At 45.3% G+C, this 72,089-nt stretch overlaps 1 protein-coding gene and 4 long non-coding RNA genes across 15 annotated transcripts; 2 read left to right on the forward strand and 3 right to left on the reverse strand.

Annotated features, from left to right (window-relative positions):
* The first annotated feature begins 9,364 nt into the window (after positions 1 to 9,364).
* LOC127316589 (uncharacterized) lies at positions 9,365 to 12,659 on the forward strand. Its single transcript, XM_051347029.1, has 6 exons — positions 9,365 to 9,504; positions 10,253 to 10,510; positions 10,610 to 10,716; positions 10,906 to 11,038; positions 11,159 to 11,353; positions 11,913 to 12,659. The coding sequence occupies exons 2-6, from the start codon at positions 10,262 to 10,264 to the stop codon at positions 12,351 to 12,353; spliced, it is 1,125 nt and encodes a 374-aa protein (XP_051202989.1). The 5' UTR covers positions 9,365 to 9,504; positions 10,253 to 10,261; the 3' UTR covers positions 12,354 to 12,659.
* Positions 12,660 to 22,154: 9,495 nt separating this feature from the next.
* Positions 22,155 to 27,347, reverse strand: LOC127316586 (uncharacterized). 7 transcript variants are annotated; one of them, XR_011749076.1, is made up of 6 exons: positions 27,232 to 27,347; positions 26,094 to 26,157; positions 24,388 to 24,462; positions 22,748 to 22,799; positions 22,529 to 22,636; positions 22,155 to 22,452 (listed from the first exon to the last, which is right to left on the reverse strand). It is a non-coding gene; the product is annotated as an uncharacterized lncRNA (long non-coding RNA). The 7 variants fall into 7 exon arrangements; XR_007860492.1 differs by having other exon boundaries at positions 22,529 to 22,639; XR_007860491.1 differs by having other exon boundaries at positions 22,748 to 22,826.
* Positions 27,348 to 28,124: 777 nt separating this feature from the next.
* Positions 28,125 to 28,982, reverse strand: LOC127316588 (uncharacterized). Of its 2 annotated transcripts, none has more exons than XR_007860498.2 (5): positions 28,925 to 28,982; positions 28,570 to 28,794; positions 28,379 to 28,434; positions 28,263 to 28,297; positions 28,125 to 28,160 (listed from the first exon to the last, which is right to left on the reverse strand). It is a non-coding gene; the product is annotated as an uncharacterized lncRNA (long non-coding RNA). The 2 variants fall into 2 exon arrangements; XR_007860499.2 differs by having other exon boundaries at positions 28,570 to 28,833.
* On the reverse strand, positions 28,975 to 30,448 carry LOC127316587 (uncharacterized). Of its 4 annotated transcripts, none has more exons than XR_007860497.2 (6): positions 30,345 to 30,448; positions 30,104 to 30,164; positions 29,938 to 30,009; positions 29,536 to 29,753; positions 29,112 to 29,270; positions 28,975 to 29,016 (listed from the first exon to the last, which is right to left on the reverse strand). It is a non-coding gene; the product is annotated as an uncharacterized lncRNA (long non-coding RNA). The 4 variants fall into 4 exon arrangements; XR_007860495.2 differs by having other exon boundaries at positions 30,104 to 30,251; positions 30,345 to 30,422; XR_007860496.2 differs by having other exon boundaries at positions 29,938 to 30,164.
* A 17,243-nt stretch (positions 30,449 to 47,691) lies between these two features.
* On the forward strand, positions 47,692 to 48,471 carry LOC139833374 (uncharacterized). Its single transcript, XR_011749026.1, has 3 exons — positions 47,692 to 47,806; positions 47,907 to 48,226; positions 48,308 to 48,471. It is a non-coding gene; the product is annotated as an uncharacterized lncRNA (long non-coding RNA).
* The last annotated feature ends 23,618 nt before the right edge of the window (positions 48,472 to 72,089 follow it).

The raw sequence follows: 72,089 nt of genomic DNA on the forward strand, positions 1-72,089 counted from the left end.
GGTGCCACGATCGGGCAGCACCTCCGTACTCGGTCACACGTTCGGTGTTGATGACGACGTCCTTCTCCCTGTTCCAGCGGGCAGCGGAAGTAGTAGATCCTCCTCGGAATCCCGGCAGCACGACGGCATGGTGGCGGTGTCGATGGAGATCTCCGGCGGAGTTTCGCTAAGCATATGCGGGAGAAGTAGTGGAGGAGGGGTGCTAGGGTTTGGGGAGAGGGGGTGCCATGGGCGCCGGCCTCAAGGGGGCAGGGGTGGTGCGGCAAAGCCATGGGCTGCCCCCTCCCTCTCCTCCTCATTATATAGGTGGAACCCCAAGGGTTTGCCCAAAGTCTTCGAATAAGACCCCAACAGAAAAACTGCCTTATGGACGAAACCTAGAGGGACAGGGACTCTCCCCTTCCCCCTTTTCTTGGCCGGCCAAGGAGGTGGAGTCCACCATGGACTCCACCCTCCCACTTGGTTGGCTGGTTAGGGTTTGTGGAGTCCCTCCGGGACTCCTCCTTCCATAGTAATTTATTTCCGGATAATTCTAGAAACCACCTTCCATAAATTCACCGGATCATTTCCAAACTTGGAAAGTGACTTCCTATATATGAATCTTATTCTCCGCACCATTCCGGAACTCCTCGTGATGTCCTGGATCCCATCCGAGACTCCGAACAAAACTTCGAACTCCATTCCATATTCCATATCTACTTAAACGACATCAAACCTTAAGTGTGTCACCCTACGGTTCGTGAACTATGTAGACATGGTTGAGACTTCTCTCCGACCAATAACCAATAGCGGGATCTGGAGATCCATAATGGCTCCCACATATTCAACGATGACTTTAGTGATCGAATGAACCATTCACATACGATACCAATTCCCTTTGTCACGCGATATTTTACTTGTCCGAGGTTTGATCATCGGTATCACTCTATACCTTGTTCAACCTCGTCTAATGACAAGTACTCTTTACTCGTACCGTGGTATGTGGTCTCTTATGAACTTATTCATATGCTTGCAAGACATTAGACGACATTCCACCGAGAGGGCCCAGAGTATATCTATCCGTCATCGGGATGGACAAATCCCACTGTTGATCCATATGCCTCAACTCATACTTTCCGGATACTTAATCCCACCTTTATAACCACCCATTTACGCAGTGGCGTTTGATGTAATCAAAGTACCTTTCCGGTATAAGTGATTTATATGATCTCATGGTCATAAGGACTAGGTAACTATGTATCGAAAGCTTATAACAAATAACTTAATGACGTGATCTTATGCTACGCTTAATTGGGTGTGTCCATTATATCATTCACATAATGACATAACCTTGTTATTAATAACATCCAATGTTCATGATCATGAAACGATGATCATCTATTAATCAACAAGCTAGTTATACAAGAGGCTTACTAGGGACACACATGTATCAATGTTTCGGTTAATACAATTATAGCATGGTATGTAAACATTATCATAAACTCAAAGATATTATAATAACCATTTTATTATTGCCTCTTGGGCATATCTCCAACAATAAATGTATAACTTAGTAAGACTCCTATATTGTAAGATAAGTTGGGTTCGCCTCGAACCCAGGAGTATTCCTCTTAGGACCTAAGAGGAGCTCCGAGATGATATGTACATTATGCTTGTAATAATAAATGAATGAGTTATGGACCTGCTATGTTCTGTTGTACTACTCTGAGGGATGTAATATTTGCGGAATGGTACTTCGTGAATGTTATATCAACGACTGGCATACTACAACAAGCAGTGGTATACAGGGTCACCACACACATCATGCTTTCTTTCACAGCATTGTCACCTCATTGAGATAATGAATTGCAAGGATTTCGTGGCGACAAAGATCATTAAAACCGAGTTGTGCACGATGGAAATTTAAAAGTCTTGATCTATAAAATTATTTTAAAAAAATAAAGGTAAAGCTTGGGCATTGAGGTGGCATTATTGTTATGTTTTCAAGTTCTGTTTGTATCAAATATGTCTTTATTTTTATCGTACTAACTGATTCTGTTAGAATCATATATGACATTCATGTTTGAGGACTATTTTTGCATTATTTGTTTTAGTTTGCCCTACCTTAAATTTTTTTCAATCCTTCGCCACTGCCTACATCATTCCATATCAGGACCAGCCAACGGGCTGTGATAGCGCGACATGTGATCTAATAGTCACGAAGTCGAAGTCAACTTAGTGGTTGATTGATGGCGTCGGCCACAACTTTGGAGGCAGAAGATCCAAACTGCTCGTATGAGAGAAAAATGAAGATACTACGCTCTGGACTAATGTTGCGAAGATTTTTGTTGGTACTTAATTCAAAGTGAGCGAGATATGATGGTATTACTTGAAATATAAGTGCATTTTGTGTTAATTATTGGCTGGAATTAAAGACATTAAAAGTTGGTGGTCATCTAGCTAACATTATTTATGCATACGTATACTTTGATGCACAGAAATTATTGAAGTTTGCTCTAGAATCATTGACCACATTGTTCATTTCATATGTGAGATGACTGGTTTTTCGATTCTAGCCCAAACTCATGATACTAGAAAAAGTAATGTACATAAATTATTTTGTTAGTGGATCGGTTATAACTTTAAATAATTGTGACATATCATCTATATCATGGAATTGTAGCTTAAAATCATTAAGATTAATGAAATATTTCTACTTTTCAACTTCTTTTAAATATATCGTGAGTTGGACAGACGCGGCAAAGCGCGCATCACAGTCTAGTTATAACCAATATGAGCCTAATTTTACTCTAAGGAGTCGTTTGGAAGCCAGACTTTCATTTCATTTGTAGCATTTTGAAATGAATACATGCATTCATTTCATTTACATTATAATTCCAGAAATGGACACTTGTTTGGTTGTCACAGGAATTGCAAATGACAACATAATTCAATATTGAATTTGTAAATGGCTTCCACAAGAATTGCAAATGACAGGTCTCGGCTCGGAATTGTGTTTACCCATGGTGTCATTTTGCTGGATTTCCTAAATGAAATGATGACCCAATTCTGTGACAACCAAACAGCCCACCTATGGAATTCCAAAATGAATTCCAGAATTCCAGACCCAAATGATGGATACCAAACGACTTCTAAATGTTCGCCACGCCCCACCCAAGCACCATAGGATGCAAATTTCAAACTTTGCCAGGCCAACAACCACCTCTGTTTTCAGTTTATTAGAAATTACTCGTAAACTATATGGAATCTACAATAGCAACGTCAATGGCTTTTCAACAACATATTATTTGTATCAATTCAACATACGGTTCTCAGAAAGGATTACACACAAATATTCATATATATTGTATGTATTAGCTCTTTATTCTCCGCATGTGGGTACATGAAACTGCACTTGAGATGGAAAAAAAAACATGTAACTAGGTGACGATGCACGCATACCTAGCTACTACCTCCATTCGAAAATATAAGTTTTTTTAGAAAGCTAAGTTACCTTTCTAAAAAGGTTTACATTTTGAAACCGAGATAATACTTTCTTATTCTCTGTATCAAGAGATGATGATTAGACAAACAACATGCATGCCACCAAATGATGATGCTTGCATAAACTACATAGCTTAATTGGTTTTGATTCATCATTTTGGCGCGTTTGTCCTTGGCAAACTCGACGAGGTTGTCGAGATCCGGCATAATCAGCTTGGTGGTGTCTAGTTCAGCAAAACTCTCTGTCCACTCCAACAGAAGCGGGGTTTTGGCAGCATCCAAGAGCTCGACACCACAAAGTGCATTGGTGCCCTGCATCCACGCGATCATGCCGGCCAACACGACATCAACGTACCCTTGGTTGTCACCACTGAAGAAGGGCTTCTTTGATTGTCCATCGGCGGACAGGAGCAACCCCTCTAGCGTCTCCACCATCTCGATCGTCTCTCTCACGGCTTCAGCCTTCTTCTTATCTGTTTGGACCTGGAACACTTTGAGCCATTGGCAACTAGCTGCAATAATTCATCAATGAGGATATTCATTCATCATTCTGGTCTAATTTTTTTTATATCCATTCATCATATACTGCCCCAAGCTGCCTGCTGGTAGCTAGTATACGTGTACCTTTTTTTATAATAAAATACATTTTATTACTTAAAAAATTAAGCATTACATCTGGCATGTGCATGATTAAAATGCACACAACCGATCAAATCAAAATGAACAAAAGATTAAAATAGAAAATGGCACAACACAATCAATCCACCAGGGAACTATAATGATGCCTAGAGTGATTGGAGGTTCAATCCATAGATCACGCTGCCATACATGTTGGACAAAAATATCTCTTTCCGTGTAGTTTAACCGTGTATCTCTATAAACAGGCCGCGATTCTCCACACGTTATAGAGAAGACCGGGAACGAAGCAAAGTTGTGCCATAACAACCAAATAAAAGGCAAGAGCTCTCATCCTAATAGGTATTTTAAATCTATGATCCACACCATTTAGCCAGTTGCAAAAAATATATGCAACGCTGCATGGCGGGAATAATTTAGAATCTACTTGGATGACTGGCCATATAAATCCAGCAAATTTGCACATAAATAACAAGTGCTTAATGGTATCCTTGTGATGACAAAATACACACTTCGTACTTCCATGCAAATTATTTTTTACAATGATTTTTTACGGGAATTACACCACTGCGAAGATGCCAAGCAAATTTTTAGTCTTTTAGCAGAATCTCTATTTTTCATTTTTTTTGTTTTTGTCAAAAAAGGAGAATTTCATTTCCTGAACTCTACACCAACTAAGAATGCACACAAACATTAAGCATGCATACTAGGATTTTAATACTAATTAATATTAAAGCCCAGCAAATAAATTGCATTGGTACAAGGACATGTATACCTATGTAGAGACACATGTACCTTGCTAGGTGGCCGAGAACCGTGTCATGGCCCATGGAACGCTCGTAGAGGTCGTCTAGGAGGAGGGATAGGCCAATGGTGGCAAATACCTCGTCAATGCATTCCAAGATGACGAGAGACTCGCATATCGGGGACGCCGTTGTGGATAAGAACGAGCAGTTTTTTGGTCACCGGGCTAGAGTGAAGGAGGAGTCACTCTCGTTGTCGAGGTCCCCCTCCAAGAACTCGTAGCCCATGCTCTTAAAATTGTGTGCTAGCCTCACTCGTAGAGCGAATGGGCTCCTCCATGTCCCCAGGACCTTGAGCTCATGTCCTGCCACTGATACCTGTTCCTGCTCGCTTCTTGTCTCGGATTCCGCTACTGGGGTGTAGATCCTAGGAGGCGGAAGGGGAGATCCAACGGCGAGCAGGAAGTAGGACGAGCCAAAACGTGATCCTAGGAACAATGGACATGGTTTCATGGGTTCACTCAATCCCCGCTCTCTCCAACTATAGTGGTGATCATGTTATAGATAATAAAAGTACATACAAATGTGACGCTTTGATGGTAATTTTTAGGAAAAAGTCTATTCTAAACCCTGAACTCGTAGAGGTTCAACGAAATGAACCCCCAACTCTAAATCCCTGCCGTTCGTACCCTAAACTATGCAATCCTGGTCTAAATTGAACCCTGGAGCTGTTTGGGACAACGGGAAAAAAAGAATCCCGACCGGGAATACATATTGGGTCACTGACTAGATGGGTCCGTGATGTCAGAATCATCTTCTATCTTAATTCATCTCCATCCCTCATTAAAAAAAGCTGTCGCACAGGCACAGGGATAGCCGAGCCCGGCCATGACCCGCGACCTCTCGTCCCCGCCCTCCCCCGCTTGGCATGCTCGACCGCTAGCCCGACCCCGCCCGCCCTGCTTGGCCGCGACATAGTCCGCCCTGACTCAGCTCGTACCCTCTCAGCCGTCGCTCGCCTAGATCGACCGTGACCCTGCCCGTCCCCTCTCGACCGCCGCCAGCCTAGATGGACCGCGACCCTGCTCCCCCGCTCGGCCTCGCCCCGCCTGCCCCTGCTCGCCCACTAGCTGGGCATGAGAGTGCTAGGCTCGTGCTCTGGTTTCCGCTCTTGTCCGTGCTCTGCAAGGTCGCTGGCAGTCGCGTGCTGCTGCTTGAGGCGGCCATACTGCTGCGTGTTAATGGAATCGATTTGCTCTGAGAGCAGTGAAGTGCAATGGAAGCAATAAAGTTGCTGCTGCTTGAGACTGCGATGATGGCGTGCCCGTGGAAATACAGAACTAGGGACGACAACATTTGAATATACAATTAGGTAGGGCTTTTTCTGTAAATTTTATGCCTACGTGGCGCCAGTCAACTTGGTCAAAGTGCTCCAGGGTTTAATTTAGACCGGGATTGCATAGTTTAGGGTACAAACAACAGGGATTATGAGTTCGGGGTTCATTTCGTCGAATCTCTACGAGTTCAGGGTTTAGAATAGACTTTTTCCTAATTTTTATGATGGCTACATGTCCTAAAATATATGGTGGTTGCCAGTTGTCACCCTCGTAAGGACAATGTTGGTTTATTGTCACACCACACTGATCCTTCTCCCGTTTTACCCCCACATAAAGGATGTGGGATGCATTGTGTTATTCAATGCATGTGCCGTCTATCACTCGGCCACCCATTACCACCATACATCACACTACTTAATGACAAACACTTTAAACATAATAGCATCCCATTTATAAGCCTTTTCCTACTAGTGGAATTTGATGTGTTTTTTTGGTCAACCCAGTCGAGTCGGTTCCCTCGAGGCAGGAGAGCAGCGATGGCCACAGAGAAGGCCACCTCCCGCCGCCGCAACCCCTCCCGCCGCCATTCCGCCTCCCGCTGCCGCATCTAGGATTAGGGGTGGGCTAACATAGGGGGCGGCGACCGTCAGACTACGAGCATGGGGGCGGGGATGGTGAGAGGATGTGGGGGATGGGGTGAGGAAGACAAGGTCGGGGAGGGGCTTATCGGAGCCGTCGCACCGTCGGGTACCATCGGGAGAGTTGAGGAAGACTCGCGAGCGATCCTCGCTCGCTCTCTCGCGACGAAGCGGTGCGAGGGACAATTTTCACGCGTTTCCGAGCTCGCGACCTCGAAAACTCACAGGCGGAGCGGACACACGTGGAAGGGGCCTCGGAATTGGACCAAGTTTCCAGGCTCTGATTCTTAGACCATTCCAAATGGTGGAAATGGGCCTAAAATTCCAGGTTCTATGATTCTAAGAGCATCTCTACCGGTGGCCCCGATAGCATTTTGGGGGCCGACATTGAAAATGAGCTTGCATCGGTGCGCCCCAATAAGCGCCGACGCTTTTTCGAGCCCAATAAAAGCGCCGACAACCCCGTACCGGCCCCTTCGCGAAGGGCGCGAATTGGGTGCACCGACGCCTCTTGGCATGCCGGTTTTCGCGGGTGGAGCCACCTTGGCAGCGAGAGGACCCAACGGCTGTGACAACCTTCAGGCTCCTCTCCCCTTCTTTGAGGCGTCATCAAGGTCCATCCTCCCCACCCCGTTCCAAGATCCCGGGTGAAAGCATAAATCCATGGATTTAGTGGCGGCGCAACCGTTGGTGTCGCATCCCTGTTGGGGGCGCCGTCTGGGAGGTTGGTTCTACGGGTGAGCATGTCATGGAGGGTCGGTAGTTGTAGGCGTTGTGTCTGGTGAGGTGATGACGACACTCTAGTCATGCAGGCTTGGCATATTTTGTGGAGTGCTCGTTGTCATTCTGGATGCTGCTCTCCGACGAGGTCGACACCCTTAGTCCTAAGCAGAAGAGGAAGTGTCCACTTCCCGTTGATTGTAGCCTGGTAATGAGCGCACATGCTCTTCTCCGTGGTGGCTGGTGTTGGTCGAGTTATCTGTTAAACCTGCTCCCGTTCTCAACGCAACTCATTCCTCAACAATCGAGCCCAAGCTCCACCTTTTTCTTTGGTTCTTCTTGGGTTGTTGCGGTGCAGCAGGCGTGGTGTGCTTCTCGTGGCGAAAGGACCGAATGGAGTGTTTACTCCTTGCCATCTTGTGTGCAGCTCTAGCCTAGATTTTGTGGTAGCAACTCTACCGAATGACGTTGTGCGGTGTCCTTCGATTTAGGACGAGAGAGCAGATTGCTCACTTCGGCGATGGAGAAGGTTCAGAGCTGCACCAACCCTAGGGATCTCTTGTTTGTGTGCTCGTTTTCAAGACGGTGGCTGATCCTCTTATACTTCATCTTCACCGTCTACTATAGTCCGATGGAGGAGGGTATTGTTGCTTGCAATCAATGCTTAAATTTACCTTCTTTGTGTTTTTTTTGTGTGCGTTGGGTTGTTAGTTGTTTGATCAACACCTTGTATTAAAATGGACGATCGGGCTTTGTCAATTCAAAGTCGGGCACCTAAGTGCCACTTCTATCTTAAAAAATGCATTACAAGTCCATCCTAGCTGCTATATATGGTCATCGTACCACCGCAAGTAGTTCACCATCCAAGAGGTTAGTATAAACTACCTCACAAAATATGCATGCATTGGCATCAATCTTCAGTAAGTCCAAGATATCACACAATACACGTCATCATCATGAATGCATGCATCACCACCTCCAGGCTCCAGCAACCCTAGGACTAGTTGTCGTGGTGTTACCGCGACACGAGCCATCGAGGGTGGCAAGCGAAGAGAGGAGGAGCAACGCATGGAAAGAGTATCCGGGGGCAAGATTGGTAACCATGCGTAGCAACATAAACTCAACTCAATTTTACCCGCAAGGGGATTTTTTTTAAAAAAAGAAAACACAGCTCACGCTTGCTAGCATGATGTTGCTGCGTTTTGACTTTTGAGCAGCGGCGAACACTTGCAATGCATGACGTCGCCGGCGCGAGAACGTACGACGGCCAATTCGCTTTTTTTTTTTGGAACTACGGTCAGTTTCGCTCGTTTTGCTCCGCCCGGGAGGTGGACTGTAGTGAGTGAGACCGGCGACGGAGCCGCTACTCGCTTCGTACACTGACAGTGGGCCATGCGTGCTAGCACTAGCAGGGTGGACCGACCCTGTTGTTGTCGTAACTGCCGCGGCCCATCAATGGCTCATATAGTCGGATTTCCCGTTATTTCAAACCGAGCCCCTCCCAACCCAGGACGCCCCATCAGATCTCACATGGAACGGAACGCAATCCCTTAATTATTGCCGAATTATTACGGGAATCCGATGGAAGGCTTTGCCTTCCGCCTTCGGCCCCTAACATAACCACCATTTCGCAACTCTTCTCCTTAAGTTCCGTTGCGCGTTTTGGGCTAACCTTTGGCACCGAATACCCAATATCTGGAGGCCCCTGGATGCAAACTTTCCCCAGACCGAGTCCACCACCACCAGCGGCCAAACCACAAAACGGCAGCAGCAAAGGACAGCAGCACTATAACTCGCAGTCGCAGCCCATTCCAAGACAGCAGCACAAAAGGGAACCAATCCCCCACACTCCGCCCCGCCCCGCGCCGCAGCGACAGCCAACTCCCTACACTGCCGGCCGCCTCCTCGTCGCCGCCTCCTCTCCTCCTCTCCGCGCCGCCGCCCGAGGTATACCCTCCCCGCGATCCCTCCCCGCAGCAGCATTCGCCCGTCGGATCTGGCCGCCGGCCTCTCCTATTTGTTTTTCCCAGCACTGTTTTGGGGGTTTCCGGGGGCTAGATAGATCTCGCCGAATTTGGTGGTGAAATGGCGGCGGTTACCGCTTCCGCGCCCCGCTCGCGTAACGGCCGGGGAGCGAGCAGCGCCGGGGCTGGAGATCTGTCCGTTGCTCGGAATCCGGTGCGGAACTAGCGGTTTCGGTGCGGTAGGTTGAATCCTAGGTCGTGGATGGGATCGCCCATGTTGGGAGTAATTGGGAGACAGGGTCTGCGAAATCCGATGCCGCTACTTCCAAGCTTGGTGACGCTTCGGTTGTCGAGTCGGCTGTACCAAGTCGGTGATCCAGTTCAGTGTGCCGGTGCTTCTAGCTATCCTGCGTTTGCTGTAGTAGGTCTCGAGTAGAGCTCCCCAGTCCCCACAGTCTACTGGAACCGACTCTCATCTCACATGGGTCCAATAGCTTTGGTGAAACCTAATTTGGTGTAAACCAGTTACACTAGTTTTTGTTGCTGCTTTGGATAGTTGCATTTTCATATTGTTGCTTAGTGGAATGGCTTACTGTTCTCTGCCCGTACATTACGGGGAATGCTCCACGCAATGATCACTGACACCCCACTATTTTTCTGTCTAATTGCTAGGGGAAACTGCAGTCCAGTCGTTTTGTTCTTATTATCCCTGTTTTGGGTGATCCATGCAGGTTGTGAGCATGTCAGATAGCGTGTTGCAAGATCTCAAGTCAGCTCAACCAGCTGGGCTGGAGAAAAGCAAAGAGAGTTCCGTGGAACCCTGCAATGCTAAGCCTGTGTTGAACGGCAGCAAGTGTGTCAAGAAGGAAGAGAAGCCTCTAACTGAATGTCCTGATGTGACCAATGGATGCGACGTTGCAGCTGTAGATGTTGAGTACATTGATTCTGAGAATCTCACTGATCTCCTGGATGTTGACGCAAGCCTTAGCGTATGCCACTAGCTGTTCATCATTTTCATGATTTCTTGTTGGTGCGTTACAGCTAAAATCTCTCTGCCCTAAGGTTTTCCATTTTATGTTTTTCAACAGACTCTGCTTGCAAGGCTGGAGTCAAAGGACTGGGTCAAGACATGTGAAGCTCTCAACAATGTTCGTCAGCTGGCCATATATCACAAGGAAAGGTTGCAGGAGCTGCTGTAAGTTGTTTCCTTGTTTTTGCTGTAAATTCTGTTAGCCTCTGATATCATTTGTCCATCCACATCGCTGTAGAACTACATTGCAACTGCTATATATTGATTGTGTTAACATTATTTGTCCATTGAATGATGCTATGAAACTACATTACATCTCTTATACTGACTATGTGCTATAAATGCAAATTCCAGGGAGCCTCTAGTTCCTCTTATTGTGAAATCTGTTAAGAATCCAAGGAGTGCTCTATGTAAAACCGCGCTTATGACCTGCCCTGACATCTTTAAGGCGTATGGTGAACTAATGGTCGACTCAATTGACCTTCTGGTGTGTTTCTACTCTTCCCACTATATGATGTTCACTAGTGCACTTGTTTAGTTTACGGATGACTATATGTACAAACCATGAAGTCTCTCAAAACATCATGCGTGTTATATGTGTTCGCAGCTGATGCCGCTATTTCTGAAATCTTCACAAGACAAGCGCTTCGTTTGTGAAGCTGCTGAGGCAGCCCTTATGTCAATGACAAGCTGGATCTCCCCTTCTGTATTGTTACCTAAAATGCAGCCCTACCTCAAGAACAGGAATCCACGGATTAGAGCAAAGGCATCTGTTTGTTTCAGCAACAGTGTACCACGCCTTGTAAGTGAAACCCTGTGAGACCACTAATTTTTTGGTCCCAGTTATTGTTAAACTATCTCCAAGTGATTCTTAGAGAAGCCAAAGGATTAATTAAATACACCACATAGTAATGCTCAGCTAGATACAGTCGTACTTATGGATGTTTTGACTTCCTTGTGCTATTCTTCCTGTCCATGGGCTCAGTTAGAATTTCCATTCAACTTCTTCCAGGACTTTGTAGTTTATTTACATATGCAAATACTTTGTTTGAATTTTCTGCGTCATAATATGAAGCTGGAGTTTAGCTTTAGATGATATTAGTGGGCACGGTAGAACTTTTAATATGTTCAGAACATTAGTGGCAAATGTATGCTTAGCTGTATGTTCAAAGAGTTTCACAATTTTCTACTCCATACTCATTTTCAGTAGGGCCACTATTTGTTGGAGATTGTTCATAGAATTGTTACGTTGTGGGGGTCTGCATGTACTGACCAACCACTCTTGGTGGCTGTTCTGAATATGATGAATAGAACGCTCCAGTTGCTCTACAACAGTAACCTTTTTTTCTTCTTCTATCCAGGGTGTTGAAGGAATCAAAGAATATGGAATGGATAAGCTCATCCAGGTCGCAGCAACCCAGCTCAGTGACCAGCTTCCCGAGTCAAGGGAGGCTGCTCGCAAGCTGTCACTGGAGCTGCAAGCATTCTACGAGAGGTCTCAAGCCTCAAGTTCAGGAGAAGGTGACAGCACATCTGCTACCTCACCAGAAGCTGAATCCTGGGAGGCTTTCTGCCAATCTAAGCTTTCCACACTAAGTGCCCAATCAATCCTTCGTGCCACTGTGGGTGTCCCTGTTGCCCCAAAAGAAACCGGCATTCCTGTTGCTCTAAAAGAAGCCGGCATTGCTCTTAAAGAAGGTGGCATCTCTATTGCTGTAAAAGAAGGCGCTGTCCTGGTTGCTCCAAAAGAAGACGGTGCTCCTGTTGCTCCAAAAGAAGGTGCCACGGCCTTGGGTTGCTAGCATTGGGAGATGGCGGATGCAGTGAGGTTGCAATTTTTTCCACATTCGATTCACGTTTTGCTGTACATGGTTTATGGTTTGGTCCGTTGGTACATCGAACCTCCTTTTGTTGAGCGTCAGCGCAGGAGTTCTTCATGTGCGATACCTGGGGGTGTTAATATCGGTGGGAGATATAGTCCCTTACAGTTGACTGTATAATCCTTTGGTTCCACTACTTGTCTATTTGGCATTGATTGGTCAGTCAGGCAAATGTAGAATTTCTTCCACAGCTTGATGTTTTGCTGGAGTGCCGCAGATCCCTACTCACCCCTCGTGTTTCTTTTTTTTTCTGTTCTTTTGCTTTGACATGTATTCTGTTTGTGTGTTGCATGCCTCGGGGCATGTGTTTCTGCTGCAGCTTAACCCTTAAGCTGATAACATGACGCCAAGCACTGTACGTGGAACAACTACAGAATTGCTGCACAACAGTCAGTCCGTCACGATCGTGGCGACTAGTATCGCGCAATCAAAAGGCTAAGCAAAACACTGCGGTCAACCTGAATGCAGCTTCTGAATATGTTTAAAAACACAGGAACACAACACACATAGTTAGAGTGACATGTCCTTTTCAAGTACTATTATTCATTATTCAAGATTGAGAAACTACACGACTTTTTCTTGAAGAGTTTCTGATGAGAAAAAACAACTGAATTATACAAAAGAGGTTGCAGTGGATGAACAACTTCCCCAATAATACGACCTGCATAGGACAACAAATCCTATAAAATTTGAATCAAAGTAGCCCTTCGTGGTGCCTATGATTTTTGACCCGTGCTGAGAAGGACAACCTCGACGGACTATAAAATTTGAATCAAGTAGGCTACTGACATCTTCTCAACAGAAATATTTTTAGCACGTCTCGTAATGTAAAGGTTCATTTCTTCCTCAAAATAAAATAAATACCGAAATAAAAAAGTTCATTTGGACCGCTCTTGGGCTTGCAAGGCCTTCTCTGATCCCTAGGAAATCTCCCTCACCCACCGGAATAGGCCTTGCCACACTGACCTGATCGGTAGAATAAAACCACACACCCATTGTCGCAACCTCAGAGTCGGAGGGAAGCCCACGCCCATTGTCATTCGTTGTTCTCCATCACACCGACGTTGGTGGCGAGCTGCTCAAGATGCCGACTCTCGACGAGGTTCTGGCTATGGAGGTGTTGTCTACTCCCCCTCCACGGCTCCACCCCATCCCTCCCTTTTTATGTGCGAATCTATGCTCGGATCCTTGAGTTCTTTTTCTGTATACCCTAGTTTATCCTGTAGCAAAATAGTTGAGTTGCTACCTCGTGGTGACGACTTAGACATGGCAAACAATTTGATACCGATAAAAATGTGAGACCTTTGATGTTTTTTTTTAACCGAGAAACCGTAGGGGAAACCCCAACGGTAAATTTTTATATACTAGCAAAAGTGCCCATGCGTTGCACCGGGAAAAACAAATATTCTAATGCTTAAGCAAACCATTAATGTTGACACTTCTCGTCATTGTATCCATCGTCGATAGTGGTTAAATTTGTCTTATTCATAGTGAATATAATAAATGCTTAGAAGATTAAATTGCGAGCCCCTCATTGCACCGACTTGTAATTTCGTAGACTTGTAATGATGGAAGACGCCACCCTTAAATTTCAGTAAGATATGAATCCCAAAAAAAGTCCATGTGTTTCCTTCGGTTGGTGTTTTGGATTTTTTATGCCATAGAGAATTTAGTATAAATTCGGTCGTCATTTTGGCCCATTAATTATCTCTAGTTCAATTTATAAGAGAAAATAAGGTGGAGCTAACGATGCAATAGCTTAAGCAATCAGAGAACCAATAACTTTCTTTGAAAGATAGAAATAAACAGGTCCAAAGCATGGTAATTCCTACGCCAGCTGTTATGACCGGCCTGGTCTACCGCCGGAGGGGGCCCACTGGCCCAACCGGCCAGGCTTAGTTAGGGGCTTAGCCCAGTTAGCAGATTAGGGTTTTGCAGTTCTCTTATAAATACAAGTTGTAATAGACTATATCGATCAAGCAATAATCAATATCATTATTGCCGACTCCCAGAGGAGTCGGCCTTCTCCTGTCCGCGCCGCCCCAAACCCTAGCCGCCGCCTTCCCACGCGCCCGCGACGGCGCCCTGCCGCCGGCGCCGCCTCTCTTCCTCTCGCTCGCAGCACTTCCACCCCTACAATCTACTCCCCCGTCCTGGTAGAACCCTAGATTCTACCAATTTGGTATCAGAGACCTCAGTTACGATCATGTCTTCGAGCCAGCCCACCGCCACCACCGCCGCCGCCTCCGAGACGCCGCTGGCCTCCTCCGCCGCCGCGCACTGCCGCCGCCCTCCACGGGCGACGCGGCGCCCAGCGGATGCCGCCGGCACCGCCCCCTCCTCTCGCGGCAAGAGCTCTCGACGGCCATCCGCGACCTCGCCACCGCCGTACGGGGCATCCGCTTTGTACCTCATTGGTACGCAGGATGACCACGCCGCCCTGCCGCCGCCTACCGGCCGCGCCGGCAGCCCTAACCGGCCGGGCGCGCTGTTCGCCCCGGCCTCGCCGCCGCCGCCGTGGGCATCATGGCGGCCGGCCCCCGGCGCGGGCCCCGCCTCGCTGCCCCAGGGCGTGCCCATCCAGCGGGTACAGTTTCCGCCGTCACCCTCCCGACTTCCGGCATGGGTGACCGCGACGGAGCCCCCGCCCGTCTACTCGGCCGCACCGGCGCCTTCCCCCGTCTACACCGCCGCAGGGGACCCTCCGCGCCCGTCCTTTCCGGACCCGCCGCACGCACGCTTCGCCGAGCCCTCCGCTGGTCACGCGGAGTACCCCGCTCAGGGCGCCACCGGCCTTGCTCCCCCACGCTACGCCAAGCTGGAATTCGCCACGTATGATGGCGTCGAGGACCCCCTCAACTGGCTCAACCAGTGCGAGCAGTTCTTCCGGGGACAGCGTACCCTGGCTTCGGACCGGACGTGGCTCGCCTCGTACCACCTCCGCGGCGCTGCCCAGACGTGGTACTATTCCCTGGAGCAGGATGAGGGTGGCATGCCTCCATGGGACCGGTTCCGTGAGCTCTGCCTTCTCCGCTTTGGCCCTTCGATCCGCGGCAGCCGCTTGGCGGAACTTGGGCGTTTGGTGTTCACCACCACGGTGCAGGACTTCACCGACCGCTTCCAGGCCCTCGCATGCCATGCGCCCGGCGTGACGGGCCAACAGCGCGCCGAGCTCTTCATTGGCAGCCTCCCGGACCACATCCGCGTGGATGTCGAGTTATAGGCCCCGCAGGACCTCCAGACGGCGATGCACTATGCGCGCGCTTATGAGCGTCGCGCCCAGGCGGTTCAGCAGGCGCCCCTGCCCCGCGGCACCCGTGCTGCCCGGCCTCCTCCTACGGCCGCGGCTGCCACCCGCCCTGCCCCACCTGGACCGACCGGGCCCACCCCCGCGGCTACGCGCACGTTTCGCCGCCTCACCCCGGCGGAGCAGCTCGAACGCCGCCGCCTGGGACTCTGCTTCAACTGCGATGACCCATATACGCCTGGTCACGTGTGCCCTCGCCTCTTCTACCTGGAGACAGTCGACGTGGAGGAGGGCGACCCGACGACCAGGCCGGTTGCCGCGGCGTCCGAGACGACCGGGCCGACCGACGCGGCTGCCACGGCCTTCGTCCTTTCTCTACACGCGCTCGCCGGCATCCGCCACGAGCGGACGATGCTGCTTCCGTCACTATCTAGGGCGAGCCTCTGGTGGCGCTACCGGACACGGGGTCTACGCATAACTTTCTCCCCACCGCCACTATGCGCCGCCTCGCGCTACAGCCGACGGGTGGGGATACCCTCCGTGTGACCGTGGCCAACGGTGACCGCCTTCACTGCCATGGGGTGGTCCAGCACGTCCCCCTCACCATCGGCGACGAGCACTTCGTCATCACGTGCGCCGACATCGACTTGGGCTGCTTCGACTTCATCCTTGGCGTCGACTTTCTGCGGACGCTCGGTCCCATCCTTTGGGACTTCGACGCCCTGACGATGACCTTCTGGCGCCAGGGACGCCACATTCGCTGGGAGGGCCTCGGGGGCACCTCCCCCGCACCGCAGCTGTAGCTCGTCTCCGGGGCCGATGACGCCGAGCACCCCCTCCTGACGCACCTCCTGCAGCAGCACGGCGACATCTTCGAGGAGCCGCAGGGCCTGCCGCCCCCACGAGCGTGTGACCATCGCATCCACCTGCTCCCGGGGTCGGCGCCAGTGGCGGTACGCCCATACCGCTACCCCCAGCTGCAGAAGGACGAGCTGGAGCGCCAGTGCGCGCTCATGTTGGCGGCGGGCATCATCAGGATCTCCACGTCCCCGTTCTCCGCGCCGGTGCTGTTGGTGCGCAAGTCGGATGGCACGTGGCGCTTCTGCATCGACTACCGCGCCCTCAACGTCCTCACGCTCAAGGACAAGTTCCCGATCCCGGTGGTCGACGAGCTGTTTGACGAGCTCCACGGCGCGCGGTTCTTCACCAAGCTCGACCTCCGCTTAGGCTATCATCAGGTGCGCATGCACCCGGAGGACATCGCCAAGACGGCGTTCCAGACACACCATGGCCACTTCGAGTTCGTGGTGATGCCTTTCGGCCTCACCAACGCGCCCGCGACCTTCCAGGCCCTGATGAATGATGTCCTTCCCCCATACTTACGCCGTTTTGTGCTGGTTTTTTTCGATGATATTTTGATCTACAGCGCATCATGGGCGGAGCACCTGCAGCATGTCGCCATCGTCTTCAACGAGCTTCGAGCGCATCGAATTCACCTCAAGCGCTCGAAGTGCTCGTTTGCGACGACCTCGGTGGCCTATCTCGGTCACGTCATCTCCGCCGACGGGGTGGCGATGGATGCGGATAAGGTGGCGGCTGTCGCCGCCTGGCCGACGCCGCGTTCACCACGCGCCCTCCGCGGGTTCCTGGGCCTCGCCGGCTACTACCGGAAGTTCATCCGGGATTTTGGCCTCAACGCCTCGCCACTCACGCGCCTGCTGCGGCACGAGGCCTTCGCTTGGGATGACGAGGCTACCGCTGCTTTCGAGGCCCTCAAGGGGGCCCTGACGACGGGCCCCGTCCTCCAGATGCCGGACTTCGACAAGCCGTTCATCGTCGACTGCGACGCCTCCGAGGCGGGGTTCGGCGCCGTCCTTCACCAGGGTGACGGGCCGCTCGCCTACTTCAGCCGGCCGTTTGCTGCACGCCACCTCAAGCTTGCGGCGTACGAGCGGGAACTCATTGGCTTGGTTCAGGCCGTCCGCCACTGGCGTCCCTACCTATGGGGGTGCTCGTTCCGCGTACGTACGGACCACTACAGCCTTAAGTTCCTCTTCGACCAGCGGCTGTCGACGGTGCCCCAACACCAGTGGATCAGCAAGCTGTTTGGCTTCGACTTCACGGTGGAGTACCGTCCGGGGCGCCTCAACACGGTGGCCGATGCCTTGTCCCGCCGCGACACCGATCCCGACGCTATTGAGGGAGTCCCGGACGGACGCCTGCTATGCATCCGCTCGGGGCCCTCCTTCGCCCTCTTCGACCGCATCCGCCAGGCGACTGTGTCCGCCCCGGATGCCCAGCGTCTGTGGCAGCAGCTCGACGCGGGCGAGCTGGACGACCCCTGGCGCGTCATCGACGACCTTCTCCTCCACGGGCGCCGCGTGTTCGTTCCTGACCACGATGACCTACGCCACCAGGTGCTGCTCTTGGCGCATTCCGCGGGTCATGAGGGTGTCCAGAAGACCCTCCACCGTCTGCGCGCGGACTTCTACATACCTGGCGATCGGGCCATGGTCCAGGATTGGGTGCGTTCGTGTGAGACGTGCCAGCGCAACAAGACGGAGACTTTGCGCCCAGCTGGCGTCTTGCAGCCGCTTGACGTTCCTTCGCAGGTGTGGGCCGACATCTCCATGGACTTCATCGAGGGACTTCCGAAGGTGGGCGGCAAGTCTGTCATCCTCACGGTGGTTGACCGCTTCTCCAAGTACGCCACTTCATCGCGCTTGGCCATCCCTACACGGCATCGTCCGTGGCCCGCGCCTTCTTCGACGGTATCGTCCGCCTACACGGGTTTCCCTCGTCCATCGTCTGTGACTGGGATCCGGTGTTCACGGGGCACGTGTGGCGGGACCTCTTCCGCATGGCCGGGGTCCAACTCCGGTTCAGCACGGCGTTCCACCCTCAGACGGACGGCCAGTCCGAGGTGGTCAATAAGGTGATCGCCATGTATTTGCGTTGTGTTACAGGCGATCGTCCTCGCGCTTGGGTGGATTGGCTCGCATGGGCGGAGTACTGCTACAACACCTCCTACCACTCCGCCCTGCGCGCTACGCCATTCGAGTTGGTCTACGGTCGGCCATCACCACCTATTCTACCGGTGGATCCAGCGACGGCGCGGACGGAGGCAGCTGGCGAGCTCATCCGCGCCCGCGACGAGATGTTGGCCGAGGTGCGGCAGCGTCTTGTCCAAGCTCAGCAGGTCGCCAAGCACTACTATGACGGGCGTCACCGCGAGGTTGAGTACGCAGTGGGTGACTGGGTGTGGCTTCGCCTGTTGCACTGCTCTCACCAGTCCCTTGACCCGCGTGCCAAGCGCAAACTTGGTCCGCGCTATGCGGGACCCTTCGTCATCGTCGAGCGGATTGGGACCATGGCGTACAGACTTCAGTTGCCTGAAGGGGCCCGCATTCACGACGTCTTCCACGTGGGACTTCTGAAGCCCTAAGTTGCGCTTATAAGTTTGCACCACTGAAACTAATGAGTTGTCTGATGAGCTAATATAATATGATCCTGGATCGGGCATCAGTAAACCAGAGTCGAATCTAAATGCAACCATTACCTACTGTCTTGTTACATGTACAACTGTACAAGGGACTCATTATTCCAACATTAAAAATAAAGGTCAATCGTGTGAGCCATTTCTCATATTTGAGCATTCATACATCAGCATCAAAGATGTCACAGATGGATTTTCAGTAGGATAGAATATATATTCTGATTTGATCCTGGCCAAGAGCAGTCTAGAACTCTAGATATGTTCGTTTGTCAGAGTTACAGAAAAAAGTCCTTTAGTTTACTGGTAGGCGCATTGTCTCAACTCTCAACTGGAATATTTCTGCTATCTAATTTGGCAAGGCTATTGATATGCGAACTTGTGCATCTACCTGTATGTGTTCTCTGAGCTTCAGGGTCCGGTTCGCCTTCAGAGGCGAGCACAAGCCTGACGATATCCCGACGGGGGCAGACTCCCTAGGTGGAGCCTCGCCCCATATCTCTCGTGCCCTTGGACCGGCACCACCGATTCAGCATATCCCCGACCTTCCCTTATCCCTTCTCTGAGCTTCCCCTTCTCCCTTCTCTGAGCTCCTCCTCTGAACTTCTATCCGCGTCTCTCTATGCCATCTCTCAATGGCATTGATCCATTAGCTCATGTAATTGCTTGCTGATGAATGCAATTTCCGATCGTATATAAGCTGTATGAACTCTCTACAAAGCACCGATGTGGGACTATTCAGAATATGAATACCTTATTTTTTTTGAGCGGATGAATACCTTTTTTTGACCGGCAACCACCCTAGTTATTCTAAAAGCCCAGATCTGATAGCCAAATAAAAGCCCAAGAGCATTCCCTCGTCTGTGGCGGCCGCATCGGGCGTGCGCTAGTCGCCAGCATCGTGTTTGATGAAGGTGAGCGAGCCAGAGGGGATCGTACGGGCGAGGAGAAAAAAGAATCCCGAACCGGAACGATGGCAATCCACAGTAATATGCGATTTGGTGGATGGTAAAACGATCTAAAAAAAAGTTGAAAGCAAATTTTGGCAGAAATCTTAGCTCCTTTATTGCGATTTGGTGGAATGGCAAAACGGTTCAAAAAAAGTTAGATAAATTTTTTGGCAGAAACCTTAGCTCATTTATTATTAGGTATAGCCGTATAGATATGAGTGAATCCCCAAGCAGAAGATCAAAACAAAACAAAGAAATACATATGAAAAGTTTACTGCTAAGAGAGCAGATCGCATAGGCTAAACTAACCGGGAGACAACTAGGGAAGAAAAAAGAGCCAAAATCAAAAAGAGTTTAACCAAGAAAAAAGAAGCTCTCTATGTACGGGTTTAACCCTATGAGACACCAGCGCAAGATCTTGCTTAAACACAGCTCTCCAGACTTGGAACGACGGTTGCTTTCCTTCGAATATTTTTGCATTTCGCACTTTCCATATACCCCACAAAGCACAAGTTGCTACCTCAATAAAGTTTGGCCCTTGAAAAGAAGCTTTAGCTCTCTGAAACATAATAATTATACTGTCATTGTTGATCCATGTGATATTCAGAAAATGCCAGATCTTTTGTGCAAATCTACAGTTAAAAAACAGGTGTTCCCGCGTCTCACGTTCATGACCAGAACAAGTTTCACAATCGACACCAGAGTGAAGATGCCAATTCCTTCTGTCCATCATATCCCGAGTATTCAGTCTATCCACAAGAAGCAACCAGACAAAAACCTTCTGCTTATGAAGGACCTTACTTTTCCATATTTTTTTAAAAAATAGGAGATACTTCAAGCCCAGCAAACATGAAATAATAATAAGCTTGGGAAGAAAATTTTCCTTCATCGGTTAAGAAGGACCAAACGTCCTGACACTCTCGTGCTTGACTATCAGTCCGGAGCTGCTGAAACGATATTAATATCTCCTGTAACTATTCAAAGGCCTGTGGGGAGACTGGTATAGCAAAGAGCTGGGCTAATTGTTCAATGTCCTGACACGATATCATTGTTTTCAGAGAAGTATCCGAGTTTAAGGCAAATGAAAAACTTCTAGGAAATTTCAGAGCAGGGAGATTGTCATCCCAATGGTCCTTCTAATACATAACTGTGCTGCCATCACCTGGTGCACATTTGGCCACGCTTCTGAAGGTGTGAATAGTTTACAAACGTACCTCCACCAAAAAAATTCTATTGGACCTGCAACATGTGGTGGTGTGTTCTGGTAGTAAGCTTGCCACACCATTTGAAACCAAGGCGTGTCGTGATGGTTAAAAAATTTGAATAGGTGCTTCATGAGCAGTGCATCGTTTTGGACTTCAAGGTTAATTCTTTACTACTCCGTATTTGTCTCTAGGAGAAGCAGAAGCAAGGTAAATAGAAGCCGCTCTAGAGGTAGAAGCTGGGAACAAGAAACGCTGATTCCAGTAGAATCTAGCGAGAAACAATCTCAGCCGTCCAAGAATAAGATTGAACGGACTCAGATTTTACCATGACGTGGATGCTGTTTCCTGGGTGAAATCCCCTGGGGAGTATATGTTTTAACTAGATTCGAACGGCGCGGCTCGCCGCGCAGCGCTTGTTTCTTCTTTGAATTTCTTGCCCGTGGTTACAACCATTTATACAGATCATTTAAAGGACAATTCTATTCATATGAAATTGATCACAAGTATATATATATCTAAAAGCGTATTTTCCAAATCATATGAAATCGGTAATCAAAACATCATACAATAAAAGTCTTAAGCAACAATAAGATTCTTTGAAATCGGTAATCAAAACATCAAAACATCGCCGCGCAGCACATGTTGATTCTTTGAATTTTTTTCCCGTGGTTCCAACAATTTATACAGATTATTAAAAGGATAGTTTATCCATACTTATTTGATCACAGGTCTATAAATTTGAAGGCATATTTTTCGCATATTATGAAATCAAGTCATAACATCGTACAATAAAATCTTAAACAGGAAGATCAAACGAATAACCAATGCTGAAGCACACATGGGAAGCAATATGGAAATTCACACCGCATTCAATACATAAGTTTTGATCACATGTAAATAGTACTAAATACATAAGTTTCGATCAGTTTGGAAACACGCGTCAATAACCTGATGAGTTTTGTGTAACCAACACCGATTCTAAAAGGCAGAGGTAGCTGGTCTCAATATACATCAACAATGAGACATTCGGCAACAGAGACCTGGATGACGGAACAAAAATATCACCGAGGACAGGTTTTTGAGTCCATCATGGAATTAGACGATGGATAGGCAAAATAAGTCTGATCTGCAGTAAAAAAGTTCAGAATTAATCAAGGGTAGCTGTGTGTACTCATTTAACAATAGGTATGGTTTGGTCGGACCTTAAGGAGTAGCATCTCTGCAGGCGCAGGGTAACTTAGTTTCTAGCTTTCTTCGCTAGACCACCACCTCCACCAGCATGGGTAGACGGCTCTTAGTCGAGGTACGCACTGCTGAAATATGCATAGGGAGGAAACACTAAATTTAAAAAACTATGCTAAAAGCAACACATGTATTTATTCAAGCTCCAAATGTCAAACCTAGTGTAAAAAAATAGCTACCTATGGGCTATGGCTGATGCATTATGTCCAGAAATTTAGCTTTAGCTTAATTCTGAGGCAGACCGAGTTGATTAGAAACCTGAAAAATAGATAGCACCATCTATTGCGGAAATGTGAAACTGATCTCGGGCACATTTGGTCCTGATATCCTGACCAGTGAACTATCTTGAGATGCGCACATGTCAATGTATTGGTAGGTGTATTCAGAATTGCGGTGTCTTCAACTGATATGTGTATGGCCCACGTCCGCGCTGCTATAATTGCTGGAAGTGCCGTTCGGGGTCAATCGGCACAGTTTTGATTCTACACTATCACCCGTGCAGATTATTGACCGGAGAACCCGACACCCAGTCTGTCATTCCCCATTCTCTATCAAATAATCCACAGATGGAACCATCTCAATGCCATCCTCGGCTTATTACTCGTGCGTTGTCCAGGATTCACAGATCTTCCGCTAATCCTGTGTCCTTTCTGCGGCTAGATGTGCCATAGTCTTCCTCAACTCCGGCCGATGGAACAAAGAGATCCGGCGTGCCCGCTTTTCTCCGATGACCACACAGCGTAGACCGACGGTGCCCCTAATCTCTGGCGGGCGGAGTCCATGGATACCGTCACCATGGATCCAGATTCCGGCGAGTCCCTCAACTACGTCCCAAATCCGTTGCGGCATATGCCCCTACGATGTTTACCTGCGTGTGCGTGTGCGCGCATCCTAGATCGGCATGTAGATTCTCGGTGGAGCGCTGGCAGCTTCTTCCTGAAGCGATGCCGGAGACTGTCGTTGCAGGCTCGGAGCGACTCAAGCACGGGAGCATGGAGCGCCATCAGTAGGAACCTAGGAGGCCACGGCAGGTCGACTTCCAGCCGTTGTCGGAGCCATGAAGCCGCACAACTTTAGCTTCGATCCAGGAAGTGGCTGACGGGGATGGCGGCCGCCGCGTCGCTTGGCAGCCAGGGACTTCGGGATGGAAGGAGAGACGGCGCGGAGGGAGGAGATCAGGCCGGCGGCGCAGGCTCGCCCCTCCGCCATGTTAGCGATGAAACTGTAACTCGATTTGCAGGATTCTGTAATTTGGCCAGCGGTACAGAAATCTATCTCACTCCGTCAGTTACCCAAACCTTGTCCGCACTTTGGTCCCACGGTACACATACGCTGCCAGTTTTTTTGGTGAACTGTATTCGTTCCAAGAAATACGTACGCACAGTGAACCCAGCCAATCAGCGGGCGGGAGTAGATGAGCTCGAGAGCCATATCGCCATCTATTGTTGCTATACAGAACTACAAAGCCGACATGTCCTGTTAAAAAAAAACATGTGTATACTAAGAATTTGTATTCACACAGTAGCAACCTGAGTAGACATTTTTTTCTTTGACAATGAATATTGTAGATTACTCTTTTAGAAGCAAATTTTGAGAAACACAAATTCAAGTAAATCGACCGCCCTACAAACTAACAGGGAAGCAGCAGTCTTCTATAATTTCACAAATGTCTTAGATTATCTTTAAGGATTACTACATGTGGTTGATTCACCAACTACCAAGCGCATTGACAGCACAGGGCAATACATACACCTGTACCAAGAGATACAGAACCTCAAAGGACATCTAACAGTACATCAATGAAAAATAAGGGGTGTACCTCTTAGTTCTATGTTGGACCAAACACATACAGAGAACAGGCGACCCAAAGGAAGAGCAGTCGAGGTATGCACAGCTGAAACATGTGAATTCGGACCAAGAAACTATGAGAAAATCTTTACATGAACTCACCAAATGAAAAATATAGAAAATCTGCAAGCAATGGCTATAACTAATAGCACTCAAGAAAACGGCTTTTCACAACACTTTCTTTTTTAAAACCAGAGATAGTGTTCTAGACAAAATCCTAGCATATGGAATTATCTAATAGCACAGTCAAACTGCAGTGCAAAAAGGAACACGACATATTGTGATAGTGACGATCCAACAGAACATACACATGGATTAGAATGGTAAGATAAAAAATGGCAAGCAAGCACGGGCATAATTAGAGAAACATTAAATAAAGTATATAAGCTCTAAAACTTCACCATGACTGCAGACACAAATAGGAGGATTTCAAGCTCAAGGTAGGGCTGTTAAAAGCACCCCTTTCAAATAATGTAAATGAAATTAAAGATCACATGCTTTTCCCGGTAGGCTGTCGATATGAGCACAGTGAAGTGGGATGTAGTTTCTAAAAACATTAGTTGGGAAATAAGCCAGCAAAGAATATGGGAAACAAAAGGAAGATAATAACAGTTCGTAGCTGAATTATTTCAGTTTAACTCATTTCCGTCAAACAAAGTGTCCAGATTCAGTCCCTAACTCCATGAAATTGCAAATGCACTCATTGAGGTTGTCTAATGTTCAGTTTCTTATTTCATATGTTGGCCTTGGCACATATATTAATGCCTACATATGCCTAATGAACTTATTCACGCAGGTCTCTCTGACAATAAAAATGACAGGTATCCTAACAGATGTATCCTAACAGAGCTGTCCTAACAGAAATGACAGGTATAGAAGAAGCCGGGTGCTCAGAGATGTATCCTTGCATAGATGTAAATAGCTGTCCTAAAAGAAATGCACCAGATATCGTAGATAAGGTTAGGGCAACAATATCAGGAGTAATAAGCCAATAGATCCATTAGCATGATAAATGAAGTGTGTCATTAGTATAACTCACACTGCCAGGAGCCAAAAAACAACTATAAATCACATAAAGCATAATATGAATCCATCGGAGAGGAACACAGAGAGAAGGATGCCAAGAAAAGACACCTGGGCTTGCGGAAGCACAACTTTCAAAGAAATTTAAACATAGGATGACATGCTCTCAAAAGTTAATTACCTGCATCAAGTCATTGAACCTTGAGCATGGCCAATCTCACTATTTGTAATTAATAGTAGTACTATGTGATGAGGTAAAAAGAACTCAAACGTGTAGTAGCCATTTGGTATAGAATCAATCTGATGTGCAGAAAATATATATAACCAATCATGTTTTAGATTAGTCATGCAATTTGGTATGAAAGAAAAAACAGTCAGGAAAGCATACAATTTTGCTGCATATAATGATATATTATGTTGCACCATGTACATGGTATTTTATCCAACAGAAATTGAAAGGAATTTAGAAACCACTTAAAGCTGAACTTTGTAACAATTGTCGTCTTGGACTGATGTACTCTTAAAAAAGAATCGAAAGAGGAATCTATATGAGAAGTGCCATCAGTATAGTGAAAATGGCTCCTCCAAAGCAAATGATCGTAGAAAATTTGCTTCTTTCTTAAAGGAGAATATTTTAAAGAAAAGGTGGCTTACCATTTCCTTATGGTATTCTTCTATGTCGAAAAGCAGTCTGTCACCCATACTTAAGTTCCGAGAACTGAATGTAAAATAGATGGTCATAATCAAGAATGGAGCAAGTACAATAGTAATGTAAGCACTGAAATAATAATTGACAAAACATGGCAGCACTCTCATGAACCAAAAGTGTTTCAATCAGTTATCAATATGAAAAATGGAAGTACATATCCCTCTATTTTACCCCAATAATGTACTCGTATTTGGTAACACACTGATACAGTATATATTCTGAAGATTGGAAGTATCAAGATAACAGAGGGGAAGTATCAAGAAACACTTTTGAATTTTTAGCGTGATAATATCGAGTTTGCCATAAATGCTATTTTTTTTGAACAAGTAGATACTTTCAAAATACCAACATCTCAAATGGGATAAGGTATACTATATTACAGAGCCCATAAAGCAACCGTAATAGTCTATTGTTTTGTAAAGGCCTCCTCCCTCAATGGACATGGTTTTTATTTGTATTCTGGAAAAGAGAGAACTGATCTATTTCTGACCAAGAGAAGCATAACCAAACTATCTAAACTTTTAAAGGCAGAGCCCAAATATGAGAAGCAGTTTAGAATATTTAGTCACCAACTAAATATATAGTAATGAATTCACCATCTCTGCACGGCGCGGCTCGCCGCGCGGCGCTTGTTGCTTCTTTGAATTTTTTGCCCGTGGTTGTCACCATTTTTATAGATCACTTGATATTTATATCCATATGAATTTGATCCCAAGTATATAGATTCGAAAGCGCATTTTCCAGATCGTAGGAAATCAGAAATCATAAACTCATAAATAAGTCTTAAGCAACCGGAAGATCTAAGTAATGGCTAGGGAAACATGATTTCAATAGCACGTAATACTTACATGGTTACACACATGCAAGTTTACTAAATATGTAACATTATATCAGTCTACTGATCTAAAGTGGCTAGGGAAACATGATTTCAATCTCCCAATGAGTCTCACTTAGGACTCCAAAAGGCAGGTAGATGGTTTCAACAATATTATTTACAATGAGACACTGAGCAGCCAAAGACCTAGACGATGTCAGTACCAAAAGATAACCCCACGGGTTGATGGGACAGTCACCGGTACTCACTTTGTAAAGGCAAATTAAGTAGTGTTCTACTGATGTGGAACACTGCCACCCAGCCCCCTGCTGGCTTGGAGCACCGCCACCCAGTCCCCTACGACCTATAAAGGAGGAGCAGTGAGATGTTATAAGGTTTTCAGAAATAAAGCAAGGAACTGTAAGACAAACCAATCTTCTCAGTGTCTCCTGGAAAATCAACAACAAATTCTCCTGGAAAACCAATCTAGTTGTCTGTAGTTGAACCGGTACCCAGCGGAAACAATCAGGAGGCGGCGCAAGAAGCTACAAAACCCATCTAGGGTTCCGTCCTCCTCGCCGGCGATACCGCTGGTCCGCTCCACCTCCGGTGGCCTTGGGGCCTTGGAGGTGTGGTGGATCACGGTCCCTCGCCGGCGGGGAGTTTTCGTCCTTAATTTAGTTTGCTTTTCAGTCTCCTTTTTGGGATGGTGAGGCGGCGGCTACATCCTGAAGTCAGAATAAGGTCCTCCCCGCCCTATCCTCGCTCCGGTGGTGCATCTAGCGCTGACGGAGGGCGCGTGGAGTTGTGTGCCCGTCGGATCTCCTGGGATCCGGTCGGTTTTCGTGTTAGTTGGTGTGGTTTCATGTCAGTCTCTTCCGATCTATGGTTGTCATCATTGGCGATGGTTACTGCTCTGGTGTGCTGGTCCTTTGGGACCTTAGCACGACGACTTCCCGTCTGTCTACTACAACAAGCTCTACTACGACAAGCTTTGCCTGACTCCGGCGATGGAGGGGCGAGGACAGCGGCGCGCCTTCGGCTCGTGCTAGTGTCTGTAGTCGTCGCTAGGTGGTCCGAGTACCAATTTGTAATTTCTTTTACTTTTTGGGCTATTTGTACTACTGTTGATGATTATTAATAGATCGGTGGATTTCTCGCAAAAAAAAAATTCTACTGGTTGGTGAGCAGCAGAACCCTGCCGAGAAACAGAACAACAACGCAACCACACAAAATCAACAATCCCTAGCTTGCAATACGGTTGATGAAAAAAGTATTAAGCAAAGGTGGCAGCACGCACATATCTCACACCACTGAATCCAATACACCACCTTGCTGCCATATAACACAACCACACAAAGTTAACAACCCCTAGCTTGCACCACGGTTCAGATCTGGAAAGGCTGTAACAATTACCTGTAGAACATCAAGGCCTAATCTTCTCTATAACTTCATCTTCTTCCATGACACATCTGAACCAACAAATTATATCAGATTTCACAGCAAATCTATTATTCGTTCACAAAAGACCAAATTAAAGCTAATAGCCTACTATTTTCATAAGCATACACAAAAAAGAAGAGACATAGGAGAGATCAGCACAACACCTTGCTTAGATGTGGAGGACCGGTTGGAGGTTCGCTGCAAGAGGATGGCGGCTGGAGGACCTTCAACATGCAACCACGTACTCGCCAGCGGCAATATGGGGCGGCGACCAGCGAGCTGCTCCGAGGAGAGGCGAGCACGACTTGGTGGCCGAGGAGGACCAACCTGCAGGCTGCAGGTCGAGCAGACGCCGCCTTCGAGGCACCTATAAGCAGCACAAGCGACACCTAGCAAACCATGGGTTGTCTCCTCAATTCAAAAAATATCTGAAAATATTCTTTGAATGAATTATATAAAGTATGAGAAAACCATGATGGCATTAACAGAGGAAGAAATCAGTGGATGAAATCACCTCACCTTGCTTCTCCAGTTCTGACAACAGATCCACACAGCAACATCTCTAGTAGCAGCAGCATCTCCATCTGCTGCTCAGGCATATTAATCACAACCTGTACAGAAGAACCGAATAGGCACCAAATTACACATTGAAAAAAGTGGGCATTGCCAAGAACATGAAGAGAAGGGCATCAAGGCAGCACATCACCTTGCAACGTTTGTCCCTGCTCAGTAGCATGCTCAGTGGCAAACACATTGTGAGCACTACCTCACTTCCATGGCAAGTGGACATTAGCATGCTCAGTAGCAATGGACATTAGCATGCTCAGTAGCAATGAACGTAAAATCTCCTCGGCACCCAAGTTAACTGTGAAACAAAAATTAAATTAGAGAAAGGGAAAGAATAACTGAAGCAAGCTCAAAGCTAGATTTCACCACAAAACAATTCTTAGACTCAATATAAGCATAATGGATATCCTCAAATATAAACTCATCAATATAATTAAGGCATCAACAGTCATGCAAAATATGAAGGCAGCTTACAGCAACACAGGGAAGTGAGGAAAAGAATACTTCATACACAACAAACTAAAATTGTCCAGAAATATTATGTCAAGAAGAATCAGAGTAACCTTGATAAACTCTGAATTTTCAGGGTCATCATCGGATCTTAATTGACTGTCTCATATTGCAATGCCTTATTCCAGAAATGTATATTGTGAAGTACAGTCCGTTGTGGTACCATGCCATGTACCAAAGCTTTGTAAACAGGCCAGAAGAGCGCCGCTGCCATGCTGTCGACGATGCTGTGCCACAGATATAACATATAGTGCAGATTTGCTGGAAATACCTGACATTGAAAATGTGCAGCCTCATTAAATCTTGCTTGGAAGGCTACATAATTGGATCAATGAAAGATTCAACAACACGGCTTACTGGCAGTGGATTATAATCAATAGCACAACTATATATCCAAATCATAGTTGCAGAACAGAAATTAAATTAGGGGCAAAGAATAGGAAGGAGGAGCTCACTCAAGGAGGTGCAGCCAGAAGCACCGTGCCTCGATGTTGGGCACGAACGGACTATCCTCTCCATGCTATCACCTGTACAAATGATAGAGATCACAAGCGGAGGAGAAGAGCTAAAAACGAATTAAGAGAAGTCCCAACCCGGTGTCATATGCATCCACGCAGTCACCTGTCTGTTCCCGGCTGGCTGGCCGGGGGCGCGCTTCCCTGCCGCCACAACACAAGTAAACCTGACTAGGTAAACCAAAAACCAGTAGTTGATTTGCTCCATGCCGAAGCGCAAGATCAGCAAGCAAGGTAACTAAAAACCAGTAAACCTGCAGATCAATGAACAACACAAGAGGTATTTCATAATCAATCCATAGCGAGAGGGGAGGGGGAGGGAGAGGGGTTTCGGCTGGGCTGGGCACCTTGACAGGACGATCGAGGCTCCCATGGCTGCAGCTCCTCCTCCAGGCCAGCGGTGCCCCAAGCCCCTCCTCCACCCAGCGCCGCCCCCAGTCCCTCCTCCACCCAGCGCCGCCCCCTCTCCTCCTCCTCCTCCTCCTCCTGTTGAGGCTGTGCGCGAATAAGCCTCCTCCTCCCGTCGTCCTTCCTCCCACGCATCCAGCCACCAGCCAAGAAAAACGACCAAGAGCACGGGAGATGAAGGATGGTGTTGGGGAGGCGATTGATACGTCTCCAACGTATCTATAATTTCTGATGTTCCATGCTTGTTTTATGACAATACCGACATGTTTTGTTCACACTTTATATCGTTTTGATGCGTTTTCCGGAACTAACCTATTGACAAGATGCCGAAGTGCCAGTTCCTGTTTTCTGCTGTTTTTGGTTTCAGAAATCCTAGTAAGGAAATATTCTCAGAATTGGACGAAATCAACGCCCAGCATCTTATAATTCCATGAAGCTTCCAGAACACCCGAGAGGGACCAGAGGAGAGCCACAGGGCCACCACACGTGTGGGCGGCGCGGCCCAAGGGGGGGCGCCCCCCTATTGTGTGGAGCCACCGCAGCCCTTCCGACTCCGACTCTTCGCCTATAAGAAGCCCCCTGACCTAAATCTTCGATACGAATAAGCCACGGTACGAGAAACCTTCCAGAGCCGCCGCCATCGCGAAGCCAATATCTGGGGGACAGAAGTCTCTGTTCCGGCACGCTGCCGGGACGGGGAAGTGCCCCCGGAAGGCATCTCCATCGACACCACCGCCATCTTCATCACCGCTGCTGCTCTCCATGATGAGGAGGGAGTAGTTCTCCCTCGAGGCTAAGGGCTGTACCGGTAGCTATGTGGTTAATCTCTCTCCCATGTACTTCAATACAATGATCTCATGAGCTGCCTTACATGATTGAGATTCATATGAGCTTTGTATCACTATTAATCTATGTGCTACTCTAGTGATGTTATTAAAGTACTCTATTCCTCCTTCATGATGTAATGGTGACAGTGTGTGCATCATGTAGTACTTGGCGTAGTTTATGATTGTGATCTCTTGTAGATTATGAAGTTAACTATTACTATGATGGTATTGATGTGATCTATTCCTCCTTTCATAGTATGATGGTGACAGTGTGCATGCTATGTTAGTACTCGGTATAATTGCGTTGGTCTATCATGCACTCTAAGGTTATTTAAATATGAACATCGAATGTTGTGGAGCTTGTTAACTCCGGCATTGAGGTGCTCTTGTAGCCCTACACAATTAATGGTGTTCATCATCCAACAAGAGAGTGTAGAGTGGTTTTATTATGTGATCAATGTTGAGAGTGTCCACTAGTGAAAGTATGATCCCTAGGCCTTGTTTCCAAATACTGCAATCATCGCTTATTTACTATTCTACTGCATCTTTACTTCCTGCAATATTACTACCATCAACTGCACGCCAGCAAGCTATTTTTTGGCGCCGTTACTACTGCTCATATTCATTCATACCACTTGTATTTCACTATCTCTTCGCCGAACTAGTGCACCTATACATCTGACAAGTGTATTGGGTGTGTTGGGGACACAAGAGACTTCTTGTATCGTGATTGCAGGGTTGCTTGAGAGGGATATCTTTGACCTCTTCCTCCCTGAGTTCGATAAAACCTTGGGTGATCCACTTAAGGGAAAACTTGCTGCTGTTCTACAAACCTCTGCTCTTGGAGGCCCAACACTGTCTACAGGAAAAGAAGCCAACAGTAGACAGCAAGCTATTTTCTGGCGCCGTTGCCGGGGACTTGAAGGAACAAGATTTCCTCCCTCGTCAACCACGCGCCAGTTGTAGACAGTCAAGTATTTTCTGGCACCGTTGCCGGGGAGGAAAGGTAAAGGCACTCACACTCCGGTCCCAGGTAACTAAGTTATTTTCTGGTTGTCGTTGTAAGTGCTCGAAGCTATTTCCTTTAGATCCTGCAATTGCATCTTTTTGTTTCTTGTTTTTATTTCACTAGTTAGGCATAATGGAAAGCAACATGGAGCTTTTTAATCTATTTCTTGAGTTAAGACATGGATTGTTTGCTGCGAAAATTAAAAAACCTATGAAACCTTATTTGCGTGCTAGTAATGGTATTAGTATGAACGCTTTGAACACCATTGTTGCTAATGATATGGAAAATTCTAAGCTTGGGGAAGCTGGTTTTGATGAGCATGATATTTTTAGTCCCCCAAGCATTGAGGAGAAAATTTTCTTTGATGACACTTTGCCTCCTATTTATGATGATTATAATGATAGTGGTCTTTTGGTGCCACCTACTATGGAGAGTAAATTTTATTATGATTATACTATGCCTCCTACACTTGTTGAGAATAATAATGATAGCTACTTTGTTGGATTTGCTCCCACTACAATTAATAAGAATGACTATGCTTATGTTGGGAGTAGTAATAATTTTATGCATGAGACTCATAATAAGAATGCTTTATGTGATAGTTATATTGTTGAGTTCGCTCATGATACTACTGAAAGTTATTATGAGAGAGGGAAACATGGTTGTATGCATCTTAATAATATTAAGTTTCCCCTCTTTATGCTGAAATTTTTGAAGTTACACTTGTTTTGTCTTCCTATGCTATTCACTTTGTTCTTCATTGACTTGTTTATTTACAAGATTCCTTTTCATAGGAAGTGGGTTAGACTTAAATGTGTTTTGAATTTGCCTTTTGATGTTATCTTTTGCTTCATCTCTTATTGTTGGAGATATGCCCAAGAGGCAATAATAAATGGTTATTATATATCTTTGTGTTTATGATAATGCTTACATACCATGCTATAATTGTATTAACCAAAACATTGATACATGTGTGTTATGTGAACAACAAGGAGTCCCTAGTAAGCCTCTTGTATAACTAGCTTGTTGATTAATAGATGATCATGGTTTCGTGATCATGAACATTGGATGTTATTAATAACAAGGTTATGTCATTATATGAATGATGTAATGGACACACCCAATTAAGTGTAGCATAAGATCACGTCATTAAGTTATTTGCTATAAGCTTTCGATACATAGTTACCTAGTCCTTATGACCATGAGATCATGTAAATCACTTATACCGGAAAGGTACTTTGATTACATCAAACGCCACTACGTAAATGGGTGGTTATAAAGGTGGGATTAAGTATCCGGAAAGTATGAGTTGAGGCATATGGATCAACAGTGGGATTTGTCCATCCCGATGACGGATAGATATACTCTGGGCCCTCTCGGTGGAATGTCGTCTAATGTCTTGCAAGCATACGAATAAGTTCATAAGAGACCACATACCACGGTACGAGTAAAGAGTACTTGTCAGGAGACGAGGTTGAACAAGGTATAGAGTGATACCGATGATCAAACCTCGGACAAGTAAAATATCACGTGACAAAGGGAATTGGTATCGTATGTGAATGGTTCATTCGATCACTAAGTCATCGTTGAATATGTGGGAGCCATTATGGATCTCCAGATCCCGCTATTGGTTATTGGTCGGAGAGAGTACTCAACCATGTCCGCATAGTTCGCGAACCGTAGGGTGACACACTTAAGGTTTGATGTTGAAATGGTAGAACTTGAATTATGGAATGGAGTTCGAAGATTTGTTCGAAGTCCCGGATGAGATCCCGGATGTCACGAGGAGTTCCAGAATGGTCCGGAGAATAAGATTCATATATAGGAAGTCATTTTATAAGATTTAAAATGATCTGGAAGGTTCTATTGAAGGTTCTAGAAGGTTCTAGAAAAGTCCGGAAGAAACCACTTTGGAAGGCGGAGTCCCAAAGGGACTCCACCTCCATGGCCGGCCAACCCTAAGGGGGGAGGAGTCCCAAGTGGACTCCCCTAAGGGGGCCGGCCACCCCACCCCCCCCCCCCCCCACATGGAAGGGGGGAATCCCACCCCAAGTGGGATTCCCACCTTGGGTAGGTTTCCCTATCACATGGAAAGTTTTGGGTTCGGGTCTTATTCGGAGACTTGTAGTCCAACACTTGGGGCTTCCACCTATATAATGAGGGCCAAGGGGAGGGGGCCGGCCACCCAAACAACCACAAGGTGGCCGCACCACCTAGATGGCCGGCGCCCCCTCTCCCCAAACCCTAGCCGCCCCACTCCTCCACTTCCCGCATGCTTAGCGAAGCTCCGCCGGGTTTCTCCACCACCACCGACACCACGCCGTCGTGCTGCCGGATTCAAGAGGAGCTACTACTTCCGCTGCCCGCTGGAACGGGGAGGTGGACGTCGTCTTCATCAACAACCGAACGTGTGACCGAGTACGGAGGTGCTGCCCGTTCGTGGCGCCGTGATCAAGATCTTCTACGCGCTTTTGCAAGCGGCAAGTGAACGTCTACCGCAGCAACAAGAGCCTCATCTTGTAGGCTTTGGAATCTCTTCAAGGGTGAGACTCGATAATCCCCTCGTTGCTACCGTTTTCTAGATTGCATCTTGGCTTGGATTGCGTGTTCGCGGTAGGAAATTTTTTGTTTTCTATGCAACGAATCCCAACACTTATTTCTTGGGAGTGCATCATTAAAATTGCTGAGCCCATCTTAATGGCTATAAAGAAAGCACTTCTTGGGAGATAACCCATGTTTTTATTTTACTACAACAACTTTTGTTTTTATTTGAGTCTTGGAAGTTGTTACTACTGTAGCAACCTCTCCTTATCTTATTTTATTGCATTGTTGTGCCAAGTAAAGTCTTTGATAGTAAGGTTCATACTAGATTTGGATTACTGCGCAGAAACAGATTTCTTGCTGTCACGAATTTGAGCAGTGTTCTCTGTAGGTAACTCAGAAAAATCTGCCAATTTACGTGAGTGATCCTCAGATATGTACGCAACTTTCATTCAATTTGAGCATTTTCATCTGAGGAAGTCCAGTGCCTCTAAAAAATTCGTCTTTACGGACTGTTCTATTTTGACAGATTCTGCCTTTTATTTCACATTGCATCTTTTGCTATGTTGGATGGATTTCTTTGTTCCATTAACTTTCAGAAGCTTTGTGCAATGTCCAGAAGTGTTAAGAGTGATTGTGTCACCTCTGAACATGTGAATTTTTGATTATGCACTAACCCTCTAATGAGTTTGTTTTGAGTTTGGTGTGGAGGAAGTTTTCAAGGGTCAAGAGAGGAGGATGATATATGATTAAGAAGAGTGAAAAGTCTAAGCTTGGGGATGCCCCCGTGGTTCATCCCTGCATATTTCAAGAAGACTCAAGCATCTAAGCTTGGGGATGCCCAAGGCATCCCCTTCTTCATCGAGAACTTATCAGGTCACCTCTAGTGAAACTATATTTTTATTCCATCACATCTTATGCACTTTACTTGGAGCGTCTGTGTGCTTTTATTTTCATTTTGTTATTTTCATTATCTGAATAAATGCTTGTGTGGGAGAGACACGCTCCGCTGTTGCATATGAACACATGTGTTCTTAGCTTTTAATGTTCATGGCGAAGGTTGAAACTGCTTCGTTAATTGTTATATGGTTGGAAACAGAAAATGCTACATGTAGTAATTGGTATGATGTCTTGAATAATGTGATACTTGGCAATTGTTGTGCTCATAAGGATCATGTTTAAGCTCTTGCATCATATACTTTGCACCTATTAGTGAAGAAATACATAGAGCTTGCTAAAATTTGGTTTGCATGATTGGTCTCTCTAAGGTCTAGATATTTTCTAGTAAGGGTTTGAACAACAAGGAAGATAGTGTAGAGTCTTATAATGCTTGCAATATGTTTTTATGTGAGTTTTGCTGTACCGGTTCATACTTGTGTTTGCTTCAAACAACCTTGCTAGCCTAAGCCTTGTATTGAGAGGGATTACTTCTCGTGCATCCAAAATCCTTGAGCCAAAAACTATGCCACTTGTGTCCACCATACCTACCTACTACATGGTATTTTCTGCCATTCCAAAGTAAATTCCTTGAGTGCTATCTTTAAACACTTCAAAAGTTATTACCTCTTATTTGTGTCAATGTTTTATAGCTCATGAGGAAGTATGTGGTGTTTATCTTTCAATCTTGTTGGGCAACTTTCACCAATGGACTAGTGGCTTCATCCTCTTATCCGATAATTTTGCAAAAAGAGCTGGCAATGGGGTTCCCAGCCCCAAATTAATTAACTTTCATAATTTTACAAAAAATAGACACTCCTCCATGGTATGTGATTGTTGGACGGCACCCGAGGATTCGGTTAACCATGGCTTGAGAAAGCAAAGGTGGGGAGGAGTGTCATCTAAATAAAACTAAAATAAAAAGGCACTCCTTCATGGTATGAGATTGTTGGCAGGCACCCGAGGATTCGGTTAGCCATGGTTTGTGAAAGCAAGGTTGGAAGGAGTGCCACCCAAAAATAAAAATGTTTCATGGGAGCCGCTCTTTGAAGGTTTGTCTGGCAAGGGGGTTAGAGTGCCCGCTACCATTTGTTGACAACAACAAACACCTCTCAAAACTCTACTATTATGCTCTCTTTATGTTTTCAAAATGAAAGCTCTAGCACAAACATAGCAATCGATGCTTCCCTCTTCGAAGGGCCATTCTTCTACTTTTATGTTGAGTCAGTTTACCTACTTCTTTTTATCTTAGAAGCAAACACTTGTGTCAACTGTGCATTGATTCTTACATACTTGCTTATTGCACTTATTATTTTACTTTATGTTGACAACTATCCATGAGATATACATGTTACAATTTGAAAGCAACTGCTGAAACTTAATCTTCCTTTGTGTTGCTCCAATGCCTTCACTATGAATTTATTGCTTTATGAGTTAACTCTTATGCAAGACTTATTGATGCTTATCTTGAAAGTACTATTCATGAAAAGTCTTTGCTATATGATTCAGTTGTTTAATCATTATCTTTATCATTGCTTTGAATCGCTGCATTCATCTCATATGCTTTGCATTAGTATGATTAAGATTATGTTGGTAGCATGTCACTTCAGAAATTATCTTTGTTATCGTTTACCTACTCGAGGACGAGTAGGAACTAAGCTTGGGGATGCTGATACGTCTCCAACGTATCTATAATTTCTGATGTTCCATGCTTGTTTTATGACAATACCGACATGTTTTGTTCACACTTTATATCGTTTTGATGCGTTTTCCGGAACTAACCTATTGACAAGATGCCGAAGTGCCAGTTCCTGTTTTCTGCTGTTTTTGGTTTCAGAAATCCTAGTAAGGAAATATTCTCGGAATTGGACGAAATCAACGCCCGGCATCTTATAATTCCACGAAGCTTCCAGAACACCCGAGAGGGACCAGAGGAGAGCCACAGGGCCACCACACGTGTGGGCGGCGCAGCCCAAGGGGGGCGCCCCCTGATAACCCACAAGTATAGGGGATCGCAGCAGTCTTCGCGGGAAGTAAATCCCAATTTATTGATTCGACACAAGGGGAGACAAAGAATACTTGAAAGCCTTAACAGCGGAGTTGTCAATTCAGCTGCACCTGGAAACAGACTTGCTCGCAAGAGTTTATCAGTAGTAACAGTTTTATAGCAGTACCAGTAGTGAAATAATAGCAACAGAGTAACAGAGACAGCAGTAGTGATTATAGTAAAAAACAGGATTAAAATACTGTAGGCACGGGGACGGATAACGGGCGTTGCATGGATGAGAGAAACTCATGTAACAATCATAGCAGGGCATTTGCAGATAATAATAAAACGGTGTCCAAGTACAAAGCAATCAATAGGCATGTGTTCCATATATAGTCGTACGTGCTCGCAATGAGAAACTTGCACAACATCTTTTGTCCTACCAGCCGGTGGCAGCCGGGCCTCAAGGGAATCTACTGGATATTAAGGTACTCCTTTTAATAGAGTACCGGAGCAAAGCATTAACACTCCGTGAACACATGTGATCCTCACATCACTACCATCCCCTCCGGTTGTCCCGATTCTTGTCACTTCGGGGCCATTGGTTCCGGACAGCGACATGTGTATACAACTTGCAGGTAAGATCATAAAACAATGAATATCATGATGAAACAATAATATGTTCAGATCTGAGATCATGGCACTCGGGCCCTAGTGACAAGCATTAAGCATAACAAGTTGCAACAATATCATCAAAGTACCAATAACGGACACTAGGCACTATGCCCTAACAATCTTATGCTATTACATGACCAATCTCATCCAATCCCTACCATCCCCTTCGGCCTACAGCGGGGGAATTACTCACTCATGGATGGGGGAAACATGGCTGGTTGATGGAGAGGCGTCGGTGGTGATGATGGCGATGATCTCCTCCAATTCCCCGTCCCGGCGGAGTGCCAGAACGGATACTTCTGGCTCTCGAGACGGAGTTTCGCGATGTGGCGGCGTTCTGGAGGCTTTCTGGCGACTTCCCACCTCTTCCCGTGCGTTTTTAGGTCGAGGGCAATAAGTAGTCCGAAGGAGAGCGTCGGGGGCCGACCGAGGCCGCCACACACTAGGGCCGCGCGGGCCCCTCCTGGGCCGCGCCAACCTAGTGTGTGGGGCCCTCGGGCCCCTCCTAGGCCGCGCCGACCTAGTGTGTGGGGCCCTCGGGCCCCCACCTGGCTTGCCCTTCTGGCTCCGCCCATATTCTGGGAAAATAGGACCTTCTGCATAAATTCCGAGGATTTTCCTGAAAGTTGGATTTCTGCACAAAAACGAGACACCAGAACAGTTCTGCTGAAAACAGCGTTAGTCCGCGTTAGTTGCATCAAAAATACACAAATTAGAGGCAAAACAATAGCAAAAGTGTTCGGGAAAGTAGATACGTTTTGGACGTATCAACTCCCCCAAGCTTAGCTTATTGCTTGTCCTCAAGCAATTCAGTTAACAACTGAGCGATAAAAGAACTTTCACGAACACATTTGTTCATATGATGTATATATTCTCATGATATAGCTAACACTTAGGCAGTTCATAATAAGATGCATGCAAATAAGATCATCTAATAGCTATGTCAATCATGGAGAGGTACCAACAATTAATAATAAGCATCATGAATCATGTCTATAAGCAGGATTGCAATGTTCATAAAAGAGTATGATAAAGTGGTATCTCGCTTGCCCATATTTGATCGGCAAAACATAAATGCCCAGGCACCTCTGAAGTTCATAGAAAGACTAGAAGTAGTGATTGTCAAAGATAAAAGCATCAAAGTTATACCACAATCAATCATATTTTGAGACAAGCATATTATACTAAGAATGACAGTTATGCTCTCAAGATAGTGCTCAAAGAAAGAATGGAGACACAACATAAAAGTAAAAGATTGACCCTTCGCAGAGGGAAGCAGGGATTAACATGCGCTAGAGCTTTTCATTTTTAAAACATGAGTAAAATTATTTTGAGAGGTGTTTGTTGTTGTCAACGAATGGTAATGGGTACACCAACTACCTCGCCAACCGGACTTCCAAGAGCGGCTCCCATGAATTATTTTTATGTTTATGTGGCACTCCTTCCAACCTTTCTTTCACAAACCATGGCTAACCGAATCCTCGGGTGCCTACCAACAATCTCATACCCTGAAGGAGTGCCTTTTTATTTTAGTTTTATTATGATGACACTCCCCCCAACCTTTGCTTACACAAGCCATGGCTAACCGAATCCTTCGGGTGCCGTCCAACAATCACATACCATGGAGGAGTGTCTATTTAGGTTAATTAATTTGGGACTGGGAATCCCATTGCCAGCTCTTTTTGCAAAATTATTGGATAAGCGGATGTGCCACTAGTCCATAATGAAAGTCCGTCAAGAGTAAATGACAAGGTTGAAAGTTAAACACCACATACTTCCTCATGAGCTATGAAACATTAACACAAATTGAGAAGCATTTTGAAGGTTTTAAAGGTAGCGCATGAGAATTTACTTGGAATGGTTTGAAATGCCATGCATAGGTATTTATGGTGGACACTTTGGAACAACTTGGTTTTCAGGTGTTTGGAAGCACGAGCAGCGTTCCCGCTCAGTACAAGTGAAGGCTAGCAAAAGACTAGGGAGCGACAAATCAAGAGAGCAGTAACTGTCATAATCATGCTTGCGGCAAAATAAATTAACTGAGGCATAAAAGTGATACAAGAACTCTGAAGCAATGTAAATCATAGAGGCTTAATTGACTTTTGTTCAGTCATATGCATGCGTGAGCATGTGCCAAGTCGATATAAATGAATTATTCAGAGGAGGATACCACAATGCCATACCTACTTATGAATAAAACAATGCAAACAAACATCCATGACATGCTACTCATATTAATAAATTGGAGCTAAACATGAGAGATCATGAACTACTAGACTTTCTCAAATGGCATATACCTCACATGAACCAACTAAGCATGCTCACATGGATGAGTATATGTACAAAAATGAAAACAAATAGAGTTCATACCAGCCTCTCACCACAATCCAATTGTCGTAGATCGTCATTATTGCTTTTCACTTGCGTAGCTTGGATAATATGAAATGAAAACCACGCTCCAGCCACCGAAGACCATTGAACTCATGATGAACTTTACAAACCAAAGAAGAACAGAAAATATTTTTGGTGTTTTCGAATTGGGAACAAGAACAAAAGGAAACAAGCAAACAAAGCAAAATCTTTTTGGATTTTCTTATAGCAAACCAACGATAGCAAATAAAGCGAAATAAATGCTAGAAACCAAAATAAACAAATGATGGAGAGAAACAACAGAAATATTTTTGGTCTTTTTGTGTTTTAGGAAAGAAACAAAGCGAAAACAAGAAATGGCAAACTAGAAAAGTCACATAAACACGAAGCAGCAGAAATTCGTCAAACTTGACAGCAGTATAGTACTCGATTTTTAAGAAATTCTTCCACTGCTCAAATAGAAAAGTGTTCAACTAATGGAAGTTAGATAACAACCTGTGGAACATGCACAAAAATTGGCTTCGCAAAATATCGTTCTGGCTATTTTTGAGAATTTTTTCGGTAACAGCCCAGAATCTGTTTTCAGGCAGCACTTCCCCAAATATCATCTCCCTCTCATTAGAAAACCACTCAAACAAACTAAACAAGTATATACAAGTATCCAGCAACCATAATATGCAAAGAATGAGTGATGCCGGTATACCTCCCCCCAAGCTTAGACTTTTGGCCTAAGTGGAGTTCAACCCCAGCGAGGGTCGCTGTTCCTCGCCGGTGGATAATGCATGGCGTAGTCATAGTAAGGTCCCTGTGCAGAAGAAAAGCGTGGAGGCTCCACATGCCCAAAATTTTGATGCGGGGAACTTGCTGCATCGGATGATGAGTCGAGGTGTTCCTCGGCCTCCGTGTTGTCTCTTGCATGATGGCCTCCTCCCTCTATGTGTGCATTCAGTGCACCTTCTGTGACTGACCAATCCTCCCTGGAACCAAGGTTAAATAGAACAGACGCAGGCAGTCTTACTAGTTTTTCAGTTTTCTTAGTTGTTCTCCAAGACTTCTTGTAAAATGTCATCTTATAAAACAGGTTACCCAAATTAGATGAATCAGAAACAAATTCATGTTTAATCATGGAGACTATGTCAAGTTTTTCTATGGAAAGTTGAATATCAAGATGGTGAGGTTCTACTCTATGCAAAGCTAGTAAACGAGAGGCGATGAGACCTCCACAAATTCCGCCCTTCTCACGGTTGGTAGCAAGTCTATAAGCTATCAATGCCCCCAAATTATAAGTCTTACTACCTTGCAGTGCAGCAGCCAGAAAAGCTAAATCCTGGATAGATAGTTTACTACCATTCTTTCTAGCAAGAACGCATTTAGTAATGAAATAAGCAAAGTAGCGGATAGCTGGGAGTTGAATGCTAGTGATTTTACCACCATCCTCTGAGAAACTCCTTCCATGACAAATCATCTCGAAAAGGCTTAAGAGCTCTCGCGGCGATCCCCTTATCTTCTCGCATGATCCCCATTGCGGTACTCTAATTGCTGTACAAAAATCATTTTTTGGCAAGTTGACAGTTTTATTATAAATCTTATACTGAACCATGGGGTTAGATTGCGACCAATTGAACTTAAAATCCTGCACAACAGACATAGTCAATTTTGCATATTGGCATGGTTCTCCATCAATAAAATCATTCAACCCTACACGAGAAATTAGATTCTGAACATCTTCCAATATTCCTGCACTTCTCATGAAATCTGTGCACGGGTAGTAAGAGGGGTATACTCCCTCTTCGCGGTTCACTCTCATGACTTGTTGCACCTCCAATTCTTGTTGGTTTAGTTGATATCTATTCCACTCCATTTTCTGAAATTTTTCAACAAACAATATAAAATTTGATTTGGTGACATATAATCAAGGGGAACTACTATATGAACTTGCTAGAGTACTAATTATGCATCAAAAATAGTTTATACAACTTAGAACAAGCATGCAAGCTCACTAAACATGTTACCTACATCAGCAAAATATTCAAGATATACTCAACCAAACAAAATTCTACTTGGATAATCGGAGGAGTCACATACCGGAGAGCAAATGTGCCAAATTTCGCATGTAAATCTGGGCTGAGCAAAGAGATCGAAAAATCCTGAGCTCTTGAGCAAAAATGCGAGTGAGAGAAAGCTGGTGTCGATTTTTTCGGGAGAGAGAAGAGTCTGGGAGGAAGAGATGCTAAAGTGGGGCAAAGGGGGACCCACACGCCAGGGTGGCGCGCCCCCCCTTGCTGGCCGCGCCGGCCTGTGGGGTGCCACCCTGGGGTGCCCCACTGGTCATCCCTAGGTGCTCCCAGGTTCATTTTCGAAAAATAGGACCAACGGTATAATTTTTGTGAATTTTTGAAAACTTTGAAAAATGCACATTTCTGGGCATTAAGTTTATTATTACTGGCCAGGAAAATTTTGAAATCTCTAATTAACTAAGGAACTTTGCAAATCAAAAGTGCTACAGCAAGTAAAGCAAGTGGAGGGAGAAAGAGATGTTGTTTACCTCCTCTATTCATATAAAAAGTATTTGTTAACAAGGTTGATCAAGTCTTGCCACCAAATAAATTTTACATAGCATACGAAGAAATAAACCTCAAATCAATCATGTTACCTTGAATTGTATTGATATGGATCCAATCATAAGACTTTGATATCCTTCTTTAGGCTCATATATAGGACAATCGATAGTTCCAACTTTAATAGTTCTCACATTAGAAATAGTATTAACTCCACATACTTTATCAATCCTCTTGGAGAAATAGACGGTATGCTCCTTATCATCAACATTGAAAGTAACCTTTCCTTTATTGCAATCAATAACAGCCCCTGCGGTGTTAAGAAAAGGTCTCCCAAGAATAATAGACATATTATCATCTTCAGGCATTTCCAACACAACAAAATCAGTTAATATCAAGCAGTTATTAGTAACTTGAACAGGAACATTCTCACATATACCAACAGGAATAGCAGTAGATTTATCAGCCATTTGCAAAGATATATCAGCAGGTATCAACTTGTCTAAGTAAAGTCTCTTATACAGAGAAAAAGGCATAACACTAACACCGGCTCCCAAGTCACATAGAGCAGTTTTAACATAATTATTCTTGATAGAACAAGGAATAGTAGGTATACCTGGGTCGCCCAACTTCTTTGGAACTTTGCCATTGAAAGAGTAATTAGCAAGCATAGTGGAAATCTCCTCATTGAGGATTTTCCTTTTGTTAGTAACAATATCTTTCATATACTTTGAATAAGGAGGCAATTTAATAGCATCAGTCAAAGGGATTTGCAAGAATAAAGGTTTCATCCAATCACAAAATTTATTATAGTGTTCTTCTTCCTTCGATTTTAGTTTCTTAGCAGGAAAAGGCATTTGCTTTTGCACCCAAGGTTCTCTTTCATTACCATGTTTCTTAGCAATAAAATCTTCTTTAGTATACTTTTTTATTTTTATCATGCTTTTCAGGTTCATCTTCAACCTCTTCTTTATCAGAAGCATCATTCTTATCATTATCATTATCATTATTATGTTCATTACCACTTTCAGTTTCAGCATCGGAAATAGAAATACTATTAGGATCATTAACAGGTTCAGAGGATTCTACAATATTTTTATGTTTCTTTGTCTTTTTCTTCTTAGAAGGAGCATTAGGTTCAATTCGTTGAGAATCTTGTTCAATTCTTTTGGGATGCCCTTCAGGATATAGAGGATCCTGGGTAGAGACACCACCTCTAGTTGTTACTTCATAAGCATGTTTCTTTTTAGAATTATTTTTTAACAAGTCACTTTGCACTTTAGTGAGTTGATCAATTTGAGTTTGAACCATTTGAAAATGTTTAACAAGCATCTTAACATCATTGGAGGTTCTCTCCACAATATCATGCAAATTGCTAATAGCTTGAGAATTTTCCATTAGATGATTCTCTACTCTCATATTAAAATTTTCTTGCTTAACAATATAATTATCAAACTCATCTAAGCATTGAGCAGGAGGTTTCGAATACGGAATATCTTCCCTAGTAAAGCGTTGAAGGGAGTTTACCTCAATCATGGATGAAGGGGGAATTATCTCACATATATCTTCTATGGGAGGTAGATTCTTCACATCTTCGGATTTAATACCTTTCTCCTTGAGAGACTTCTTAGCTTCCCTCATATCTTCATCATTCAATTCAATTAAACCCCTCTTCTTCAATATTGGCGTTGGAGTTGGTTCAGGTGTATTCCAATCATCATGATTCCGGCTTATTTTAGCCAATAATTCTTCAGCTTCGTCTGGAGTTCTTTTCCTGAAAACACAACCAGCTGACAAGGGATTAACTTGTCAATGCCTATGGATTGTAGGCTAGGGTTTAGTTAGAAGTAGAGGGCAAGTAGATCTCGAAGGTTTCAGCCGAAAAGTACTCGACGACTATGAAAACTAGGGTTTGCAGACAATGATTCGATCGATTCTTTGTCCCTCGACTCCCCCTTATATATGAGGTGGAGCCGAGGGATCCGTGCTATACAAGTTTACATAGTCCGGGACGGTTTCTAACTCATCCCGCCAGATCACAAACAATACTTCCTATTACAACTCTATCTTTCCTTAGTAAATCTTGGGCTCCCGAATCTTCTTATTCTTCGGGTATTGGGCTTCCAGTAAACCCCGGGTACCATCTTCGGCAGGCCCATTTGGGATGCCTATGTCAGTAGCCCCCGAGATTTTGCTTGAATCGTAGAGTCAGGGAAAATCTCCATTGTTTATTTTTACTCGAAAGCTTTAACCTTTTATATTTCTTCACATAAAATTCTATATTGTACAGGGATACTGGTAATTGGGGCTAGTTCATCTGACGGATCAGGTACTAGTTAACTGCTCTAGTGGCAATCCGCAAAAACCTACTTCAAAATCACGTCCCCGGACATGATCTCGGGATACTGGTGTAAACGTCGACAGGTGCCGCTTAAGGTCTTACCATTCTGTCGAGTCCCAGTCAAATTTATCGGGTACCTAACGCGTCCGTTAGGATTTTTCTTCGTATCTGTTGATACGGATAAAAGTAGCAGAGCGCAGTCTTTGGCGATGCCACGCCCAGCAGAATGGATTCTGGGGTCTTACCTTCGCAAATTTGCGGCATTCAGAAATTGATCGCAACTTTGGCGTTCTGAGAATATATTGTCGAGTGCTTTTCCGGCTGTTGGAATGGCACATTTTATTGAGTCAAATATGACTTATATTGTTCTCCCGATGGGAGTATATGTAGAGTTAATTATAACTCGAAATATACTCTCTTGCTCTTCTATTTTTCCTTTGTTAATTTCATCGGGCACGCGAACAGCGTTCCCGATGGGAGTAGCCCCCGAGGCTACAGCCAAGAACTTGTGCTTGGTTGTAGGCTCAACATTTTATTCCACCTTGTCGCTATTTTGTCATTATTTCGCAATATGAACTCTTTCCTCTTCTTCTTCTTCTCTCTCTTTATTTTTATATTTCTCGGGTGCGCGAACAGCGCTCCCGATGGGAGTAGCCCCCGAGGCTACAGCCAAGAACTTGTGCTTGGTTGTAGGCTCAACATTTTCTATATTGTCATACTCGAAATTTTACTTTTTGTCGGAGTAGCCCCCGAGCATTTGGGCAAAAACTTGTATTTGATCAAAGGCTCCCGAAGTATTGAATAATTCTTTCTGTCGCCACTTTTCTTTTATTTTTCTTGTCGACATACTTCCCTTAATCAAATTTACTTCATCCTTCTCGAATAGTCGTGAGTTCTCTGCCCTGTGGGTCCATTGCTTCGACCACGTTGACACGTCGTGCAAGTGGGGGACACACGTCCTCCACTTTTTCTGGCGCACGTACGGTAACGCCTATCTCAGTAAAAATACCTTTTTACCCTTGTTTCTAGAAGATCTATTCTCACCACACGATTTCTCCATCCAACGGCACGCTGCTTCACCCGATTCTTATATAAACCTTTCTTCAACCTCCGTTCATCCCCTCGCTTGCGCCGCTCATCTGTTCCCCTTCGCAAAACTTCTCCTGCGCCCGAATCTCTCCAAGCTTCCGCACTCACGAGACCTTACTCGCCCATTGCCGTTGATGCCACCGCGCACGCGACTCACTCGCCACAAGACTCCGGAATCCAAGATGGCTGCCGAGGATCTTGAGTGGGAGAGATCCAAAATCTCCAACCAAGACACCAACATCTTTGAAGAGGCTTGGCCTCATGAAGAAGGAGGACGCCATCCGCTTCCCCAGCGAAGAAAGCTACCCCAAGCCTCCAATGGAGTACCGGGTTAGTTTTGTTGATCATCTAATCCGCGGCCTTTCGACCCCAATCCATGATTTCCTCCGCGGCCTTCTTTTCGTTTATGGGATTCAACTACACCAGTTGACTCCCAATTCCATCCTTCACATTTCTATTTTCATCACGCTTTGCGAGTGCTTCCTTGGAATCACTCCTAATTGGATTCTTTGGAAACGAATTTTCTGCCTCCGCCGCAATGGCTCCCACAACGTCACTTATAACATAGGTGGCGTTGTAATCTGTATTCGATGCGATGTCGACTATTTCGACGTCAAATTTCCCGACTCTGTCCAAGGATGGCGCAAAAAGTGGCTCTACATTCACGAAGAAAGCGCCAATTCTGTGGAGCACAACATAGTTCCTTTTGACGGAAGTGCCAGGGATTCAGCGTCGCCGTTCTGGGATGCCGAAGCTTCTGAAGAAGAGAAAAAGGCGACAGAGGCGCTCATGGCTCGTATCCATCATCTTCAAAACACTCGAGGCAAAGAGCTATCTGGTGTTCAAATTACCGCCTACTTCCTTAGGATTAGAGTGCAGCCTCTTCAGGCTCGCAAAAATCCCCTTTGGACGTATTCTGGTGAAAATGACGCCAACAGAGTTTCACGTGATCTTTCTGTAAAGGACCTGGAAAAATTGGTTCGAAGAATTTCTCGATTAGGCAAGAAGGATCCTATTCCCTCCTCCTGTCGAGTGGAACCATACAGTGCTTCCAATCCTCTTCCCGAGGTATTTTGTCTTCTCGAATTTCTATCTTGTTCTGAATCGTTCCTTGTATCTTATTGCAGTGGTATCTCACTTATTCTCTTTTGTCACTATTTCCTTGTAGAATCATCCTACTATGGCTTCCCTTCCTCCTCTTCCTGAGGATGGAGAGGTCGAAGAAAGAGCCGTTGTCGATGATGACAACCAGGAGACCCCCTCTTTTGTTAATGAACCCGCAGATTCTCGAAAATCTGCGGGATCTACTGAGAAGGATGCTGCCTCTGAAGGTACAACATCAGCACAATCTCCTCCTCCTGCTGTTTCTCCGAAGAGCAAAAGGAAAAGGAGCAATGCCGAAGATTCCGGGACCTCGAAACCCGAAGAAACTGCTCCTTTACCTCGAAAAGCAGCTTATGATCCATACATCGAGAGTATCATCAGCTCGTAGGTTCCTTGCTCTTTTCCTTTTCTATTTGAAGAATTTTATTTTGCCTTGCTTTTTATGCTGCCACTATTTTGTCACAGTGATGATGAAGAAACACCAACTTTAGATGTGGCTGCTCGAACGAGCACGTCACATACTTTAGTTATTTCAGAAAAACCAGTTGAAGGGGAGGAATCGTCGCCTCCTCAACAAAATGTTGATACATCTACTCCTCCTTCGAGCCCCCGTGCCCCTTCACCAAAAAGGGCACGGGTTGAAAGATTGTTGATCCTGCCCTCGGTTGGGCGGTTCGTCGACTCTGCTTCTTAGATGATGTAAGTTTGTCGGCATCTATATTTTCCTTATTTTGTTTTTTCACACCTTTTCTCTTTTTCATACCGACGTTTCTTTTGATGTACTTACCTTTGAACAGCCAATGATCAAAGAGCTTCTTCGGATCGGGTCCCAATTTGTTGGGTACCGTGAATATGCCGCCGTGAGCCGAAGGTAACGACTTTTATACTTGCTATTTTTCTTTGACTTTCTATTCCTGTTGCTTGTCGCTATTTTTTGATCTTTCTTTTCTTTCTTTTTCATATCTCGACAGAAAAACTTTCAGAGGCCAACGAACGTGTCGACGCACTTGCTCAAAAACTCGAGCAAAGTGAGGCGGCTCGCAAGAAAGCTGAACTTGCTGCTAGCAAAGCCAAGGCCGAGGTTGATGAAGCCAAGGTGAAAGCTGCTAGTGTCGAGGAGCTGCAGAGAAGGCTCAAAGATGCCGAATCTGCCTTAGATGAGCAGAAAACTGCACAAGCGTGCGTGAACAAGAGATCATCAAGCGTCTGAAGTCGCAAAGTCGACGTACGCTGAGTAATATCATCAACCCCTTCTATTGTACTTCCTGTTTCTTGGTTTTTGACTAATGGTTTGTCTCGTGTGGCAGCCCAAACAAACCAAGATTTTGATCTGGAGAATCCCGTCAATGACCCTCTCCTTGATGCACTTTCTCTTCTGGAGTTCCATGGGCGCGAAATTCGTGAAGGCGTGGCCAATGCCAGTGCAAGTTTGTCGGCGTTGTTCCCCTACTTCTTCCCGAAGAAAGAGGAACCTTCGACTTTCCTTGCCCTTGCCAAGCTTTTCAATTCGTCGGAAGACCTGGGATTGAAGATGCGTCAGGAGAATATGAAGGTTCTTTGTCGAAATCTTGTTGCCCTGGTTGCTGACAGCCAACAGACGCTTGATTGGATGAAGGTTGGCGACACCAGCCAGATAGAGCATTCGAGATGGAGGTCGCTAATCAAGGCAGCCAAGCCCAACACTAAGAAGATCTTGGCGTATCTGGGAATCAAGCCAGCTTCGACTCCTAGCTCCTCGAGGCCGGAGGTCTAGTTGCATGCCTCCTTGTTTCTTTTTCTGTTTCTTTTGCTTTTGTTGCCAAAGTAGTTGTTTTGGCGACACTCATTTCTTTAGCTCTGCTGTAGTGCCCTTGTAATGATTCCAAGAAATTAATGAAAAACTCTATCTGTCATTTGATGTTGTCTTGTCTAAATTTCAGTTGATATTTGATAACTATACTCCAACTTCCGCTCCTTCCAATGTATCGCCTTCTTCTCGTGCGAGGAGAGCTTTTGCTGATACTGCACCTGTCGACGATACCTTGTCGCAAGAACTGGATGAACTTCGGCAGCAACTTCAGTATGCGAAGAAGCAAACACTTGTGATGATGGAGCAATCTCGTAAGTCATCTGAAGCCGAAAAAATTGCTCTTCAACAAGCTCGCGAGGCCGTAGCTGCTAAGGAAATTGCTGCTTCCGAGGCTGAAAAGGCGACTATTCGAGAAAATTTCATGCTCGAATTAATGAATGAAGCCAGTGCAGATATGTCGGGTATGCCTGTTTCATCCGCTGATATCCTTTATCTGCATACTATTGTTTCTTGAAGGTTTCCGCTTCTTTGTTTTGATAGGTGCCTTTATCGATGCTGCCGAGGAAGAGAGGGTGAATGCTAGGACAACCCTCCTTGTTAATCTCTCCTTGGACCATGGTTCTTTGTTTTGGGCTACCCCGGAAAGGACCCGCCAAATTGTCAGATTTCAAGATCGCGCCTCTCAAACTCGCGATTTCCTCGACTTCGTACCAAGACCTTGTCCATGGTGTACAACGCCATGTTTCCTCGGAACGTCCAACCAAAAACTCTTCCTGAATTGATGGAAAGGTTCAAGGATGCTCGCAGTATCCATGATTTTGTCAAAGCTCAACTAGTAGCCGGCGTGATTTGCTCTTATCATGCTCCAAATCTGCCACTCGAAGCTTGACCTTACCCAGGTTGTCGAGAAAGTTCACCAAAAAGTAAAACGTCGGAGAGTTGGTGTTGACAGGATTAACACGAAGGTTACGCCTATAGCCGAAGAAATGATTGAGGACCTACTTCGGATGGATGCCGACTTTTTTGCCGATGGCCATTATGCCGATTTTCTTGGTGCTGCTCCTGAGGAAAACAGGGTTACTCTTGATGACATATTGAATCAAGACTAGTTAGTTTCTTCTTGTAGATATTTTTTCTTTGTAATCCACGACTATATTGTAAAGCAATCATTATATTTCTCTGTTTGTTTAGCCCCCGAGTGTTTCGGTGACTCTTTACTATATTTGTATACTTGCGAGGTTTTGAACCAAGGCATTTATATATTTAAGGCGAATATGAGCCCCCAAGCTTTTTATTGAGTACTATTTTGTATTTTTGTTGACTCACGAGGTATTTGAATACCAAGGCAAGTTTTTCCTTTTGTTGATGAACTATATTGAAATTCGTCGGAGCGAAGACTTTGGTCATGTCGATAAAGAAGAAAAGTTATATTGTCACTATCTTTATTATATTGCAGCACCGCGAGCCCGCCTCATTAAAAACCTTCTCCGGCCCCACTCGGTGCCCCGAAAAAGGAAAAGAGTGCGTCTGAAAACTCGCGGGCGTTTCAGTACATTGAAGCTTTACAAAGACTATATTTTGACTCTAGGCGTAAAAACGCCTAAGTTGCGCCACGTTCCAGGGGTTTGGCTCCTCCACCCCTGTCTTCTTGTCCTTTATTCTGTATGCTCCTCCTCCAATTACTTCCGTGACAATGTAAGGGCCAAGCCATGGTGACTCGAGTTTTTCATGACTTTTTTGCGTGAGTCGAAGAACTAGGTCTCCCACCTGAAAAGATCTTGGCCGCAAACGTCGACTGTGGTAATTCTTCAAGTCCTGTTGATATTTGGTTACCCGAGATAATACTTCATCTCGAGCTTCATCAAGTGCGTCGACGTCGTCTTCTAGCACTCTTCTCGACGTTTCTTCATCATATTCAGCGACACGTGGAGAGTTGTGCTCTATCTCGATTGGTAGTCTTGCCTCTGCTCCATGAACCAGGAAAAACGGAGTTTCTGCGTTCTTGTGTTTGGTGTTGTTCGGATGCTCCACAACACGCTTGGTAGTTCTTACGGCCAGGTATGTCGAGCTTTTTCCAGTGGTCCTAACAAGCGCTTCTTGATACCATTGCGAGATGATGCCATTGGCTTTCTCGACTTGCCCATTGGTTTGAGGATGTGCAAGCGACGCAAAGTTCAGCTTAATACCCACCTCTTCGCAATAATCTTTGAATTCATGGGATGTGAAGTTGCTGCCGTTGTCTGTGACGATGCTGTGGGGCACTCCAAATCTGAAGACGAGGCCTTTTACGAATTTTACTGCGGATGCTCCATCTGGTGAATTTATCGGCTTCGCTTCTATCCACTTTGTAAACTTATCGACAGCTATTAGCATGTACTCCTTTCCTCCTGGCCAGGATTTGTGTAACTTACCCACCATATCAAGTCCCCATTGAGCAAAGGGCCAAGACAATGGTATTGGTGCTAGCTCTGTCGCTGGAGAGTGAGGTTTTGCGGCGAACCTTTGACATGCGTCGCAAGTTCTTACTATGTCCTTGGCGTCCTCGATTGCTGTCAACCAAGAGAATCCTGCCCGAAAAACCTTGGCTGCGATAGCTCGACTACTTGCGTGGTGGCCACATATTCCTTCGTGTACATCCTTCAGGATTATTCTTCCTTCTTCGGGTGTAACGCACCTTTGCAAAACGCCTGAAATACTTCGCTTATACAATTCTCCCTTGACCACCGTAAAAGCTTTGGAGCGTCGAATTACTCGCCTTGCTTCAAGCTGGATCATCGGGTATTTCTTTCCTCATGATGTATGATATGTACGGCTGCATCCACGGTATCTGTATCACCATGACCAAGTCCTGATCCTCTTCTTCGTCCTCTTGCTTTTCCTTGGCAGCCCCCGAGGGTTTCTTCTCCTTCTTTTTTGACTTTGTTGGCTTAGTGGATCTCTCTGTTATCTCTTCCCAGAATACACCTGGCGGGACTCGGAAGGCACTTTGTGACCCGATGTTTGCAAGAACGTCGGCTTCGTCGTTGCTCAACCTGCTAATATGATTTACTTCGCATCCATCGAATAACTTCTCAAGCTCGTTGTACACCTCCTTATATGCCATCATGCTATCATTGATTGCATCACATTGGTTCATAACTTGCTGAGCCACCAACTGTGAGTCGCCAAAGATTTTTAATCGAGTTGCTCCAGTGCTTTCGCCATCTTCATCCCGTGTATGAGAGCCTCATATTCTGCTTCATTGTTAGATGCGTTAAGGAACGTCATCCGGAGGATGTACTTCAATTTGTCGCCTTCAGGTGATATGAGTACTACTCCTGCGCCAGCTCCTTCTAGTCTCTTGGACCCATCAAAGTTCATGGTCCAAGTTCTCGATAAATCTGGAGGTCCTGTATTTTGCAACTCCATCCATTCTGCGATGAAGTCTGGCAGTATTTGCGACTTTATTGCTTTTCTTTTTTCATACGTGATGTCCCGAGGGGAAAGTTCTATTCCCCAAAGGGAGACACGACCCGTAGCTTCTGGGTTATTCAGTATATTTGACAAGGGAGCTTCATTGACCACTATGATCGGGTGTGCCGAAAAATAGTGGCGCAATTTTCGTGCTGTCGTGAACACTCCATATGCTAGCTTTTGGTACTGAGGGTACCTTTGTTTTGAAGGTGACAAGACTTCGCTCACGAAGTATACTGGCCGCTGCACTCCATGGATTTTCCCTTCTTCCTCTCTTTCGACAACTAATACTGTGCTAACCACTTGGGGCGTGGCTGCAATATACAGTAGGAGAGGTTCCTTTTCCTTTGGAGCCACCAGGATTGGTGGTGTCGAGATTTTTCGCTTCAGATCCTCGAAAGCTCTGTCGGCCTCTTCGTTCCACTGGAATTTATCTCCTTGTTTTATCAGCGCATAAAATGGTAACGCTTTTTCTCCTAACCTGGCGACGAACCTGCTCAAAGCTGCGACTCGCCCAGTTAGCTGCTGTATTTCTTTCAACTTTGTTGGCTTTCTCATTGTTACTATGGCTTGTATTTTGTCGGGGTTTGCTTCAATCCCTCTTGCCGAAACTAGAAACCCCAGAAGTTCTCCTGCTCGATCCATTGTGTTGCTTGCGGTTGACGATGTCGAAGATCTTGAGCGTGCCATCGAGATCAGCTCCTTACGCCTCTAATTCCCACGGACGGCGCCAATTGACAAGGGATTAACTTGTCAATGCCTATGGATTGTAGGCTAGGGTTTAGTTAGAAGTAGAGGGCAAGTAGATCTCGAAGGTTTCAGCCGAAAAGTACTCGACGACTATGAAAACTAGGGTTTGCAGACAATGATTCGATCGATTCTTTGTCCCTCGACTCCCCCTTATATATGAGGTGGAGCCGAGGGATCCGTGCTATACAAGTTTACATAGTCCGGGACGGTTTCTAACTCATCCCGCCAGATCACAAACAATACTTCCTATTACAACTCTATCTTTCCTTAGTAAATCTTGGGCTCCCGAATCTTCTTATTCTTCGGGTATTGGGCTTCCAGTAAACCCCGGGTACCATCTTCGGCAGGCCCATTTGGGATGCCTATGTCACCAGCACAACTATCCAAATATGCTCTAGACTCAACGGTTAGTCCACTATAAAATATATCAAGTAGATCATTCTTTTCTAAATCATGTCCAGGTCGAGCTCTGATAAGAGAACAAAATCTTGCCCACGCCTCAGGCAATTTCTCTTCATCTCCCTGGTCAAATCTATAAATTTTCTGTAAAGCAATATGTTGAGCACTAGCAGGAAAGTACTTTCGAAAGAAAACATCACGCAGCTCAGTTGGACTTTTAATAGAACCAGGAGGCAAATTATTATACCAAGTTTTAGCATCATCCTTTAATGAGAAAGGAAAAAATTTAGCGACAAAGTAAGTACGCATCTTGACATCATCAGAAAACAAGCTACTCATAGAAGAAAGTTCAATCATGTGTTCTACAGCACTTTCTTTTTCAGTTTCACAAAAGGGTGTTTTCTCTACAATAGCTATATGAGATAGATCAAGAGAAAAATCATAATCTTTATCCTTAATGCATATAGGAGATGTGGCAAATTCAGGATCAGGAGATAGCTTATGTCTAACAGTATATTGTGCGAGAAACTTTTTAATTTTTCTTGCATCAGCAGTAGCATTGCATCTATTAATAAAATCATCATTAAGCTCCACATAATCCTCATCTGGATCATCACTAGAATAATCAAGTTCAGGTGAATTAACAGGTGTAGTAGCATTTTCATTAGGAGTTTCAGCATTTTCAATTTGTCTAGACCTAGCAATTGTAGCATCTAGAAAGGATCCCAATGAACCACTATCATCAAGCACAGCAGAAACATTATCAATATTATGAGAGTTTTCAGATTCAGCAGAAGTACCAGCAAGTGAAGCTTGCGGCGGTGAAACAAGTTGACTTATCACAGATGGTGAATCAAGAGTAGCAGAGGTACTCAGAGTTGTACCTTTTCTTGTAGTGGATGGTAATATGGCGACTTTAGAATCACGAGGTTTACCCATGATGGAGAATTTGCAGCGAACAATATCAATCCAAGTGAACTTCCAAATAAAGCTATGCTCCCCAGCAACGGCGCCAGAAAACAGTCTTGATAACCCACAAGTATAGGGGATCGCAGCAGTCTTCGCTGGAAGTAAATCCCAATTTATTGATTCTACACGGGGAGACAAAGAATACTTGAAAGCCTTAACAGCGGAGTTGTCAATTCAGCTGCACCTGGAAACAGACTTGCTCGCAAGAGTTTATCGAGTAACAGTTTTATAGCAGTAGCAGTAGTGAAATAACAGCAGCAGAGTAACAGAGACAGCAGTAGTGATTATAGTAAACAGCAGGATTAAAATACTGTAGGCACGGGGACGGATAACGGGCGTTGCATGGATGAGAGAAACTCATGTAATAATCATAGCAGGGCATTTGAAGATAATAATAAAACGGTGTCCAAGTACAAAGCAATCAATAGGCATGTATTCCATATATAGTCGTACGTGCTCGCAATGAGAAACTTGCACAACATCTTTTGTCCTACCAGCCGGTGGCAGCCGGGCCTCAAGGGAATCTACTGGATATTAAGGTACTCCTTTTAATAGAGTACCGGAGCAAAGCATTAACACTCCGTGAACACATGTGATCCTCACATCACTACCATCCCCTCCGGTTGTCCCGATTCTTGTCACTTCGGGGCCATTTGTTCCGGACAGCGACATGTGTATACAACTTGCAGGTAAGATCATAAAACAATGAATATCATGATGAAACAATAACATGTTCAGATCTGAGATCATGGCACTCGGGCCCTAGTGACAAGCATTAAGCATAACAAGTTGCAACAATATCATCAAAGTACCAATAACGGACACTAGGCACTATGCCCTAACAATCTTATGCTATTACATGACCAATCTCATCCAATCCCTACCATCCCCTTCGGCCTACAGCGGGGGAATTACTCACTCATGGATGGGGGAAACATGGCTGGTTGATGGAGAGGCGTCGGTGGTGATGATGGCGATGATCTCCTCCAATTCCCCGTCCCGGCGGAGTGCCAGAACGGAGACTTCTGGCTCCCGAGACGGAGTTTCGCGATGTGGCGGCGTTCTGGAGGCTTTCTGGCGACCTCCCACCTCTTCCCGTGCGTTTTTAGGTCGAGGGCAATAAGTAGTCCGAAGGAGAGCGTCGAGGGCCGACCGAGGCCGCCACACACTAGGGCCGCGCGGGCCCCTCTTAGGCCGCGCCGGCCTAGTGTGTGGGGCCCTCGGGCCCCCACCTGGCTTGCCCTTCTGGCTCTGCCCATATTCTGGGAAAATAGGGCCTTCTGCATAAATTCCGAGGATTTTCCTGAAAGTTGGATTTCTGCACAAAAACGAGACACCAGAACAGTTCTGCTGAAAACAGCGTTAGTCCGCGTTAGTTGCATCCAAAATACACAAATTAGAGGCAAAACAATAGCAAAAATGTTCGGGAAAGTAGATACATTTTGGACGTATCACCCCCTGATACGTCTCCGACGTATCAATAATTTCTTATGTTCCATGCCACATTATTGATGATATCTACATGTTTTATGCACACTTTATGTCATATTCGTGCATTTTCTGGAACTAACCTATTAACAAGATGCCGAAGTGCCGATTCTGTTTTCTGCGGTCTTGGGTTTCAGAAATCCTAGTACGGAAATATACTCGGACTTGGACGAAATCAACGCCTGTGGGTCCTATTTTGCCACGAAGCTTCCAGAAGACCGAAGAGGAGACGAAGTGGGGCCACGAGGTGGCCAAACCACAGGGCGGCGCGGCCCAAGCCCTGGCCGCGCCGACCTATAGTGTGGGCCCCTCGTGACGCCCCTTGACCTGCCCTTCCGCCTACAAATAGCCTTCGTCGCGAAACCCCCAGTACCGAGAGCCACGATACGGAAAACCTTCCAGAGACGCCGCCGCCGCCAATCCCATCTCGGGGGATTCAGGAGATCGCCTCCGGCACCCTGCCGGAGAGGGGAATCATCTCCCGGAGGACTCTACGCTGCCATGGTCGCCTCCGGAGTGATGTGTGAGTAGTCTACCCCTGGACTATGGGTCCATAGCAGTAGCTAGATGGTTGTCTTCTCCTCATTGTGCTTAATTGTCGGGTCTTGTGAGCTGCCGAACATGATCAAGATCATCTATCTGTAATTCTATATGTGGTGTTTGTTGGGATCCGATGAATAGAGAATACTATGTTATGTTGATTATCAATTTATATCTATGTGTTGTTTATGATCTTGCATGCTCTCCGTTACTAGTAGATGCTCTGGCCAAGTAGATGCTTGTAACTCCAAGAGGGAGTATTTATGCTCGATAGTGGGTTAATGTCTCCGTGAATCTGGGGAAGTGACAGAAATCTCTAAGATTATGGATGTTGTGTTGCCTCTAGGGATTAAACTTTGTTTATTTGTTAGTGGATGTAGTTACTGATTACATTACGCGAAATACTTAATGCAATTGTCTCGTTGTTAGCAACTTAATGCGGAGGGGGTTCGGATGATAACCTGAAGGTGGACTTTTTAGGCATAGATGCATGCTGGATAGCGGTCTATGTACTTTGTCGTAATGCCCAATTAAATCTCACTATACTCATCATAATATGTATGTGCATGGTCATGCTCTCTTTATTTGTCAATTGCCCAACTGTAATTTGTTCACCCAACATGTTGTTTATCTTATGGGAGAGACACCTCTAGTGAACTGTGGACCCCGGTCCAATTCTCTTTACTGAAATACAATCTACTGCAATACTTGTTCTACTGTTTTCTGCAAACAATCATCATCCACACTATACATCTAATCCTTTGTTACAGCAAGCCGGTGAGATTGACAACCTCATTTGTTTCGTTGGGGCAAAGTACTTGGTTTGTGTTGTGCAGGTTCCACGTTGGCGCCGGAATCCCTGGTGTTGCGCCGCACTACATCTCGCCGCCATCAACCTTCAACGTGCTTCTTGGCTCCTACTGGTTCGATAAACCTTGGTTTCATACTGAGGGAAAACTTGCCGCTGTACACATCACACCTTCCTCTTGGGGTTCCCAACGGACGCGTGTTGTACGCGTATCACCCCCCCTATTGTGTGGAGCCACCGCAGCCCTTCTGACTCCGACTCTTCGCCTATAAGAAGCCCCCTGACATAAATCTTCGATACGAATAAGCCACGGTACGAGAAACCTTCCAGAGCCGCCGCCATCGCGAAGCCAAGATCTGGGGGACAGAAGTCTCTGTTCCGGCACGCTGCCGGGACGGGGAAGTGCCCCCGGAAGGCATCTCCATCGACACCACCGCCATCTTCACCACCGCTGCTGCTCTCCATGATGAGGAGGGAGTAGTTCTCCCTCGAGGCTAAGGGCTGTGCCGGTAGCTATGTGGTTAATCTCTCTCCCATGTACTTCAATACAATGATCTCATGAGCTGCCTTACATGATTGAGATTCATATGAGCTTTGTATCACTATTAATCTATGTGCTACTCTAGTGGTGTTATTAAAGTACTCTATTCCTCCTTCATGATGTAATGGTGACAGTGTGTGCATCATGTAGTATTTGGCGTAGTTTATGATTGTGATCTCTTGTAGATTATGAAGTTAACTATTACTATGATGGTATTGATGTGATCTATTCCTCCTTTCATAGTATGATGGTGACAGTGTGCATGCTATGTTAGTACTCGGTATAATTGCGTTGGTCTATCATGCACTCTAAGGTTATTTAAATATGAACATCGAATGTTGTGGAGCTTGTTAACTCCGGCATTGAGGTGCTCTTGTAGCCCTACACAATTAATGGTGTTCATCATCCAACAAGAGAGTGTAGAGTGGTTTTATTATGTGATCAATGTTGAGAGTGTCCACTAGTGAAAGTATGATCCCTAGGCCTTGTTTCCAAATACTGCAATCATCGCTTATTTACTGTTCTACTGCATCTTTACTTCCTGCAATATTACTACCATCAATCGCACGCTTGACAAGCTATTTTCTGGCGCCGTTACTACTGCTCATATTCATTCATACCACTTGTATTTCACTATCTCTTCGCCGAACTAGTGCACCTATACATCTGACAAGTGTATTGGGTGTGTTGGGGACACAAGAGACTTCTTGTATCGTGATTGCAGGGTTGCTTGAGAGGGATATCTTTGACCTCTTCCTCCCTGAGTTCGATAAAACCTTGGGTGATCCACTGAAGGGAAAACTTGCTGCTGTTCTACAAACCTCTGCTCTTGGAGGCCCAACACTGTCTACAGGAAAAGAAGCCAACAGTAGACAGCAGCGATGGCAGATGAGCTTCTCGAGGCGGCGGCACACCGCGCTGGCGCCGGGACGAGCAGCTGCTGGAGTTTGCCGTGGTGGGGAGGAGCAGTGGCGGCCGGAGGGTGAAGGGGATTGGGGGAGGGGCGCACGAGAGCTCGTGCCAGCGAGGGGCGACGGCAGCAGTGCCGTGGTGGGGAGGAGCAGTGGCGGCGGGAGGAGGAAGAGGATTGGGGGAGGAGCGCGAGCGGGATTGGGCGAGGAGAGCGCGTGCGGGGATTGGGGGCCGGCGGCTAGGTTTTCCAGCGCGGTGGAGGCAGCTTATATATCCCCAGACGCGAAAAGACGATTTTTCCCAGAGCGGCTCCGTCGGAATAACGGCCACTGCCACCGCGCCCGCAGAGTCACCAGATTGTCCATCCGCAAGGTCGATGACAGGCGGGACCGGGCACAGTTTAAAAAAACAGAGCGATCGGATGGCTGAGATCGACCGTAAATCCTTATCTACGGTCCACATTCGCTGAGCAACGGTGAAGGCCCTAGCACCCCCATGATTATACTCTTTAGATATATGGAATAGAAATATTAGATAGAGACGGGAATATTAGCATAGTGTAGGGATTGCAAGGTATCAGGTTATTCGTGTTCCATTATGAAGAGTGAGAAAAGTGAGTTTTGTACAAATAGGGGTACTATTATAGGTAATGAAAGATAATTGCACAATGATTATGAAGTATCTGGCTAAGCTGAGAAATTAGGAAATATTTGCGGAAGCATTATTTAGTAGAAATGTGGGCACTTTAGGAAACAATTTTTTTTTTTGAGAACATTGTACAACGCAGACGCTCACAAACACGCACGTACGAACACCCCTATGAACGCACGCACGCACACCCTACCCCTATGAGCACCTCCGAGGGACTGTGCCGGCATATCTTGAGGTTGACGAAGTCACCACTGGCGCCTCGCTGTTGACGGGCACGTCACCTACCACTGAAAGCATAGCGCCGGTTAAATCCTGGTAAATGCTAACACCCATGTCAAGTTTAGGACTTGAACCTGGGTGGGCTGGTTCCACCACAAGGGACCTAACCACCAGAGCCAAGCTATGTTTGCAACAATAATGTAACTTAAAATGATAACCGACCCCCTCGTCTCCATAATTTTTTTTTAACGGAGACGAGGGGTCGGTTATATACTCGGGACAGCACAGTAGCAAGATACTGTCGTGGCCATCCATGGGAGGATCCGGCGGCCGAAATTAATTTCAATGACGCAGCTGGGGTGAAAGTTGAGGGAACTCTTCATCTTTGTTAAGAGTTAATTTCCCCAAAAGAGAGAATACCTCCATGTGACTGTACAGTAAAACTGTGTTTCCGTAACAAATTTTTCCGTAATATCTGTGGAGCTGACGTTCCACAGAATGGTGGTGGAGCTACCATTCCACAGAATCATCCTAACTGAAAGTAATTGCAAATTGTACCCTAGCACAGAATGAGAAAACATCACCATAATACAAATTATTTAAAATCCATTAACATCATCCAAACATAAAGGGTGTTGCCACTCCAAGAAGTAAACATCGCAACATTTGGGAGCTGTGCAAACTACCTCTACAGTTTTAAGCTGTTTGCCAGGCCCCCTAAAAAATACTCATCACAACAGTCCAGAGCTGGCAAGAAACAGCTGATAGTCTACTTATGAGGATCAGGGAACTGAACGGGGGTCAACAACAGAAGGTCGACCGGATCGAGAACCGATGGGAGACGTTTCTGAAGCCAGGCAATGTTGTGAGTACCTTTCAATACCAGATCAGCGGTATCCTCTACCACTTTGCCAAACTTATTAACTTTGCCTAAGAGCCCATCGATCACAACCTCCTGATCAAGTCCTTCGACTATTTCCTTAGCGTCCTTCGCCAGACGTACGAGCGTAAGTGCTGAGTTCTTCAGGAGTAGGAGGTGTTCCACGAAGCCCCCTTCCAGCTTGGCCTCCCGAGAAACGAGGGGATACAGATCATGCTTGATCTTGTGGAGCTCCAGCGCCACGCCTGCTATCAGCGAGAGGAGAACCATCTGGCGGCAGTTCCAGTACCTCCGCTCAGTCAGCTTGACCTTCTTGGGATAGTCCCTCCCCTCAATCAGGTTGAGGAGGAGTTTACACGAGTCGCTCGCTATGCTCACGGAATCCAGAGAGACGCGCTCTACAGACAGAAGCTGATCGGAGCGGTTCCGCATGGCTTGGAGGTCGGCATGGCAGAAGATGCGTACGCGGACCATATTTCCCTTTTGGCGGCGGCGAGACGGAGATGCGGCGGCGGCGAGACGGAGGTGCGGCGGCGGTGAGGAGGAGATGGTGGTGAGTGGTGAGTGGCGGCGGCGGCGGAGGGGTGGTGGTTGTTGTGGCGGCGATATGGATCTAGCCAGCCGCTGTTTTTATATAGGCGGTGGATGGGGGCGATATGGATCTAGCCAGCCGCGGCAGATGGGGAAGAAGGGCGTCGGGGTGCTGCCGCTCCAGATGAGGAAGAACGGCGTCGAGCACCACCGGCCTACTGCTGTGGAAAGGCTAGGAGCAGTCGAGCAGGGGTGCCATGGCTGTGGCTTATATACATAGGGTTTCCTATATGGGCTATTGGGCTGCATATTTGCTGATGGGGTTCTTTCAATATTTCGGTTATTTCGGTTAACCGGTCAGAACCAAATTGACCTGATAAAATTCGGTTATCATTTAGAACCAAAATTTTCGGTTTCGGTTATTTCGGTTTCGGTTCCAGTTATTTTGGTTCGGTTCTCGGTTATCGGTTTTTTGTGCCCAGATTGAGCGGATGGTTTGACCCAGGAATATCGATGGTCGGTTTGCTTACTCCAAATAGTGCGGGCGGCGAGTCTCCACTCCTCCTGCGCCGGCGACAGCCCCCAATCGATCCTCCTGCTCCACCGAATCGAACCGAATCCTTCCCCGTCTAGAACCGTCTGCAAGGCAAGGACGATTGATGAGAGGAATGGATATTGGCTTCCCGCCCAAGTCCCAACCACGAGATGAGATGCGATGCAAAGGAGGGAAGGATCGATCGATGACGATGATGGGAGTGGAGACTGGACTGACCTTTTGGCTCCAAAGAGGAAGACAAAAGCAGATGAAATGACGGCGAGGAAGGAAGGAAGCCCCTACTTCCCTCCCCAATGGAATTGGGATTGCTTGCTTTGCAGGATGATGAATCGCGAGCGAGTGTGAATGTGTGTGCCTTGTTTGGATGGATTTGGGGCCTCTGCTCTCCTAATGCTGCTACACTAGTCTCTTGTGTCTTGTCTTTTCTTCTGCTGCTCGTCCCTCGCTCTGCTAGTCGTCGTCTACACAAACACAGGGAAGAGGGAGAGGGAGAGGACGGCTCCAGCCCAGGGGACGCCTAGCGGAATTCCGCCCTATCCGAAGCTGGAACAACGAGATGTGCCTCAAGATGTGCAACATCTGCTGCAACAAGTGCAGCTGCGTGCCGCCGGGGACAGGCCAGGACACTCGCCACCTCTGCCCCTCCTACGACAAAATGGTCAATCCAAAGTCCAAGTGCCCTTAGGGCGTCGGCAGGCACCCGGCCAGACAGTCATCATGGATGTCAACCATCTGGAGAGCAAGCACGCGTGCTCTTTGTAATGACTACTCCCTCCGTTCTGATTTAGTCTACATTCTAGAAAAAATGAGACAAACTAGTATTGCATTTATTAGTACTACTTAGATATGTGAACAACCAATCAAAGCTACATTGAAAATAACACCAACCAATAAAGAGAGCAAAAGCACTTCGTTTTCAGTGTTGTTGTTGACTAAAATCTAGAATGTAGAGTATTTCAGAAGAAAATTTGAGGCTAGAATGTAGACTATTTCAAAACGGAGGGAGTAGAACATTAGGCGCCCTTCGGGTGCCCTACCGTGAATATTCTATCATAGCCTTGAATTTCAGCAGACTAAGCAACAAGTTATACAGCTTTTTAAGACATGATCATTTAGTAAAACTTACAAATATAGAACTATGTGGCCAAAATTACAGCAAAGATTTTCTTGTGCTTCATAAAAGGACAACTACTTTTAAATTTTTTTTAGTGTACATAAGCTCTAAGACTATAACAGACAAAAGCTAGATAATGTAAACTTCATACAGTTGAATACAAAAGACAAGAAAAAAACGAAGCTATGTAGTGTTGCCTATAACTACAGCAGCCACGCTTCAATTGCAGCAGGAGCAGCTATACAGCTACAGCCAGCAGTAGCAAGCCAAGCAACCATTCTGTACCGGTTGTTTTCAGCTACAGTTGTACCAGTGCACCACCACAAAAACTGCCAAGAACAAACCATCGACATTGCAAATGGTAGGAATAAACTGTCAACAATATTATGGTATTTGAATTTGCAAACAATAAATCTGTATAATAATCTGGTTCCTTTCGGTTCTCAGACAAATGATCCGTTAGTACAACATAAAGAATCAAGTGGCACATCCCATTACTACTGCTTGCTGCCATGGTTCAAAACATTAAGTATCCATAGGATTACAGGAAGACATGCTCTTAGAAGTTACACATCTACTGGGTTAGAGAATATTGTTAGTCTAGGAGAGCAATGGATAAGCTGTTGATGTCAACCATATCTTCAGCTGCCTGTAAATGTGTATGGGGAGTTATTCTTCTTGCAAGCAATGGAGAGCTTATCTAGTTGGGACTCTATTCATGTTTCTGTCATAGTAATGATGTAAAGGATGAGAGGCGCACTTCTCGTACCCGTAGGGTGGCAGACTGGCAGTGCATGCCAATAGGCAAACATGAATCCTTTGTTGTGCCTAAGAGAGCAAATGTATATAATTATTAAGTGGCTATACATAACAGGCCTAACAAATCTTGAACGCCCAACTCAACAGGTTGTCCAAACAGTTATTGCCTTGTTTCAAAAAGGAAAAGAGGTAGCCATGCAGATGATTAAGTCAGAATACTCTATATATTGTATAATAAAATAATATTCAAGTCGCCAGAAGTGGCATAATTAGTTGAGCAAATTGGTGTTTCGATTTATAGACATACCAATGCACAAGAAAAGCATCAAACATCGTAGTGAAAATGACAGAGAGTAGTAGGGCATGAAGCAGTATTGCAAAAGCAATCAAACCCCTCAAAAAGTTATACTGGAATTATTAATAATTGTAACAGAAAAAATAGCCCTGAACTAAAAGGTTAAAACAAAATGTCATACCTTAACAGGAAACTGCACCTATTCCATTCTAAATAAGGGTTCATTCATTGTCCAACAAAGCCTAGAACTCCAGTAATGAGAGGCTGTTATGTGGCTGCTAGGGTTTGGGAGGGAGAGAGAGAGCTGCGGTCGGGGGCCTTTTGCCCACGGCCGGGCAAGAGGGAAGGGATTTCCTTCTTAATTCTTGCTTGATTAGATTGATACATCTCCTCTCCATATATAGAGAGGTTTACTTGACTCCCAAGCAAGGCTTACTTGACTCCTAAGCAAACCATAAGACTAACGGGCCCAGGTCCATGACGTACTCTAACACTACACCCCACCTGGACATGCAGCTCGTCCTCGAGCTGCAACCGAAACAAACCATGACTCGACGCAACACAACCCTAACACCTAAAAACGAGCCTTTTACATCTCGGCTTGTTTTATTACTCTCAACCTGAAATAGACTGGGACGCTTTATTGTTGACCCCTGAAAATAAAGTGGACACCATTCGCCCATCGGACGTGCACCTGTACAACCACTTGGATCCCATGGAAACCAGCGGGACAAAAGGAGCCCGCGCGGCGGGCGGCGGCGGAATGCAGTGGTGCTACGCGGTGCGCTCCTGTCGGTGACACCATGCCTTCTCCCCACCGGATGACTGTCGATGGCGCAGACTTTGAGGTTGCTGTCCGCGGGAAAAACAACATGTCCGCCGCCCATGGGGGAAACCTCACGCCCAAGATCACCGACGCAGCGGACGAGATCGAGGTCCGTTGCGCAACGAAGCGCAACTTGGAGGAGCTGCAGCTGCAGATCACGCATCTCCCGCACACACCGACGCACTAAGAGGCCGCGCGCAGCAGCCTGCAGCCTCACCGTCGCCGACACGTGGCGGATAGCGATCCAAGGCGGAAGCGGTGACGGCGACGGAGGGAAACAGACCTGGTGGAAGGGCATCCCGGGCGGTGTCGATGTAGAGCCTGGGGCCAAGGTCGCTCCCACACAGCCGAAAGGCAGGGACGACGTCGGTGGCGGCAGCAGCCGCTGCTGCGGTGTTGGTCGCGACGGCAAGTGCTGCTGTTGTTGCAGCTGCCCACCGAACGGCAGGGACAGCGTCGGTGAGGACAGCAGCTGCAGTGGTGGCGTTGGTGGCGGCGGCACCGCCGTTGTCGCCGTAGCGTCCCGGTGGGGAAGAAGGCGGCCGGCTGCTGGAGAATAGGGACCCCCGGCGCCGAGGTAGGGCTCGGCCCGGAGATGGTGGATAGCGGCAGCGGGGACTGCAGCAGCCCAACGTCGGGTGGCGGCGACGACAGAAGCAGCGTCAGCTGCAGCGGCCCGGCGATCGCGGCGGAGGCCGCCTGGTGCGTCGGCTGCCACGGCAGCAGCGCCGCCGGCAGCGGCGGCCCGTAGGAACCGGCCAGGAAGAGGCGGATCTCCTGGACAGCAGTGGTGAGATCGCGGAGGGCTGCGGTGATCTCCGCCGGGGAGAGAACGGCGGGGACGTCGGAGTGCGGCGGCGGCGGGTGGGAAGAACTCGGTGGAGGGCTGGACATGATCGTACCCAGGAAAGCTGATACCAAATGTTATGTGGCTGCTAGGGTTTGGGAGGGAGAGAGAGAGCTGCGGCCGGGGGCCTTTTGCCCACGGCCGGGCAAGAGGGAAGGGATTTCCTTCTTAATTCTTGCTTGATTAGATTGATACATCTCCTCTCCATATATAGAGAGGTTTACTTGACTCCCAAGCAAGGCTTACTTGACTCCTAAGCAAACCATAAGACTAACGGGCCCAGGTCCATGACGTACTCTAACAGAGGCAGTACTGGGAGGTAATGGTTAAATTATATATATCAGGCATCTATAACAGTTTGTTAAACCCGGATAGAGGAATCACAATCTTGTTATTTTTCTGTAGGAACAGAAGAATGCAAAACTATTTTTAAATATAATTTCCTCCTTTTAGTTACTCCAAACATTAGGATGAAATCAAATATATCTAGAAAGGAACATGACTCCAATAAACATTTGAGGGTGTAATAGCCTAACAACAATGTGTAAGATAAGAAGCTTTTTAATGGATATCACTCTTTGTCTATTTCAGAAAATGAAAAGGGGTTAAAAGTGTTCCGATCTTCTCATATGTCCTGTCACACATTTATAATTCTCTCTTTACTCTGAATTATTTCAAACCATAACAGTTCAAATCAATGTAGCTTGGTGTTTTACTTGATTTTATGTTCCTCCTCCCTGAACTAAATTGAATAGAGGCCTTGCTGCTACATGCCTGACTGCTGCACTGAACCCTTTCAGCATGGGTACAACTATCAGTAACATCCTTAGGGTATGATCTGGTTCCTAGAGGACCATTTGTATCATCAGCATGAGTAGCACTAAGATGTGACCCTATCAACTCCTCGCATGGCGTCCTCATATTGCTTAGCCTTGTGGAGGCCCCTGATTTTGAATGGTCATCTTTGATGGTAGCCTCAACATCGACACTGTAGTTCCCACTGTTGTCGTTGTTCCACGGACTAAAGATGGAGTCCGTGGTTGCGCAACTGGGGTTATAAACATAGGCACATGTTAACTTCTCGTAGCTATTGCTTTCTTCTCCCAAGACATGTTCAGTGAAAGTGGATCCATCAAATTCTGAAGAATCGATCATATTTGATTCATCATTCAAGTAAGGAGCACAACTGGAGCTTAATCTCCCTCCTGTGAGATCATAAGATGAACCAGCACATCCAGAACCATCCATCTCATCAGTTCCCAATGTACCTAAATTCAACTTAATACCATATTCCACAAAGTCCTTGTTGTGCCGACTATCATTTTTAACCAATGAGCTAGCAGAGGATGTGGCTTCTGACAACTTACCAACCAGTAAATTGGTCGGAACTACGTCAACAGGAGAAGCACCACAAGTACTCTCTTCAAAAGTGGTTTCTGATGCCAAATTCAGCCTTTTGCGGATTGTTCGCTTGCACTGTTTTCCTCTCTTTCTAGAACTCTTTTTTGGAAGCTTGTCATCATTGTGCAAAATATCAGAATCAGATCTCAGACTCAGAGTAGTAGCAGCATGCCCAGAGTATTTCTTTGCAACTACACGTGAATCAAAACTGTATCTCGGTGTCCAATACTTCATCTATCCGAGCGATCAGTTCTTCAATACCATCTTGAAATATGGCAAGTGTCTCACTATTAGCTAGTAAGTCACGTGTGAGGGAAGCCATGAGCTCACCAAGACTGGCAATTCGTTGACAGATCAAAGACCTATTCCTGAGTCCTTTTATATATTTCGCCATCCCTGAGGCAGTTTCCATTGCCATGGCTTTCACCTTCATTGTCACCACAGCCCCAGCGACTTCATTGCTGAGTCCCATATTTGGGAACGGCTGTGCTTGCACAACTATAGGTAAGAGATGATCACGAATTATGTCTAAATCAGCAGATAACGAACACAACTCCTCTAACACAATCATTTTCTTGCAAGACCAATTTCTGGGATACACCATGCTACGAAGCAAGTTATATGATTCTGTCGCCATGCGCAACTCGTTCAAATTGATTTGGAGGAGAGGATTGTTGAGCGGCCCCAGGGCTACAATGTCTGCATGGGATTCGATGTCCACCATTGCCATCTTTGGACAATGAAACACTCGCTGGCCTATTCTTCCCTTCGGGCGACCAATCCAAGTTATCGAAATGATTTAAAAATTCGTAGCAAGGCACGAACCTATAAGCTATTTTCTACTAATGTGTCTTTCGTCCTAGTCACACCTAATCCGCCTTTTTCCTTTGGTTTACAAACCATCTCCCAAGCAGCTAATGAGTTGTGTTTTTCTCTATCTTTTTGTTTTCCCAGAGACCTTTGATGTTGACGATGAAAGGATATAAGCCCAATGAAAAATTAAAGTTTACATAGTTGGTCCTATAAAATTAGTGGGAACATGATGTGGTAGAATAAACAATAGACACTCATTTATACTAGACATTTTTGCTTATTTACATCTCGTTGTCGCTACATCCTACTAGTTTTAAATTGATCAATATTTACTAAACAACTGAAACTATCATTTATTTTTATACCATCTAAGAATATTAAAAAGTAACACAATTAGGTAATAAAAATCTCAATTCCCATCCTAAATAATTCAAACATCATTTATCATAAATTCCACTTAGATATATTATCAAATTCATATGTGATTGTGCCTATTTTAGTACATACTCAGAAATAAACCCAAATACACTTAGATATATTATCCGGTTGACATGTGTGTGTCCCTATTTTTAGTATCGATGAATATCTTGGTAGAGAGTTCTAAAGTACACATAAATCTTAAAAAGTATATTATTAGCAATACATAAGGATTATTTTTCTTAGTTTTAACAAATAAAAATTTAGACAACTTGATGTTTCAACTAGTGTTATCTACGAGTCTCAGACCCTGCAAGATGGTATTATTTCAGCCACAGTTGTAGAGCCTAGTCACGCAGAGTGTAGAGGCATTGCCTTCGGCTGCACAATGTTATCTTAAATGCTTTAGAGCAACTCCAACAGACACGCTAAAAATTGGTGCTGTAAAAACGTTTTTCAGCGCGCGTTTTTCAGTTTCAGAGTGCGCAACCGTGTTGTAATTTACCATACACGCTAAAATTAGGTCAGGGGATTGTATTTAGACTTGAGTTGACAGAATTTTTTTTATGTTTTCTTTAGTATTATGAAATTGGGGTTGAAAACATCGATTGTTGGAAACTCACATACGGTACATCTACTTTTTTACAATCCTAATAAAATCTCAAAGAAAGTGCAAAGTAACTTAAATATGATAAATTGTAACTTTTGTAGAATAACCACCATGTTAGAAAAACAAAGTACAAATGCGACACTAGCAAGTAATTTACTCTACGTGGAAGACGTCTAGGAATAGTGCATACGACTACTTTGGTACAATATATACTACTTTGTATGTAACTAGTGGTTGGGGCGCCCCTTGGGGCGCCTCCTTGCTGGTGCTATGCGGACCAATCTCATACCTATCTAATACTTACCGATGCATATCAATCTGCTTTTTAATGAAGTTCTGATCTGATCTGCTTGCACACAAAACTCTCAATATCTATTGTTTGCCTAAAGCATACTAAAAGTTAGTGAACAGTACATTCAATTGCATTCAGTTTTGTATCCAATGAAATACCAAACAGTGACTTACATAGACAAAGATCCTTACATGAAAGAAATTCCTATGGAAAGGTTGATCAAACCTGAACTAAGCTTCGACACGTGCTTTACATGTTTACATAGACAGAAGATGCACACATGAAGGAAACTCGGGAGCAGCCTCAACACAAAACTAAGCTAGGGTTGCAAATTATCACCGTGATATGAAAATGATACTGACATATAGTTCAGGGCACTATATCTTGCAGTTGACATATACTTCAGACCATCCTTTTACCAGACCAGCCTAGCATCCGAGCAGAGCAACAATTCCATTGTGTAGGATACCTACAACAGAAGAGGGATCTTGACCAAGAATGAAATCCATACATCTCAGTAAAGATAGATGCATGTTCTTCAAAAATCAAAAAATATGCATGTGCATCCAGTGAACTCTTCTCCATTATAAATATTTAACAAAGGACAACCAGCATGGTAGTTATAGTTCTAATAGACCTGGCTAAAAAACTTTTTGAGATAAAAAGAGGAGACCAAAGGCAATATTCGTTATGTATAGAAAGAACAAACTTCTGCTGCGCATAAATCATATGCAGAGCAAATAAAACAAGATTCCCAGTGTAATCCATACAAGAAATTTGCACTCAGATAAGGAGAATCCAAATATCTTTCATTTTTTGCAGAATCAAGAGATAAAGACAGGTGTATAAGTTGGAAGGCTTCCTTATCCACAATAAAATAATTAGGAGGTGAAAATTAGGTGAGAGAACACAGCAACCAGCCAGCCATAGCGAAATGTCCATCCTGTAAGTAGATGTCAGCATAGCAAATATACCAAAATTCTCCCTCAAAAAAAAAATTTACCGAAATTCTAGAAGCTAATGAAAAATAATAAAGATCATCGTAAACCGGAAAACACACATAATTTGCTCATCCACGAACAATAATGTCATATATAATACCATCGGTAAACCAGTTTTTCGTTGGTCCACTGAGAACATACAAGTACCACACTGAAATTTTCGAAGTTAATATGGATTTAATTTATGCAAGCTAACAATAAATATGCATTTTGACATATCACATGAAGTGTTTAATCTTCAGGTTAATCTTCAGAGGCTAAAGAATGAAGGATTACTCACAACTAATTGAAGTTCTTTTAATACACAAGATGATATGAGACCATCTTAACAAAAACCAGAAACAATCTCTTATTTTTTAATATAATATCACCAGTGAGCTTATCTCAAACACCATATTAGGGATGATCCCCTCGAAGATCTACCACTTACTAATTTGATGTCTACCCTCAATCGAAATTATTCTAAAAGTGATTGTCTGTCTACAATCATAATCCGTAGAATAAAGCTGAAGACCAAAATAGCATCTGGACATAATATTGGTCTCTTAATTTCCTTAAAACAAACACATGTTCAATAGAAAAACAAAGAGCATAGGAGATCTATAAACAACCTGAACACAAAATATAAAGGCAGTGTAATATATATTAGTGAATCCACACAATATAATTTAAGGCTGAATTCTCTCAAACGTCAAACTTCACAAACAAGCATAAATCAGAGCACCTAAATGAGAGCAAAATTTAAGGCTAGGATGTGCGATTAATATACTTTTAAGAATGTGTTGCCAAATAGGAGGCACAGAAGTTACTGGAACTTGAGAAGTTCTAAAACGCACATTTAGTTTATCAGATCCAAGCATACAGATACTTAGAAAGATGCAACACTTTATAAAATATCTAAGCAAGCCAAAATACGAAGTTTGTCTCTAAGCACATACGAATCTTCTACATAGATGACAAGGAGGTTTCAGTTACAACCACACGCCATCCGGCTATCCAGCCATCCCCAGTCTGCTGGAGAATCCGTAAATTTTAGTTTTCGTTATGCAAATTACTTATGGCAGATCTTGCAAACCTACATCATAAGTCATAATAAAGCAACATGAAACAATCAGTTCACCAAAGAAAAAACAGGGAATAATAAAGTACATACAAAATGCAGTATTCTTGACATTGCTTTCACAAGCCAACAACAAGAAGAAGCAGGTATATATCATGCATAGTATAGAATAAAGAAAAAGCCAACAATATATACAAACCTTTCATTTGTATTTGTTGGTGGCTTCAGAGACCTAAGTATGTTCATAGTGTCCAAGAGAATGCCAATTTCACTTTCAAGTTTATCATCTCCCATTCATGTCATAAATAACAGTAGTTTTCCACCGG

Source organism: Lolium perenne, chromosome 7 (assembly GCF_019359855.2).
Source record: "Lolium perenne isolate Kyuss_39 chromosome 7, Kyuss_2.0, whole genome shotgun sequence".
NCBI lineage: Eukaryota > Viridiplantae > Streptophyta > Magnoliopsida > Poales > Poaceae > Lolium > Lolium perenne.

What these genes read in the sequence shown, in the direction of transcription:
- LOC127316589 (XM_051347029.1), top strand. Translation starts at nt 10,262, where the DNA reads ATGTCAGATAGCGTGTTGCAAGATCTCAAGTCAGCTCAACCAGCTGGG. An exon ending in ATGTTGACGCAAGCCTTAGC is followed by an intron (nt 10,511 to 10,609) that starts GTATGCCACTAG and finishes GTTTTTCAACAG; the next exon opens with ACTCTGCTTGCAAGGCTGGA. An exon ending in GCAACAGTGTACCACGCCTT is followed by an intron (nt 11,354 to 11,912) that starts GTAAGTGAAACC and finishes TCTTCTATCCAG; the next exon opens with GGTGTTGAAGGAATCAAAGA.